This window comes from Bemisia tabaci, chromosome 5 (genome assembly GCF_918797505.1).
Source record: "Bemisia tabaci chromosome 5, PGI_BMITA_v3".
NCBI lineage: Eukaryota > Metazoa > Arthropoda > Insecta > Hemiptera > Aleyrodidae > Bemisia > Bemisia tabaci.
The window spans coordinates 53463848-53527572 of NC_092797.1; the positions used below are offsets into that span (position 1 = coordinate 53463848).

General features: G+C 37.8%; 5 protein-coding genes across 10 annotated transcripts in view; 2 read left to right on the forward strand and 3 right to left on the reverse strand.

Moving 5' to 3' along the window:
• The window catches only part of mtg (mind the gap), an 83820-nt gene extending 76107 nt beyond the window's left edge, over positions 1-7713 (reverse strand). Inside the window, exon 1 of one of the 2 annotated variants that reach the window (XM_019053115.2) lies at positions 7079-7713. In XM_019053115.2, the coding sequence (XP_018908660.2) occupies positions 7079-7112 (34 nt within the window). In that variant the 5' untranslated portion in view covers positions 7113-7713. The remainder of the gene's footprint in view (positions 1-7078) is intronic. The other variant, XM_072300921.1, reaches the window with a different exon arrangement.
• Positions 7714-13219: 5506 nt separating this feature from the next.
• LOC109038147 (uncharacterized) lies at positions 13220-26168 on the reverse strand. Its single transcript, XM_019053111.2, has 9 exons — positions 25797-26168; positions 25062-25214; positions 24371-24517; positions 23237-23431; positions 22143-22271; positions 21446-21604; positions 20898-21120; positions 19363-20063; positions 13220-14763 (listed from the first exon to the last, which is right to left on the reverse strand). Exons 1-9 carry the CDS (start codon positions 26166-26168, stop codon positions 14737-14739), a joined length of 2106 nt encoding a protein of 701 aa, XP_018908656.2. The 3' UTR covers positions 13220-14736.
• On the forward strand, positions 14761-19356 carry LOC109038148 (glutathione hydrolase-like YwrD proenzyme). Its single transcript, XM_019053112.2, has one exon. It carries the CDS (start codon positions 16586-16588, stop codon positions 18401-18403), a length of 1818 nt encoding a protein of 605 aa, XP_018908657.2. The 5' UTR covers positions 14761-16585; the 3' UTR covers positions 18404-19356.
• On the reverse strand, positions 26165-33094 carry LOC140224689 (uncharacterized). 3 transcript variants are annotated; one of them, XM_072300925.1, is made up of 3 exons: positions 32893-33094; positions 27809-27916; positions 26165-26896 (listed from the first exon to the last, which is right to left on the reverse strand). In XM_072300925.1, exons 2-3 carry the CDS (start codon positions 27863-27865, stop codon positions 26165-26167), a joined length of 789 nt encoding a protein of 262 aa, XP_072157026.1. In that variant the 5' UTR covers positions 27866-27916; positions 32893-33094. The 3 variants fall into 3 exon arrangements, with proteins under 3 accessions (XP_072157026.1, XP_072157025.1, XP_072157024.1); XM_072300924.1 differs by lacking the exon at positions 32893-33094 and adding an exon at positions 28366-28571 and having other exon boundaries at positions 27809-27919; XM_072300923.1 differs by lacking the exon at positions 32893-33094 and adding an exon at positions 28364-28570.
• A 4841-nt stretch (positions 33095-37935) lies between these two features.
• On the forward strand, positions 37936-56912 carry ksr (kinase suppressor of ras). Of its 3 annotated transcripts, none has more exons than XM_072300926.1 (17): positions 37936-38262; positions 39719-39856; positions 40929-41076; positions 41638-41943; positions 42831-42993; positions 44087-44211; positions 44661-44807; positions 45708-45827; positions 46534-46646; positions 47819-47998; positions 48308-48430; positions 49106-49279; positions 50826-51011; positions 52488-52621; positions 53975-54112; positions 55816-55945; positions 56725-56912. In XM_072300926.1, exons 1-17 carry the CDS (start codon positions 38023-38025, stop codon positions 56875-56877), a joined length of 2718 nt encoding a protein of 905 aa, XP_072157027.1. In that variant the 5' UTR covers positions 37936-38022; the 3' UTR covers positions 56878-56912. The 3 variants fall into 3 exon arrangements, with proteins under 3 accessions (XP_072157027.1, XP_072157029.1, XP_072157028.1); XM_072300928.1 differs by having other exon boundaries at positions 44661-44801; XM_072300927.1 differs by having other exon boundaries at positions 37937-38262; positions 47819-47992.
• Positions 56913-63725: the final 6813 nt, after the last annotated feature.

The following is a 63725-nucleotide window of genomic DNA, read 5'->3' on the forward strand; positions in this document are numbered from 1 at the left end:
TTCCTCAGCATGGCAGAATGACCCTAAAAAACATGTTTCTAAATGCGTAGCTACCTGTATTTCTTACACCACATTGTTTTTCCGTCGAAGGCGCACGATGTATATCATCAATGATTTTTCGAATTATTATACATCAAGATTCATGTAATAAGCCATTTTAGTGACTCAAAGTGACTTTGTTTCCTCAAAAACTGTTTCATCAGGTTCACGTCATCTCAAAATTGATGGTTATGATAAACCCTGAAGTCTGCAATTTGACACATCAGCAAACATCGAGGAAAATTATTTAATGGAGCTGGCGTGCAGGGAGTTCAAAACGCATTTTTCTGCAATTGAAGCGGGATTGGCAGAAATACATTCATGTTTGCGGGAACTGTTTCGAAAGAGGTAAGCCAATACCAAAACAATTGGTCATCAATTTTTAATTAGCAACAATGGATAATTTTCATTTGAATTAGCTGCTAAAAACGATGACTGTGAGCAAGTGATTACTTTTTGACAAGAATTCATTGAAAATCGCAGAGCACTCGTGAAGTCGCCTTGCTCCGAACCGCGTGCGAACAAAGATAGTTTGATTTTTTAAAATTTGTGAATGTAGTGTTCTTTCCTTAGTATCAGCTTTCAGAAAAGTCCAGGAAAGCCATATTCGGGCGTATGGTGGGCTAGTTATCACCAAAATCCTGCTTCTAATTGAACAGACCTCGTACGTACATTTAAATAGAGGAAAAACAGTGTTGCCAATTTCAAGAATCTCCACTGTCGAGGTGACTTAAACGCAGGGTAAGAAAAGTAAATATTATTATTTGATCCGAAAATTCAGTAAAACCAGTCAAATTCCTAGGGCAAGAAAAGCAACCATTACTATTTGATCCGAAAATTCAGTTAAACCAGTCAAATTCCTAGGGTAAGAAAAGCAACCATTATTATTTGATCCGAAAATTCGGTAAAATCAGTCAAATTACTACTCAAGGAAAATTCGAATTCAGTAAATTGTGCACAACCATACATTCCAGCTTTACGCGTAGACTTAAACGCAAAACAAGAAAAGCAAGCACCATTATTCGCTCAAAAATTTTGGTAAAATCAGTTAGATTTGTACTCAAGCGAAGTTTGAAATTCAGTAAATTACGCACACCCATAAATTCTAACTTCGCTGAGCGCAAACAACCATTATTTGCGCCGAAGAAGGTTACGATTAAGTAATCATCTGACGTTTGGCAGTTATTATCGTGGTCAATTACCATTTTTACCGCATCGACAGTGTGTGCTCAAGTGATTGATTTGCCACAAATCAGGATGAGAGACGATCAGATAATATTTTCTGAAATTTAAACGCCACCTACAGTCGCAATAAAGTTATGGGTTGAAACAATGGCATTGTGAACAGGGCTAATTGCTTAATCGATGTGTATACTTGGGTGTGAGGTGATTAGTGGCTCTACTAGAGGAGTAAGAATTGTCTATTTGCTGATTGGTTAAGTAAGGATTAATGAGGCAAGTCAACTATTAGCCAATTACACTCTGTAACTGATTATCTACAAAGGAAGGAAGAAAGACGAATTACAGAACAGGCTGATTTCCGATGAAATCCAAAATTATCCGATCAACGTTTTACAATTATACTAGACAATTAAATTATGAGCACTGGGAAACTTTTACAAAAAGATTTTGGTTTTTAAAATGTCTAGGAGACCGACCGTGATCTATTTAGACGATAATTATTAATTATAATTATATTGTATTAAGTGAGCTATGAGCAATTTAATATATAAAAATGTATAAAATAAAACAATGGATACCCATCGACGAAGACTGTTTTTAAGGATGTTCTGTTTTAAAGAAGTTCTGAATAAAGGTTAAACTGCGTTTCCAACGCTAGAATCGCTACTGCGAGTAACCATCCCCCGCGAATATTCGAGACTCTCCTTAATTTCATGTAATCCATTCAAACGTATGTAAAACAATCGATATCTATCGACAGCGGCAATCTCATCCAAAATCGATAGTTGCTATGGATTTAAATGGAGGAAAAAAAGTGATCTCCGAGAGCTGCCACCGTGGCACCTGTACTGCCGTGCTAGGTAAAAACGCAAAAGCATTCGAATGTTGCTAAATTTCCTCTTGAAAAATATTTATTTTTTAAGAAAATTATTAATATTTTTCAATTGAAATTTTCACACGATTAGATCGATTAAAATACGAAAAAAATCTTGTGAAAAATCGTGGACAGAAATATTCACAAATTTTCCTGGAAATTCGTGATTTTTCGAAGGAATTATGGCAACACCTGCGGGCCGATTATTAAAATTGATAGACAAAGCTATAGACAAGTAAGACACAAGAATTGTGGATGCATCCTATTGGTGGAAGCAAGTGGTTGCAATGGACAAAGGAGGTAGGTGATTAACTAACTAATGATAACCCACGAGAGACCCGATAGTTAGTTTTACCCGATAGTAATTGTTTTCTCTCTTAGTCGATAGGAACCACCCATTTCAACCAATAGGATAGCTCCATACACCCTATTTCTTCTTTTGTCTATGGCTTTGTCTATCAATTTCAATAATCAGCCCGCTGAAGGCTTATACGGCGTTCTTACTTAGCACGGCCGTGTAGTCCCAACCCCCGCGGATATCCGAGGCTCCACTTACACCAATTACCGCGTAAGCAGGTGTCGGAGGGACCAGGACCAGCGACTCCCAAAACACGAGACTCGACGTTTCAATACGAATCCTGAGAAGTTTCTCCACCGTTGGTTGAAGAGAACTCGGCTCAAGAGACAGATTATACTTTTATAGACTTTCACTTTGTTCGCGGCCGGATCTGCCACCTAATCCGGCCCGGCACCGGTTAAGCTCACCGACCCCCTGCCCCCCCCCCCTCCGGCCTCGTAGACCTTCACTCCTCATCAAATACTTTTGTCCTCTAACCCCTCTCCACCGGCCACTTAACCGATCCGACCCATGCGTAAGGATATTCATTCCGAGTGGAGATTACCGGCTTATTGCAGCAACTGATCTTGAATTACGAATCGACTTGACGAGTATGGTACCCGGGAATTTGACTTTTAGTAATCATGAATGCAGGCTGAATGGTCATTACTTAAGCAGTTCCCTCCCTTAAGGAGGTATATATCATACATATAAATATCGTCCAAGAGAATGCGGTCCTCTCTGCACAGACTCCCATGGGTGGTTTCACGATGACCGGAATAGTTTTGTCGCCGTAACAGACAACATATTTTTCGGTCATATTTTTAGTAGTAATGATAATGACTCAAATTTGTTTGCATTAATCTACACGGGGTTACGTGTTATAACGCTTTTCAAAGATTTATCGCTCTAATTTTCAATTTTAATATATAAATCGCCGAAAATGTGCTGTTTGTTACGGCGACAAAACTAATCCAGTTATCGTGAAACCACCCCTATACTTTCCGGAGGGATGATTTTTTGGGGGAAAAATCGCCTCTCGCCCTCTGGAACCAAAATGGGTCACTTGCGCTGGTCACAGAATCATGTTTTGATGCTTGGTTCTTGTAGATTAGCTAAAAATAAGAAGATCTTTCCAAACAGAGACTTTCTACCGTATGAATATTGAGTATTAACCGAGGTATCGCCCTTTAAAAAGTCGAGTTTTTGACGTCATCCACCGCGGCGGTGACACCCTTGGTTTCTTCCAGCTTTCTTTCATCCACGGTTTACGTTGAGTAATCAGTGCAAATGTGTGTCTCCTGGACTGATGAATGCAAGGTGGAAGAAACCAAGGGTGTCACTACCGTGGTGGATGACGTCAAAAATCCCTCTTTTCAAAGGGCGAAAACTCGGTTAGTATTCAACGTAGAAAGTTTCTGTTTTTGGAATTTAATTTGAAATGACACTTGGAGTCATATTTGGACTACATTTTGCAATTTGGAACTACAACTTTTGGCTCATCCGTAAAAACACTGCAGCGCATTTAGAGACTAGTGGTACATACGCTGTTCCTAAGCTGAGAAAGATATTGTAGTTCCAAATTGCAAAACGCAATGCACTTCAAGATATAAAGCCTGAAAAACAACTTGTGAAAAAAAAAATTGCACCGATTACTCAACCCGTGTTTTGAAAAGAGACCCAGGTATAAAAAACCATGATACGCGTTAACGCATCCACCGTGTTAGAGATAAGACGATCGTAGAGAGACAAATGAAGTTATTACCTGCGATTATACACAAAAAAAAAAAAAACACATCAAATTACGATTTTGTGACGCGATGTTGATCTCGTCACGTTGCTCGGAGGATCCCAAAATCAACGTTGACTCAAGGTTTCTGGATGTCACTTCCCATGCCGATCGATAATGGGGTGAACTGAGCGGTTTTAGAATAAGTTAGACTGTTTCTCGTGTCACCGAATGTCCTCTTATGTTCATTATGTCTAGGCACTTTATTTGAGTTACATCTAGTTTATGGAAAACATTCTCAAAGCGTTTCAGGACCGAATGCTGCTTAGATTTTTATTTGTACCATTTCTATAACACGAGTGGAAATTAGGGAACGTAAGATACAGTAAAACTGTCTCCGGTTAAAAACGTCAGTATATAAGCCAATGGCTGCGAAGTTCACTGCTTCAATGTTCTTGAATCCGTACCGATTATTAAATTTCTTTATTTTTAGAGCAAACAAGTGACGAGTACCTAACTGGTAAAAGTTTTAAGTAAAAGAGAATTCCTCATTGATCGTTCAACTACACTTTGCAATTAGGAACTACAATTTCTAGCCCATACGTAAAAACACTCATGTGCGGAGCAGTGGCGTAACGGGCGCCCCCGCAGACCCTGCTATGCAGGGGGGCCCAAGCACCTAGGGGGCCCTCCGGGCCTTCGGCTGCCGAAATTTTGTTTTTCTCTGTCTCTTTGATGCTTAGCTTTGGTATTCAAACTTTGGGCCTTTACTTACCGAGATGGGGCTTCTTCCGCTGATTTTCATTGTTAGCTCAAGGTTTTTCATACTTCTTTTGGACTGTTCCTAACTTTTTTTTTGCTGAAAGGCCCCTGCCTTCCAATGTCCACTCAGTGATTACTAAAATTTTTCTCTTTTGTGTTACTTTTCGTAGGTATTTCGGGCTTTGTGTGAACCATGAATCTAAAGGGCCCACAAGGCCCTTGGGGGCCCTTCAATTCTTGGGCTTGCATGGGCTCTTTTGTAGATTCTTGGGCCTGGGCTGGGCCCCCGCCACCCTTTAGATCCTTTAGGGGCCCCATTTAATCGGGTACGGGATCCAGAACAGTGAGGGGAGAGGCATTCAAAGTCCAAGTCCGTGATTTGAAATTTCTCGGGCCAAAAAACGGGAAGGGGTGAGGGAAGTAAGAGGGGCGGGAGGGGGATGATTCTGGAATTTTATCGACATGGGGGGGCCCTAGAAAAAATTTTGCAGGGGGGCCCAGTGGAAGTCCGTTACGCCACTGGTGCGGAGGGAAGCTAAATGGTTCATATGTCGTCTCTAAACTGAGCCAGACATTGTCCCAAATCGCAAATTGCAGTCCAATCGACCGATCACAGGCCAAATTAAAATCCGGCTTTATCCAAATTTTCCACATATTCCAAATTTCAACACAATTCTATTTGATATTCCTTGCCGAATCAATGTATTTACGTAATAAATTCACTTGTGTGTGTATGCACGTTATGACACTTTTTAAAACATGAGATTGACAACCTTTTATCCATTGATTTCAGGATCAAATTATGTCACTTATTCTAGAATGCACATTATTCAATTATTCATACAATGCCCAATCAAACCCATAAATTGAGTAAATTTATGGATTTGATAGGTGGAGGCGCAAAATCAAATGATCATAGAATTTGGAAGATATTAATGAGGCAATATTTGGCGAACTGTACACTTGCTGAAGCGTGTTTGATTAGGTGAGAATTAAGATCGCTCTGTGCCTACCCGGATTAATTTTATAGGACAGTAATTAGAAGAGTTGAGGAACTTAAAACCTATAGTTTATAATTTTGGGAGAGCGTTCAGAACCTGCCAAAAATGATTGCAATCACTCAGGGTTAAAACTCGCTTCTACTCAGTCATTGCGATCATCGATCAATATCTGTGAGTACGTTCATCAGACATTCTCCAGTCCCTTTTAAAAAGTAAATATCAAAGAATATTTAACCAACGAACTGTTTAAATTTGGAACTTGCCGATTAAACCTTTCACTCAGCTGGTCTGAACCCTCTCCAAGAATATCCCTGCAAAGCCGGATTCAAGGGTCCTGCCGCCTGTCACATTCCAAAAATGAGGATGAAATTTTTAAGCCTCTCCTCAGACGGTTCTACATTACACGTTTTAAAAAAATTAAGGAGAAATTAGAGAGGGAAAATTGACACGGGCCTACACTGGGAAGAAACCATGGTCAAACTTTCGGCTAAAGCAATGAGCATTTGATCGGGAAAAACATGAAAATCTTAAAATCACGAAAAATTAAAAATGCTGTGAAAAATTGATAGGAATATAGGCACCTATTCTAAACTTGGTGGTATGGAAATTTTATAGTGAGTTGTCAAAAATTAATTCTCCAATTAGACATCGTAAAAAATTCGTATAAAACCAATAATGAAAGGAGGCAAAATGAAACTTCAACTCTAGCTTAGAGTGGTTAATTTTCCATAATAAATACCCACAAATTCCGCACATTTACTCTATGAGGGCATTTCGAAGTTTAAGAACGATAAATTGCAATTTCAAGTGAAATGAAGTCAAAGTTTGCCGGTCTTGTTGTCAGCATTGGAAACCGTTAATTCCAAATGCTCATATTGATCACAGCGCAAATTAGGTATGATTTGATGATCGAGATTAAACTGCAGAAGTGCTGAGAAACATCTTACATGGAAAATCCATATTTTCAACTTAAAACCTGTTTTTTTGGGATAAGTGTCTACCTTGAGACACATTATCCTAGATTTACTAAAATTGTCCAATTCGGAGCTTTTGCTTTAAAAACGGGTGAAAACTTGTGGTGCGATGTCCATGTTACTTTTTTGACTACCCCTGAATCCGACTCTAGCGTGGCGCGTGAAAGGGGTGGAACTCACCGAAAAGCAGGAAAAGCGCCAGGTGCCACCTCATAATTGAAAATCCAAGGGTGGGACACACATGAACAACAACACGCGCGAACTTGGGACGCGAGAAGAAAAACGCACCACTTCAAGAACTGACGCGCTCGGCCACTGGTGATCCACTGAGGAGCAAGTGCAGCCAGCGCTCGCCGCGTCGCGACGCCGACGACGCCGGCCCCTGCCCCAACCAACGTTGCCAAGATGTGCGGGAAAACCTGGATATTTTACTTACATTCCGTTGAATTGGAAAATGCGCTAAATTTTCAGCACAATCTGGCAACAATGGCCCACCGCACCGCGGACCAGGAATCTACCGCGGGGGTTAAAATAGAGTCCGTCATAAAAATGCCCCTTTCTGGGGGAACTCAGGGATTTCGTTCAGATCGGCGTCTCCCGCACAAAAGGACGAGGCTTGATTCCGATATTGCCAAAATCTCTCGCCAATTATATTTTGACCAGGAGAATCTCGGGCTGTTTTGAAATTCTCCTGAATTTTATACCAGTTTCATTGAGAAACCAGAAAAATTTTGGATAAAAATTATACTTGGAACTAGGTAACGTTCTTTCGTCCAGGTAACGACACAATTTGGCCGAATCGATGACTCATGAAGAGACAATTCTCCACTGAAAATTTTAGCACGAATTCAAAGCTCGTTTTTAATACAGCGTTGTAAAATTTACATTTTTTACAATTAATTGATAAATGCTTATATGTAGTTTGAAGTTCCTTGAATGGAAAAACAACTGTAAATGACCCCATCTCATTTTCTGACGCCTTTATAAAGTTGCTGTGCCTCAAAAAATAAAGAAAGGAGCAACAGAAGTTATATTTTCAACCGACAAATTTCAAAATATTTTCGAATTTTACAATGGTAAAAACGGTAAACTTCGAGACGTTCTAATGAGCTTTAAACTCGAGCTAAAACCTTCACCGGTAGATTGTCTGATTATAGAGTATCGTTTACGCTATTTTCGCAAAAAAGCCCTGAGTTTCCCAAGAAGGAGCACAGAAACAGCCTTTTTTCGACAAGCTCTTTTCGAGCGAGCCGTATCCGCCAAGTTAGGTCGAAAAATCGGGTTGTGAGATTTTCAAGGAAAGTTCCCTCGGATGCAGGCCAGTCGCCCCTCCCGCCTCCGACGTGAGGGCCTATTCTTTATTTGCACTTGACCTCCGGATGATGGAAATATCTGAGACAATAGGCTCCACGGAGAAATGCGGATACGCCTTTACGTCACAGAGCGACGATGAGGGCGCGCACGCAGCGGTTAGAGGTAAATCTCAGAAGACATAATTATCGCGACGCGCTGTATGTGTCGTTGCCTGATCGTTGAAATGAAGGCGGATCATGCCTCTTGCCGACAAACGCGACGTTTATAGATATAAATCTTGGCTCGCCTTCATTTAGAACGATTAGGCAACTTTTTCGACACGAAAAATCCATTTTCACCTGATCGTTGAAATGAAGGCAAACCATGCGGCTTGCCAGCAGACATGATGTGAAGTAAGTACCAGATCTCATCTAGCTTTCATTTTGAACGGTCAGGCAACTATTTCAACACGTACCTGAGGTATGTTTCCACCTCATCGTCGACATAATAGCAAACTCCTCTTCTCTTTGTAGCATTAAGGACAGTTACAACTCGGCAAAACAGCTAGGATTTTCTTCATTCAGCACAGATTGGTATTATTTTGACATATTCCTTCCTTTTCAAAATGGTACTTGATTCGGACATACCATAGCATATCTCGGGCAAAATTAACCTTAATTAATCTTGAAATTCAAAAATAAGAGGCATCTAAAGTTAAAGGCGATATAACTATTCGCGCAAGATGGATGTCCACTTTGCATGTGAAAAATGGAAGACGCGATGGCGTGAGTCGTGAACTCGCAATGCTCTGCTCTACACTACTAGTTTGTAGAACCATTACGAATAAGACAAACGGAAACAAACACAATATGGAAATAGAGGGAGGGAAAGGATGCGCGTTTACGACGGCGCAGAGATACAACTATTCGTACTTGATGGACGTCCGTGCTGCATCTGAAAAATTGAAGGCGCGATGACGCGAAGCGTGAAGCTCTCAATGCTCTGATATTACCTGTCAATGAGATGTCGCTCAGATTCGGCAGAAAAGTTAAAAAAGAGGCCCGAACACATCTCTCCCACCTTCGGCTGTGTTACTCACGTAGTGCTTGAAGCACCATTACGAATGAGACAAACGGAAACAAACACAATACGGAAATAGAGGGAGGGAAAGGATGCGCGTTTACGACGGCGCAGAGATACAACTATTCGTACTTGATGGACGTCCGTGCTGCATCTGAAAAATTGAAGGCGCGATGACGCGAAGCGTGAGCTCTCAATGTTCTGCTATATGCTGTCAATGAGATGTCGCTCAAATTCGGGAAAAAAGTTAAAAAGAGGCCCAAATACGTCTTTCCTGTGTTCGGCTGTGCTGATACTCGACCTTTCTTATTTTTTCAGGTTCTTGTCTGATTCTTTTTTAGGATGGATTTGCAGACCTACGTCTTAAGCTCGTGTAAACCGCAGCACTGACTCGGTTCTTTTGGAAATAATGGTGCTTGGATGCGTCTAGTGGCTTTATTTTTTTACGTTTTCTTTCATTTCAGAAGTCTGTTGGTTACTTCGATACGTTCAATTTTGCAATTTTACTTTGTACGATAAAGTAACTTTGAACCTGAAACTTGTGCTGCTCTGCCAAAATTTTCTGAACCCCTCTCCACGTAGGGGATGCCCTGCCAAGAAATATCACATTACACCCCTTTAACCAGCCAAGGATCTACGCCCTCAGATGCAAGCCAGTCGACCCTGGTTACATACTTCCTGTCATACTTCATTTTCTGCATGGAAAACTACTAAACGCCAATTCTTAAAAACTTCGGTGATTTTTCCTACCTGTATGAAGTATATTCTGTGAAAATTTGAAGCTACGATGTTGGCTGGGTGGGTATTCTATGCAAAAAAATTGAATCGGAGATTTTGAAACAACGCAATATGCATTTTTCCAGGTTTTTACCGTCAATACATCGAAAATTGCGCCAAATCTGAGCTGCTGCCTTGCTATGGAAAAACGGCATGTGAAACTCCAGGCGTTGCCAACTTTCCTTTGATAAATCACGAATTTTCGGGGATATTTCTAAACGTTTCTCTTCCGATTTCTCAGAGAATTTCGTTGCAACTTGATGCAAATAGTCTAAAAATTAAAAGGAAAAATATTGATAACTTTTCTCACAAATATGCATTTTATCGGAGGAAATTTGGCAACACTCCAGTGTTCATACGACATTTTCCCTTAGAACGGCAGCAGTGAGGATCTACCTTAACCATGGAATTGTCTTACTGTGCGCTACGCAGCGGCCAAGTTTACGCCAAGCTGGCCTCCTTCGCCTGCTGAGCAGAGGTATCGGTCGGCCTGGCCGTTGACCTACTCTACCCTGCGTGTGGACCCCCCCCCCCCCCCCCCCCCCACGACATCAAGAACCATCTAGATCCGATTTAAATTGGAGCTTCTCGGCCGCGCGCCGGATAAAGCACGGACCTACCTCACGGCACACAGTGGAGCGAGTCAGTCAGAGAGGTCGGACATGAAATGTTTGACCAAAACTGCAAATGTATAGGTTTCCTTCGTCACATTTTTAACTTTAAGGGGTGCTTCTTGAGGAAAATTCCAAGAGGAAACTAAAAGAACCACTTTTAGGATTTCTAAGTTTTGTATAAACGGAGTTATGAGCGTTGAAAGTTTCCAAATTTTGTTCGACTTCTATTGAGTGGATCCATTGTGCGGCAGTGAGGCCATCTCTTTAACCTGGCGGCAACTACTTCTACGGAAGTTGCGGGTTGCAGGTTGCGGCCATGTCAGGCGGAAATTGAGAATCGGGTCCGCAATGTAGACATAAACGCAAAGGTGGCAACTTATGGTGGTTTGGTGGCGCATTACGTATTTATGTACTTATATGACTTCAACTTCCTTAAATCGAGTGATTTCTAGACTTTTTGAATTTACGATCCATACAGTTTTTTTTTTTTTTTTATATACATATATAACTTTTAGGCTTAATTGATTTCCTGTTTATATAATTTTGTTTTTGAGCGTTGCTGAATTTTGTTGTCTAAATTCGTCTACTACTTGTTTAGATATTTATTTATCATCTTTTTTAACTGAAGAGTTCATCAATTTTTATCTTTATAATCTAATAAAGGTTAGTGTAATTTTATTTATCTCTTTATTATTTTTTTTTATTTTATTTATCAATGTTTTGGATCTGATTCCTGTTTTTTTTTGTTCTGCTCATTTTGTATGCATGCATGGCATTGGGAGCTGGAACTGTTCTTCTTTCATAGATTGCCTCCAAAAGTGCCCGACTCGGAAAGTGGAAAAAGAAGCAGTTGGGTACAAAGAATTTCAATGTAGGTAGATCCATAACGATGATAATTTCTGTGAACTGATTTTTTAGTAAAATGTCCAGTAGACTGACACATTTATCAGAAAACGGAAAAAAAAGCAAATCCATTTTCGACGACTCAAAAAGGATGGGCAAAGCGAGTGGTAATGATAATTTCCTTTACAATTGAAGGGCTTGGAGGACAAGGCGCATAAGTGCAGTTTTTGCTATTTCGAGAAACACGTGTTTGAAGTTTCGAAATCACATGGATCCTCATGGAGGAAAGAAAGTTCAAACTTACTTTATGATGCTTAGAAATCGGAATTTGGGAGCGAATTTTTCACAGAATATGCACAAGAATAGTTTTACTTGATATCATTAATAACTCAATTTTTTCAAAAACTGCACTTAGGCGCCTTGTCCTCCAAACCCGTCAGTTTTTCTTATTAGGTTTCCACATCTTACACAAAGAGATTCCAAGATTGTGGGTAAAATAGACCGCTAACCGTGCCGTGCGGTCGAGCCCTATTTACGAGTAGATGTTTGGTTTCGTTAGGCTGCAGCCACCCTTTCGTCAGTTACTTTCGGGGGATGATGGAGAGGGTAGGGAAGTGCTTTTTGTATTTAGGCCCGGTGGATGGCTACTGTCACTTAGAATGTTTTTGGCGCTCATTTTTTTTTTCTTTTAACCAATTTCAAATAGCCTATCGGCTAATCCCATGCTTATTACCCCAGCCCCAGGTGACCATTGCTTGAGACCATCAAACTCAGATCACCTGCTGGCCGGGAATCGAACCCGGGACCTCTTGGTCATAGGGCCAGCACTACAACCACTACACCACAGAAGGCCGACTTTCAATCCCCAAGAAGAGCCCTTTGGCTAAAAAGATGGAAATTTTTGGTCTTTTATTGGTGCGACATGAACGTCTGGCAAGTTGCGTATTTTCCGAAGGAAAACAGCTCGTTTCGAAACAAAAAAGAATTCCTGCCTATCTTTTCAATATGAAGAGAGGGGGGAATTTTAAAGACTAAAAATAAATATACGTTTGCATATTTTGGGATTTCTTTACTCAATGCTTTCAAAATCCCTGTGATGTGACCACTCCTGACAGCATGGATACCTAATGCAGATTTTAGGTTCTATGATCGTAAGTGAAAATTAATAGATACAAATTTTCAGACATCAAAACACTGAAGTACAATTAGAATAGTCTGGAGCCTACCCAAAGAAAAATGGGAGATGAAGGGGGGAGTCATCAAGTAAGTGGTTTGGTCTACTGTTGAGGGGGTTGATTGGTCTTGATGAATCTGGATCCTTTAAAAAAGCTCCTGTTCAACATTGCAAGCCTTGAAGAATAGACCAGAACAGTCACACAACATCTCCTCTCAAGATATTTCCCCTGATCGCCAGTTTCATGGCAAGGACTATAGAGAGGAAGGTATAGTACCAATGGCCAAAGTGTAAAACCACGTATCTCCATTACAGGGTTTCAAAATTTCTGCTCATACTTCATTTTTTTGAAAAAACAAACCAACTTGGGATATTAAAACTTAAACATATTAATGTGTTGGAAACCAAGGAATTACGTTGACAATTCTCGAACCAAAAGCATTAACTATGACAGGAAGTCTGCAACGTCACAAACGGAGATCCGTGGTTTCACCGATTCGTCATCGATATGGAGGTGGAACAGATCAAAATTTCCATGAATAAGCCGAAATTTTTCTTTATTTGTTACAAAAAGTAAAAGAAACAATTCAAGAAACCAGTTCACAATTCTTTTGACAATTAGATGTAGTGAGCAAACCTAACAGAAACGAAAACGAGAAAAATGTAAAAATCAACAATTTTAATACAGTAAAATAAGATACTTTACCAATGCTACGTAGTTGTCTAACGGGGGAACAAAAAAAAAGGAACCAACAATTTTCAGCACGAAAATTGTCGTAAAAAATCAAGCTAAAATGAATCCATCGTATGAAAATAAAGCGATCAGCAAAATCAATAGACAAAGCAGAATCTAGTCATCACTGAATGGAGCTCTTAATGATACTGGAACGAGGAGGCTATTAATTAACAATTCGAATATAAAACATTAAGTTGTGAATAATCTAACTAAAAAGGCAACACGGATCCTTAGACAAATTTAAAAACAGAGGTTGTAAAAAGGCAGTAATCAAAATTTCCAACGAGTCCTACACATTCCTGATCCTTACTCATACGCAGATTTTAAGATAGTTAAAAAGAGGATCATGCATCTTAGACATGCTTTTTGCAGTTTCACTGGTGAAAACTCGAAATTAAAAAACTTAAAAAGTACATAAGAGCTTATTACAACCATTTCCTAGTGAAAATATGATGACATGCATCTAGCTGAGATTGCACCCATTGTACTCTTATTTGCTGTTCTACAGAAAGTTTGTTGGTACGAAACTACAAAATTTTGCATCTATAAGGCTATTGAGCTTAAGCTCAAATTGATTTTACTTAAAAATTTATGCTTGACTTTTTCAACAAAACATCCACATTGGAATTGAAGATGACGACTAAATAAATTAAATAGAGGAAAATTTTCTTTCAGATTTTTTAAAAAAAAAGAGAATTTTTTTTTTCATGCGGTCCACAATTTCTTTCTTTCTTTAAACAGGCTCTAAAAGTTGATTTTTTTTAATATTGGTCGGACTTAAAAGCTGAGGTGCTAAAATTAAAATTCTAAAATGAAATTATGCAAACATAAAACAATGAAAGGTTAAGTCTTGATTGAGTAAAACGATAATTACATAAAAATTAAGAACAGAATACAAAGAGTCTTATAATAAACTGAAAGTACGGGCATTTTGACATAATCAAATTGACTCTTTTTGCAGATAACTAAAGGAAAAGGAATCGATTTGGAAGGAATAACACAGTTTTCGAGTTCTTCAGAGCTGCATTGAAATCCCTGGAAATAATTAAATGTTTAAAAAATCTCCGCTATGCCTGTTTCCATTTTCAAAATGTTTTCAATTGATAGCTTTACATAATTAAAAAGATTTTTGTTTCTTCATTTTTTTCAGACAAAGATAGAAAATAACAAACCGTAAAATTGCTCAAGATATTCTTCTGTTTTATGAGGAAAAGAAGCAAGTAAGTATACACCAGGAGCCAGTGAAGCATACAACTTCCCAAAACGCAGTTGTTGGATTTACTACTAGTAACATATTACCATTACCATCATTTGCAGTCTTCTACTTTTTCCGTTTCTTGGCAGGTTCCTGAAAAAACAAAACACTGGTTAGCTCATATCATAATGATGTCAACTGAACTACTTTTTACATCAGACCTCATAAATGAGCAAGTAATACATATGTGCGGAAACATTTTTTTATTTGTAAACTTATCTTTCAATTCGATGGTAATTTTAAATGTAGGTCATTCGAGCCTAATTATTTTAGCACTTTATTCTCAAGGCATTTTTGCAAAACTTTCCTGCATTATTCTTGTTCATGCTTATCTCTGCTTGCAAAATTGCAGATTTCCTGTCATACTTTATTTTTTCTTCGGAAAACTAGTCAACGTAATCTCATGAAAACTTCCTTGATTTTTCTCCTCTGTTTGCAGAATGTTCTGTATAATTTCAAGTTATTAAGTTGATGTGTTTTCTCTTGGAAAAATAAACTAGAAGCAGACGTTTTGAAAGATCACAATGGAAATACGTGGTTTTGCACTTTGATCATCCACATAATAATAATAATAAATTATTCGTTATAAATGTTCAATCGGGCAAACAAATGCATCAACAATGTGTTTCTTAATCTTAAACAAAGAAACAAATGAGTTCCTTATTACTATATTTTTAAACCAGAACTAATTTTACTAATCTGTGAGTTGATTAATCGAATAAAATGTCTTATCAATTAAATAGTTTATATAATAGTTAGATATGCTATCTTCATTTTGACATGAAATTCAGGAGTAGCCTGTTGTAATATGATTAAAAGCTCAAGCTGAAATGTGGAATGTATTTTCTACCTGTCTACTTAAAGATAATTTTGGCAATGTTGATGAATAAATTTGCATGATAATAAAGAAAAAAAAGTATTAATGACTGAAACAGAGTTCCATTATCTCAGCCAGATAATACACTTCCTTCGTGGCAGTGTGAAATTCACGAAAACAGGGTTCCAGTTTTCTTGCAAGTTTTGGTAAGAAATGAATATCTGTCTAGTCTTACATTCTCTTAACTTTCAAATGCACCCATTCAGACAGGTATTTTTTACTTTTTTTACTTTCCCGTTTATTTACTTACAGTAATTAAAACGTTAATCATTTTTTTTATATACTACTAAAGGGTGTTTACAGGCAAGAAATAAATCTCTGACTTTCCCAGGTTTTCCCGGGCCAAAATAATTTAAATTCTCTGACTGTCTACATAGACCATTTGATTGCTTAGAAATAAAATTTAAACATTTTTTACATCAATTTTACTGCAAATGACGAAGATATGTAAAGTAGTATTGTTCAAGTATCGATAATTCAATTGGTCTGTTTGGAGTGTGACTCAGAGTCGATCTCAAGATTTTTCAAATTTCTAATCTTTTTCATAAAATTCTGTGACTTTTCCCTGATTTTACTGACCCTATGGAAGTCCCTACCAATTCCTGGTTTTCCAGACCTATAGACAACCAACTACTTTCTCCCTCAAAACTAAGACTTATCATTCATATGTTTAATTATTCTTCTCTATTTATTTTTCTCTTTTTGCAGAAAAAAGGATACATGCTTTGATACATGCTCACATAAAAAAACTCGGTTAGAATGCTAAGTGCTGTTGACTGCACTTCAGAGATCAAAACAATACAGAAAGACCAAGGTAACGTAATAACTTTCAAAATAACATTAGTCCTGTTTCAAATCAAATAGAAAAGCAAGAGCATGTAGCACAAGTGAAAATACAAACAATATTATTACTGCATTTTTCACTTGACAAACATCTACCAAAAAACAAATATATGAATGGGATTGGATACTGATGTAGAAGTAGCAAAAAATCACAGCCTCGTTTTTGTCACCTGATATTATTTTAAACCTGGAAGAATGCCTCTTTTAACAACTGCGATAAATCCAGACAAAGTGAATTGCTTTTCCTCGAGACGATCAGTCGTTCATTCTGCGAAGGGAATCATTGCGAGTTCACAACCGCTAGCTACAGCATGTGGATTGGAAATACTCCGTAAAGGCGGCAACTGTGCTGATGCTGCGGTCGCTGTAGCCGCTGGCCTAAGCCTCACTGAGCCTGGAAATACTGGTCTTGGGGGTGACATGTTTTGCCTCTTCTATAATGCCAAAACCAGGAGTGTTCACTCGCTAAATGGTAGTGGCAGAGCAGGGGCGATGAGTACTCTTGAGGCTATCCGGAAGGAACTTGGGTTACTGGATGGTCAGGTTGGAGAGATTCCCCAACGGTCTGTTCATGCTGTAACAGTTCCTGGAACGGCTGCTGGCTGGGTTGATACCGTCAAGAAATTTGGTAGTGGCAAAGTAAGGTTCGAGGAAATCTTAGAGCCAGCCATTAAACTTGGCGAAGAGGGTTTCCCGGTGAGTGAATTTGCAGCAGCCTTATGGAGAAAACATGAAGACTTACTGAAGTGCGCTTCACCCAATGGCTACGAGTTGCTTAAGAAAGATCCCTTGGCAAAAGATGGTTGCCGAGCACCATATGAAGGAGAAATCATGACAAATCCAACTTTGGCAAACACATTCAGACAGCTTGCAAAGCACGGGAAAGCAGGCTTTTATACAGGGCCTGTAGCACAGGAGCTGGTCAAGGTAGTTCGAAATCTCGGCGGTTACCTCACACATGATGATCTCAGGCATCACATGGAAACAGGCACCGAGGAAACAGAACCGATCAAATTCAACTTCAAGGCACCTGATGTTGTTGAAATCCACGGACAGCATATGTCGGACAAATCGAGAGAGGGCGTTGACGTCTGGGTGCATCCACCAAACAGTCAGGGCATCGTTTCTCTGATGGCTCTTGGGATTATTGAAGAACTACAGAGGTCTGGAAGGGTCTCAAACTTCTCCTTGGAAGAACATAATTCTGCTCGGTATCTTCACGTTTTAATCGAAGCACTTCGAATTGCTTTCTGTGACGCAGAATATGTGTCTGATCCAAATTCTTCCAAAATACCTTTCCAAAACTTGCTCAATTCGGAATACCTTGCTCAGCGAGCAAAACTGTTCTCGTCAGAAAAAGCTGCCAACTTATTTCCCCGCGGCATACTAGATCATCACTCCAGTGATACTGTCTATTTCGCTGTCACTGACAGTGATGGCAATGGTATAAGCTTCATAAACAGTAATTGTAACTACTTTGGCACAGGTATTGTCCCAAAAGGGTGCGGATTCTTGTTGCACAATAGAGGAATATCGTTCAAGCTGCAGCCATCAAACCATCCAAACATCTTAGCACCGAGGAAAAGACCATATCACACAAACATTCCAGCTCTTGTGACTAACACAAGCGATCAGAGTTTACATTCTGTTTTTGGAATTATGGGTGGGTTCATGCAGCCACAAGGTCAAGTGCAATTACTCTTGAATCAACTCGTCTTCCAGCTTGATCCGCAGGCTGCACTTGACTCGCCTCGCTTCTGCATCGAATATTGTAAGATGCCCATCAATGGCCGATATTACGACACAGTTTACCTCGAGGATGGATTCACTACAGAGACCGTTGAGGAACTTTCGCAACTAGGTCACAAAGTGGAAGTACTGAAAGGGAAATCAGAAGATTTCTGTGGTATGGGTCAAATTATCCGTTTCCATGTGGACGCAATCAGTGGCAAAACTGTTTGGAGCGCCGGAAGTGACCAGCGAGGGGATGGTGCTGCTGTACCACTTATATAAATTTTGATTGTGGTAAAAAATGAGAAGGGGAAAAATAGATAACAACATTAGTCACTTTACTTTTTCCCCATTTCATGCAATGTTATTTGCTCAAGGAGGAGTCAAGTGATTATTTTCAATTCCTTTCTCCATTTATAGGGATTCATTGGGAATATTCAATTTTGCTGAGAAGTGCAATATAGTTGATAGATCTACGAACACTCTTAAAGAGCAAAGACAAATCAATGCTCAAAGGATACGTGATGATGAACCTTTTGAGTTTACGTAAGGACAAGTGTTAAGAAAGCTTCTGAAAAAGGGGAGTCATGGAGTAAAAAGTCTCAGATATTGCTGTAGAGCAGTGCTTTGCAGCCCAGATATTCAAGTCTAGCAGAATGTCTTAAAATTTGGAATTTTTTTTTTTTTCATATTTTACCCTCAAGCAAAAGAAGTGCTACACATTACTTTCCTGCCTCACCGCATAATGACAGGCATTGCCACGAACTTCGCCCTACTGAAAAAAAATCCAAATTAAACAGCAGAATTTCTGCTCTAAAGTTCCACAGAATTTTCTGTCTATGCTCTTTTCTTTTACTTCTACATGGCAACACTAATGAGCTAGGGAAAAACGTTGTATGAGCCTTCAGAAGTTCAGACATTGCCATATTTCCTTCAATATAACGCATTTAGTGGGAAAATTTTGAATATTTTCCTACAAATTTTTCGGACCGTTTGTTTGAAATATTATCTGAAATATCTGAAAATTTCAAGGAAAAATAAGCAAAACTTTTCTCAAAAATACAATGTTTATCCCAGTAAATTTCGCAAATCTCGAATGTTCATGCATAAATCTTTTTCAGCACAGCAGAACGGAACACAAGCAGAGTGATGTTGCAAACTAAAGGCATGAGATTAATTCTCAAGATTCTTAGAGCTAGAAAAACAAGCCAGAGTTGGAGCAAATATACATTAACACTCACCTTCTTTTTTTGTTCGGGGACTAGTTTTGGATCTTTCTTATCACAAGATTTAACTGAGCAGCATTCCTGCGAAGCAGCTTGTAAAGAATTATTTACAACCTCAGATTTTTTCTCCACTTGTGGATCTGACTTAGCAGGCAATGATGCTTCAACTTTCAGATCTTCGACTGGTTTCCCCTCGTCAACTTTGGCATCAGAAGGTGCTGCAGGTGGAGCGGGTGATTTCTGTTCACTACCAACATCACTTTGTTCAGGAACTGGAGCAGGGGCCTCTTTCTGAATTGAGTCCTTCGACTCGACAGACGCAGCCTCAGTGCTGCTGTCGGTCTTAGTTTGACTGGGAGACTTGTCTGCAGTACCATCGGAAACCAAGGAGCCGACAGATTTGCAACTTTCTTCAATGCTCGCTAGGGAATCAGTGATGCTTGTGGTTTCTGTTTTGACTTCGCTTTGATTTGCGGATTTAGATTTGGCGTTCGCTCGGTTTTTGGAGGCTTTCTGGTCCACTGGAGTAGTTTGCGATAAATCAGCGGTTGGCAGGGAGGGGCTTGAGTTATTGGGTATAGAGTCTTTAACGCTTGGTAGTGCGGCTTCTTGTTTGGCCTCAGAATCACACTCATTTTCAATCTTAGTCATGAGAGATTCGACCGCTTCGGGACCATTTTCTGTGTTGACCAACTTCTCTGCTTCACTTAGTTCACCTAGGAAAATAATTGAAATTCATTGAATAATCTTATAATTAAATTTGATACAATTGAAAATCTTTGTTTAGCTTTCTGATATATTCTTGATGGAAGTTCTATGACATGCGTCTAGATTTCAGTCTTTCAAAATGTCCTCATCTGTTTAATGTTTTTTTTTCTTCTTCATCTTTCTTTCAAATTAAAATAGGATGGGCTTTATGTAAGAATGATTTGAAAAATACTTTTAACAAGACTAAAAAAAATCAGAAAATATGAAAAAAAAAGTTGATTCAAATCCTTTTTTGAATAAAATTACATACGATAAACAGTACGAGATCTAAGATACACATTATAGAACTTTCATTAGCAATATGTGCAAAGACAGGCGTGTAGAATAATGCAAGCCAAAAGTATGAAATTGGTGCACTCTATGGTCACCTTCTAAAACTAGAATTGTAGATTTATCAGTTTACAAGGTAACTTTTCTTTCTTTCTCCTTGTACGTGTGATTTTTGTTTTGTTATACCTTTTACCGGCTCAATTTCATACGATTTTCCAATTAATTATCTGACACTATTGATCGAGCAGGACTGAAAAACAGTTCATTTTCAATCAAACATCTCCTACTCTGCAATGCTTGACTCAAAGGCCTATATGAAATTATCAAAAAATACTACTGAGGTCCAACATCCATTTTGATGACAAAATTCAGCGATTCTTGATTGAAAATTCTTAAGTCACCCGCTCAGTTTTGAAACCACACACAACATATTTCCTTCACAACTGCCGGGAATCACTTTTTATGCTTTACTTTCCATTCAACACTTATTGATACTTTTTAAGGTAACTTACCTCCTCCAGTTAACTTTTTAACAGTCGCTAAGAGTTGTGTCCTCTCTGTCTGTAGAGTACGGCAAAGACTTTGCAAAGCTTGTAATTGTCGACTGGTCTTCTTCAGTTCCTGGTCGGAGACCTGTTTGTCTACAGCCATTTCTAATACAGCTTGATGACTCTGTTCCCAACGCTTTTTCCACGTTGAAGTCTCTTTCTCGAGTTTTGTGATTTTTTTCGACATCTGTTAACATTGCCAACACTCAATTATTAAGGTTAGAAAATGAGGATTTGAAAAATTATACGGATACAATCTGCCAACTTGTGCATATCATCAAAACATATTGCTTGCAATGTCAAGATAAAAACCATGAAGAACAGGCTTACTTTAAAATACCGCAATATAACATTACTTCCCCAAAAATAGAAAAATAAAGTCTGAAGTAGAATTAAAGCCTTCTGAGTTTAAAGGCAGAATTTTCTCGTCTTTTGAATGTACAATTTTCTAACCTTTAAGGAAAAAAAAAGTTGATTCAGTGATTCTGTTTGCTCAAATGAAAAATATTTACCTTTTCCATTTCGACTTTGAATCCAGAGAAAACCTGGCTAGATTTTGAGAGCGCCTGCTGGAATTCATCATACTTGTCATTATAGAGAGCTATTTGACTTCTCAGATCAACTTCAATACCTTGCAGCTCCTGACAACGATTCTGGTAGGTTGTTAGCTCCTGCAAAAAAATAGTGAGATTGAATTTTTAATGACTTCTGGAACGCTAAAGGGAGTCACACAGTGCAACCGGTATTGTAGGACTTTTTCGTTGCAAAAACCATTTCAACAGAAAAATTGAGTTGAAAAGAGTAGACTTCATGATTGTCCAATGACTGCACAACTATTGTAATTACATTATATTCATTCAGGGTGATTGTCTTTTAGGACCTTATCAACACACATGTAACTCCTATTAACTTCTAAATTTTACTTCCTATTCCTTGAATATTTTTTGTGTTATTTTCATTTTTCTAAAAAAATTCTTATTTTTCTTTTGAATTTTTTTTTACCATTTCCCCATTTTGATTCAACCTTTTAGACATGTCATTGGCAGACTTCATGAAATAAAATTCACCGAGTAGTTAAATGAGGATAACAATAAGGTGCAGGATGAAACTTGATGGAGAAATGCAGATTCTAACTTTCAATTATCGAAATTCAAGTTTGAGACTTTCTCCTTTATGCCACCACTAAACAGATATTAATGAAGAACTCACCAGTAAAAGCTGTTGTTTCTCACGCAGGAGGATTTCTTTTTCAGCTGTCATTTCCATTTTTGCCTTGGCCAATTTTGCATCACACAACTGAACCTCCAACTCCATTTGCTTCCCCAGTTTTTCAACTTGCTATGAACAGTATAAATGAAAATACTGAAATTTAGCCGACTTGAAAGGTATCAGTTTGAGATATTTCCTGCCTTTGAAGTAGTTTGAAGAAACTATTTCTACAAAGTAGTTTGAAGAAACTATTTCTGCAACGTAGTTTGAAGAAACTATTTCTATGAAGTAGTTTGAAGAAACTATTTCTGCGACTCACCAATTTAAGTAAAGAAATGGTTACTTTAAAATAATTCAAAATTCAACTAACAACTAAAGTTACATGATAGAATTAAAGTATTTCCTGCCTTTCCTTTGAAATGGAGCAAAAAATGTTCAAGATAAAAAATTCTTGATTAAAATTGGATACCGAGAACTGAAATTAATCTTGGTCATATGAGAAGGAAAAAAGATTATTCTGTTCCTCTTTTCAATTTGTTTTTAAAATGATAAAACTGGTACCAAGGTACCTAACATTTGTCTTGATCAGTAAACACAGGATGAACAGAAGTCAAGATTACTGAAATTATGAACTCTCATCAATAATTTTCAAGCTTTGATTACAAAATTAGGAGAGGAAATGACATCAACACGACCCTTCGTGACAACGGCTTTTGACTATTTTTCTTCTTTTTCCCTAAACATTTTCCAGTTAGACAAGTGCAAAAAACACGGAAAAATTGCGGAAACAGGGCTAAAATTGGACATGGAAATAAATTTTATCAAAAAAAAATATTTTCATGTCTGCTTTTGGCCTTGTTTCCATGGCTTTTTCCTCTTGTTTTGCACTTGTAACATATATTTTGGGCTGCTTCATTGTTTTTAGTTAGCCTCCTAATTAAAACAATTTATTAAAATGAAAACCTGAATGTGCACAAATGGACAACGGATAAAATTTCTTTCAGAGGATCAGATTTTTCAAGGACTTTGCTTGGTCTTTTTGATTTTTTTCATACTATTGCTTCCTTGGAAGAACTACATGAAGAATTCCTCACCTGTTCTCTTAACTGATACTGCTCGCACACAGATTTGAGCCTTGATGTCATATCCACATTGTCATCTCGCAGTTTATTGTTCTTCTCATTGTTCTGCTGCATTAAGGTAGTTATCTCACTCAGCGTGTTTTGGAACTTCTGTGATATTTCAGTCCGTTTCTCTTCCTCTTCACGCATTTTTGCTATGCTCTCCTCCTGAAGAAACAAAAGGCAGATATTCAGGTAAAGTCTTTAATCTACTTCATGCTCCCATCAGACATTTCAAAAAAACAAGTTCAGAATTAAAAGTTAACGGAACTTGCATGGACCCACATAAATCAGCAATGAAGATTCTTGGAGGAAGAATACTCTCAGAAATAGAAAAAAGCTCACTAAATGTTTTGTAACAATATTTTATGATATCTATTTAAGGGAATACACCCAAAAAGACGCACAAATTACAGAATATCGAGTGTCTCATTTGTAAGGTTACAGCTTTGGTTCATTGCACAAAATAAAAGTAAATTCAGTAGAATTTATATGGCTTCTAGAAAAACAGAATTAATCTATTTTTGGGCGTCTTTTAAAAGATTTTCAAGTACTTTTCAAAACATATTCCTAAACAATAGTTCTATTTGCCTGCGATAAATTTTGCAGCGGATTTCCTTTCAATATTTTAACCTTTTTTGTAAGTTTCTCATTAGAAAATTAGGTCTGATCCAACAGTTTATTAAATATCAAAACACTCATAATTCGAAAAAACGATTCGATGCCTCTGATGTATTTTTATAAGTGTAAAATCAAGCAATTTTCGAGAAGCTGTTAGAAATGCAAATCTTTATCAGAATCTTGAGCAAAAAAGTAAGAAAAGAGTAGTTCCCAAAGGCACTTAAACCATGCTTTCATGACGCTATATTGTTCAACCGAAGAGACAAGATATCTTCCTTCGTGCCAAACCTATACAGTCATTAGATTAGCCATTTTCTCTACGTCTAGTACACTGATCACTAATCAATGCTGGCACATTGCACATCAATGCATTTTTCAGTTAAGTTTGAGCATATCTGTAAGGTTGAGGACACTGTTGATGAATAGCCAATAACAATTAGGAGAGGCAAGAGAGTGAACATTGCTACTTGCAAAGCGCAAACTCACCTTAATTGCTTTGTTCTGCTTCTGAAGTTCTCGACATAGGCTCTCCAGACGACTCCGAGTTAAGATTGCTTTACTGTGCTCAGATTGAAGCTGCTCTTTTTCTCGGTGGATGAGTTGAACCTTCTTTTCAGATTGCTTCACCAATAACTGGAAGAAAAGATAGAAAATTAGAATTCTGACAAATATGAAGGGGAAAGAGGAACGTTCATCAAAATATTTTTCAAAAATTTAGATGCAAATTATTGCCTGTTTTCCTTGATCATTCATTGAAAATCTTGCCGTTATTTGGACAGAAAACCGGATTATTTTTTGATAAAAAGGGAAAAAAATTAGGCTTTTTCATTTTTTTTTGTACATTGGAAAATAATCTCCCCTTAATTAATATATGTACAAGTATGGCTAGGATGCCAGAGACAATATTTGTAGGATAAAAAATGTATTTTAACCAGTCAGTATTTTCTTCTGAAAAAGTGTCGGTCAGATCTTAGGAAATTTCAAATACCCACATCACAATCTAAAAGATTTGTTCATGACCTTTCCCAGTTCTTAGGAATGCTTGACATGAAAAATGTCTGAATTAATTTCTTGTAGGTATGTGTCTTGTAAACTGTGTATTTTTTTTTTTTTTAAACTTAGAGACCTTACTTTCAAGATGCCTCCTAAAAAATCTGTGAGAAGGAGAGGTGCTAACCTGGAGCTTACGATTTTCATCGAACATATCTGCATATTTTTTACACAAGGCAGCCAGTTTCTCTTCTGTTGTGTTCAGGCTATTTAAGGCTTTTAACACATGAGTAACACTCTTGTCTTCTTTTTTGTGCTTCTCATCTTTGTGTTTATGTACCTGAGGAAAAAAGATGGGTACCAAATTATAATATAATTTAACTATGCGAAGTATTTCAGGACAGATTTCATAATGTTCATGCGTATCTCTAAACAGCCGAATACCACTACACAGAGGATTTTTTATGCATTCATGTCTTCCTCATTGGTTGGATTTCACTCGAAATTGGTAAATAAAAGATATGTGTGTTTAAGAATTTAGAGTTCTTTCTCTCTCCAAAAGACCCAAATGTATTTGAACCAAATGAGGCACTCCCTCAATTTCAGTGAACTTCCTGATTAAATCATTTTCCCTGGGAGCAGAATTGTTCTTCATAAGTATACAAGGACTACATTATGTCGCTTTTCTGACGTAAGGGCATATCTCGATTTCTAAGTGAGCCCTGTTCTCGGTACAACTCTACTTTCTGGGGCTCATGTGAAAATAGAGATACGCCCTTGCATCAAAGAGACGACGATAAGAGGAGCAGGGCCGGCTCCTTACCCCATTTACGCTGTAGCTCTTGCGTGCGATAATGGTAGTAATTTATTAAGTGTGGTAAAAACTGTCTATAAAGTTAAAAGTTTTGATGATTGTAGTTACCTTTGCTGGGACTGGAATAGGAGCAGGAGGAGCCACTGGAGCTGGCGGGAGAGGCACTGCCTGGACCGGAACATGATTATTCACCAGTGGCACTGTCTGAGGCATCTGAGGACCTGCTGGCAGTCCATTTAGTTGACACTGAGTTTGGTTGGTCACAGCCTGGACATTTGTCAAAGGAGTCTTTGCTTCAGTCTGTTGGGCTACGTTACTAGCCAATCCTTGCTGACTGCAAGGCTCATTATTTGAAATTGACGGGTTATTGACACGAGAGGCATCAGATTTCCCGGGTGCATTATCTACATTTACAGCAACCTGCTGGGGTTGGCTGGGAGGTTGAGTTGTGATGGGTTGAGGGCTAGCTGATGCGTTCATGGAAGGTTGAGAATTAGTGGTGAGTGGGGGGTTTGCCGGGGATGGGATAAATGTGGAGGTTGGGGAAACGGTGGCAGTTGCAGGAACATGGCAGTTGAGGGAACGGTGGGGGTTGGTAGAACAGTGGCTGATGGGGGAGCGGTGACTGATGGAGGAACAGCGGCAGGTGGGGGAATGGTGGCTAATGGGGGAACAGTGGATGATGCAGGAACATTGGAAGAAGGGGGAACAGTGGACGATGCAGGAACATTGGTAGGTGGGGAGACGGTGGATGACGAGGAAGTAGTAGATGAGGGGGGGACAGTGGGCGATGTAGGGATGGAGGATTTACCTGACGGTGGGGGATTGGTGGTAGGTTGAGGAGTGGAGGAAGGTGATGAGTTGGTGAGAGGTTGAGCATTACTTACAGGTGGTGGGATGGTGGGAAGTGGAGGGTTAGGAGAAACTGCTGGGTTGGAAGGGGGTGGAGCTTTGGTGGAGGACTGCTTTTGAGGCTGCTGACAGACGGTGGGAGGTTGTTTAGGTGCCAGCTGGCAGGTGGTTGGTGACTGAGCAGCAATGGGGGAATTCGCTTTGGATAAAGCATTGGCCTCAGCATTCTGTTGTGGGTTAGGAGGGTTTTTCTCTGTAGACTGCTTCAGGACAACATCAACAACTTTTACATTTGCGGGCTTGCAGGCCTTCTCTGCCTTAGCAACTTTTGCAGGTTTTGGGGATGGTGCCTCTTTCTGAAAGAAAAGGAGCAGACAGCCATGATACACTTACAGAATAGGTATAAAAAATCAGAATGAACAATGGCAGTGTATGAAAATAACCTATCTTCCCAACGTAAGGCATACAATAAAAGCTCTTGTCAGACTTCAAAGAATATCAGTGACAGGAACCGATTCCTTGTACTTCACTGATTCCCATTTCTTTAACCTTTAACTGATTCATATTGATTAATAGCTGCAAGAATTTCTTGAGTCCTGATGGATTCATTGGTTCTATTCAGCCGCAAGACAAGACTTTCAACTCGATATCAGTACCCCAGAGTCAAAAGATACCTAACTACATTTAAAACATCCTGAGACCGAGATATCGGGGAAACACCATACATTGGCCCAATTGACTCCAGCGTAAATCGCACTTTTTGAAATTCCGTATCTCTTAACTGACGCAAGAAAGGGTTACTAAATTTTTCTCACACACAATAACCGTTATTGGAGATTACCAAGACAATACTAACTCGATTTTTAAAAAATGTGAGTTAGGTGCCAGTTGGCTCTGAGGTACTGATATGATGTTCTCCTTCGAATCGAAGATGTAAAACAATTCAAACACCTCAGGAAGCTCACCATGAGCTGCACATCTGCTTAGATCCTTATAATGCCCAAACATTCACCATCCAATGCGAAGATAATAGAAAGAATGATATCATGGTCATGCTTACATACAGCTGACTGATCATGCCTAAGAGGCAGTATATTTAAGTGAGATACACCATCAGTCATGGGAGAATGCTAAACGCATTCAAGCCTTCACCAAAGGTTGTACCTGACCATTTTACAACCCTTGGAACCTCAAGGAATCAGTTGGAAACTGACTTGAGCAGACAACAGAGGGAAGCAAATTTGAATCTTGTAAATTAAGATACTTACAGCAGCTACATTATTGATGGCAGGAACCCTATTTTGAGCAGGTTTATTCGTTTTCATTTTCAAGATGAGAGATTACTCTTGAACCAGCAAAATAGACTGCATGAGAAACTGAAACAAAAACACAAGTCATGATTCACTTTAGTCCAAAAATGAATTGTCAACAAAGTTGAAAGGCCATTCAGAATGTTAAGAGGAGATAATCTGGCATTTACAGATCGCATCATTCTTACTTTAAGAGCTGCAAATATAAGTGTACGCAGGATTGATATTTGCATACTACTCGTTAGTAGGAGCAAAAGTGTCAATTAAGAGGAGACACTCGGCAGCAGGATCAAACTTTTGCGACTCTACCATAAGTACCTTGCAGACTGCCAGTTCATGCTGCAATTTCTCTCTGCTGAAAAAAATTGATGTGACAAACTCACATGTGATACAAAGCGAAACTCAAACCTCGATAGTACAATGCACGAGTGCTACAGCATTACAGACAAGATAGCTACTAAGATTGGATTCTTGGAAACATAAAGGGGGGCTTTCAGAGATTTTGCGGCATACCTGGGCCCGTGATGAGACCTCGAAATTCTCTGACAGTTTGTGAATTCACGACGCAGCGTTTGTAAAGCTAATGATACGGAAACTTAAGAAACAGCATGTGATACGTGCGAGGAAAAAAGGTGATAATTGAGAACGAAAAAACACAATTCACTGCGGCGATAAGGATCACTGCCCTTTGGGCGAATTTTACTCGTTGATGTAGTGATGAGTGGTGGGAAAACAAACAGTGCCGAAGGTCACCAAACAGCTGATGCAACTTTCATTTGATTTATGCCCGCTAAATTCAAACGTGCGGGCTTTTTTGATAGTTGCGCAAGTGCATTCTCAGACGCTGAGTACTCATGCAGTGATTTCTGAGTTTCACTAGTAAAATTTTTCGTGAGAAACTTAGTTATTTTCTTAAGAATTATAAAGAAATTGTTCGCATTCAGTATTGAAGATGTTTAGTTTTGCCGAAATAGATGTTTCATATTAACCATTTCTACCTAGTTTAATGATTGTAGGTAGGCACTAAAGGGAAGATTGTGAAATTGCGGACAAATGTTTTCTTATTCAGCCTCATAGTATAAAAATATATATAAATTAATTGTAAAATCATCACATGCAAGGTGGAACCTTAAATGATAACAAAACTAGTTACACCTCTTAAACGGACCAAAATGACAAGAATTAAAAATTCAGGCTTCTGTATAGCACAACCAATCTTCCTCTAAAGGAGGATCAAATGAGGGGCTTGGAGGACAAGGCGTATAAGAGCAGTTTTGGATATTTCGAGAAATACTTGTTTGAAGTTTCCAAATTAAATGGATCCTTATGGCGGAAAGAAAGTTCAAACTGACTTTTCGATGCTTAAAAATTGGAATTTGATAGCGAATTTTTCACAGAATAATCAATATGCATTAAGACATACGTTTTACTTGAAATCATTAAAACCTCAATTTTTCAAAAACTGCACTTATGCGCCTTGACCTCCAAGCCTCTTAAATATCAAAATGCAGGAGATTATTTGGATCGCGTTTAGCAACACCCTGGTAAAAATTGGCAGTAGAATCTGTGTTCCAAAATACCATAGACCTAAAGCCGGCTGTAAGATTTTCAATAGCTTCTATAGCCGGATGCACAATTTCTTATAGCCTTTTATAGCCGATGGCGATTAAGCAACAGCCAGGCGATAAAGTGCATGCTAATTGTTACTAATAACGGATGCTAGGACTTGTTGAGTTTTTGGACTACCGCTCTATTTTTGGGCCGTAGTATCTTGATTTATTTTGCGCGGAAAGCTGCGTACTTTTAAAGGATGCCTGCCATTCCCAATATGTTGGAGCGCCTTCAATTTCGTATGATACTGTGCAACACTTCTGGTGTGAAATAGTTGCTTCAAGCGCCGTGGCACGCTGCGGCGCGGCGCGGCGGACGGGCAGCCAGCGCTGAACGCGAATTTGCGCCTACAAACCTAACTGGGATACTTCACGCATTGCGCAATGCGTGAAGTATTCCTGTTAGGTTTGTAGGCGCCAGTGCGCCGCCGCTCCGCTTTGTGTTAGGCTCTAATATTTAATCTGGCGGAGTCAGCGTTTTTCAACTCATGACTTTGAAATGTTTGCACACTCTGTATGGATTATTCTCATTTTAATTGATGAAAACAAATACGTAGTAAAGGAATATATAATGTGCGTTTTGTAAATATTAAGGTGATTCCGTACTAACTTAAGGATTTACAAAGCACAAGAATTTCTACACAATTTCTTATAGCCTTTTATAGCCGATGGCGATAAATTGTAAAGCACGGCGATAGGAGCTATAGCCCGGCTGTGTACTTTTTTTATCGCTTCGTATAGCCCGGCTTTATGATTTGCTCCGCTTTCTACAGCCAGCTATTTGATTTTCTATTGCCTTCTTTAGCCGGCTATAGGAATTCCTATGGTATTTTGAAACGCAGCTCCTATCGCCAATTTTTACCACGGCAAAGGAATACTAGCGCAATTCCAGTGTTGTAAAAATGTTGCTTCTCCATAATTATCTAAAACATCTCCCAGAATAGCATGTAGATTTTGCTTCCCAACAAAAATTTGTCAATTTTAAAGGAAAATAATTGTGTTCATTTTGTTACTGTGCATATATTTAGTACTTTTAAAGGAAAATATGAAATTACACGATTATTAAAGCACTGGTTCCTTTTTGCTAAATGCGATCCATTTGACCTCTGAATCGCTCTTGCATGAAAAATGTTTCCTGGGGGGGAGGCATCTCCTGAGGCAAAAAATTGCCCTTAATAGGTAAGTTTTCAGATCATGGTGAAGGTGGGATCCGGGCCACGCTCCTAGAACAATGACAAACAGAGGAAGGGTACCGCGTGAAAATCCCGATTTTGAATTGTTCCGAGGTCTGACGGGCACACCTGTCCACGGTGCCAAAGACAACTTAAAAATATCTTGAAAAAGAAATGTCAGCGCGTAGAACAACGCATGCTCCTATTCAAAAATAGTTCACTCACTCTACGGTGATTCAACCCGGCGCACCGCGCCGCCTTCGCCTATCCACGTCCGTCTTATTAGGCCAGCGGCCAGTCGAACCGACAGCATTCGGCCCAGTAGAATTTTTAAAGCCCCCCCCCCCCCCTTCTCAACCCATCCCATGCCATTAATATAATGCACATTCTCTTCAAAATATCGTTCTGTTCGATTAAAGATACATGGATTCATCCGAAATGTTCAGTACTTTGTAGGTACTTTTTGGAAATTGCTTTATACCTCTGAGCCTTATGAAAGAAATCAGACCTCGATTCCGTGTGGAGTAAAGTCTTTAAATAATCAACGAGAGGAGATGAAAAAAGTCGGAAAGGATTATCTTGATTATGGTATTTATAAATTCTGCACTTGATAATTCCATACCTGTCAAAGGAAACTACGCGAAATTCTATTCCAAGAAATGTACTTGTGGAAGAGAATGCCCATGCGTTTTCCGATGAAAATTTTAGAAAACTGATACCTTACAGAAAATTATGGATTTTCATGGCGAATTTCAAAATATTCTGTGATAACAGTCGGAAAAGAACGGGAGGAAATGGGGTTTCGGGAGGGGGCCGGGGCCGCCCCCCCACATATCTACTTGACCCTTTCCAAGGAATGTGAAGGATTTTGTTAAGTAAGTGCTTGATACAGCTTACATCTCGGAAATTGGAATTGGATAAATTTTTCGGTGAAAATAGCACAAAATGCACTCAAGGCGACTCAATTTTTCAACATTTCCTGTGGGAGGCCTCCCGAACTCCCCTAAAAAGTTAGTTGATTCCTCCAAACTCTTTTTCGAAGCTAGGAAAGTCCCGCAGACACTTTTGTGCCCCCCAGGCCCCCCTCGATGAGGTACCCTTCCGCCTCCACCCCCCACGAAAAGTTCCTAGTTCTGACCATGAACATGCCTTGGTTTAAGAATTTTGTAACTTTCCTCTCCTTCAAAATGAATTTAAAAAAAAGAAAAAATGAGACTTGGTTTAAAATGAAAAAAGAGAGTTTTTTTTTTGCTCAGAATTTGCACAAGAAATTTTAAGATAGTAGTCTTCCATTCTCCAAAAATAAAATGAAAAAAATGACAATAATAGTAATTATAAAATAAAGATCGAGTGAGAAAAAAATGCTGCAGGTAAAGCAAGTCTTTACTTTAAGTATTCGACGGGGAAATTTCAAACATTATGCTGCCTTATCTTACTTAACTAGGTGCTTTGGTAAAAGTATTGCTATTATATCGGAATGTAGGGTATGTTGTCTCTTCACTGATTGAAGGGAGTGCTCATATTAAATCATTGCTATAAAATTAAAATAAGTTACATCTTTTTTCTTTTTTTTGCATCGCAAATTGTCTATCAATCTCGCACATGGAACACATTTTATTGCGGTTGTAAAATCGTTATTTATTGACTAAATGATGTAAAATTATTGCGATTCCATGGTAAAAAAAAAAACCAATTTCATCGAATTCAGTTGCAAAAATATGTCATTATTTTCGTTGCACTGTGCTACACTGTTAAGAATGAAAATTAAGCGCCAAATAGCCCGAGTGATATGAATGCGGGGTGGAATCTATTCTCCTTACGGAATGACTTTCACTCCGGCACCGAATTTCACTCCGTGATTTTTAACAGTGCATGTACCTGGATAAGTAATAAACATTTCTAGGGCCTCAATCTTATAATGCCAATAAACTTTAGAAGACTATCCTTCATATTTTGACCGCTATCTCATTGATTGAGAGAGGGAGAGAGAAGAAGGACATAAGAGAGGAAAAGTGAAAATTGGATAAACTGTTTAAAATAACATGTTCCACACAAAGCACCTAGAACTGCGCACTTTAGGCCACTGTTAACCTAATTATTTTTCGGACGGCGAAATTATGTTCGATCCATTCAAAAGTGGGTGAGGTAAAAACCTGAGGGAGCTTTGAAAGTTGGAAACTATAGATCGAGGATTACAGCGGAGGACACGAAAACTCGAATGACCGTACTTTCGCTGCGAATGGAAAAATGGCTTACTCACAGGTCTGTCTAGAGTCGTCGATTTTTCGTCCGAATTCGACGGTGTTTCTGATCTTGAAAATGTTGGTTGTGAAGCAGGATCTTTCGATTAGATTCCTGGGAGGAAATGTACGATCACAGAAGGAAATTACAGCCAGAACGTATCAAAGAAAACTTTCTTGAAAACAGCCGAAAATAAGTGGAAAGTAATCCATTGTCAGGCTTCCTATCATGCGGGACCGTATAGCCCAGCTTAAACTTCATATGTTATTTACGGAAAGGGCTATTCTTAGACGACGCACTCTCAGTTGAAACTCCGCCCTCCCGCTCCAAATCGGCCGTCCACAGCAAAAACACCGTAACTCCACTCAAAAGTTTTATTTTTTTTCCAGCGCGCACTCTTCTATTACAAGAAAATTCAATTGCCATGAGGCTTAATTGGACGTATTTATGCTAAAAGGAGATATGTGCAAGTGGAAAGATGGGGTGTGCTCGTTAGTTGGGTCATTAGAAACAATGTAAAAGTGGATATAGCTCCTTTTGAGAAAATTGAAAAGCGGGATTTGACATTAAATCAAAAGGAGCTAAGCGGCAAAATATGCTAACTCATGAGCCGCGGGCATGGTAAGAGAGCGTTGTGGACAGGGCTCATGAGTTAAAGACGCCGGACGGCGATCCCGATCCCGAAACCGTCACCGGCACTCACCGCTGACGTCACTGGCGCTTTATATTCCCCATTCATTCTTATGGCCCGATCACTAACGAGCACACCCCATCTTTCCACTTCCACATATCTCCTTTTCGCATAAATACGTCCAATTTTTTTCATATTCAGTTCCGAACGGTATGGCGGAGGTGTGTCGAAAAAATGAAGGATGAATATTTGTTAGGTCTTTTGTAAACACGACATTTGTCGGGAAAAAATTGAAAAAGAGTTGAATGGAGGCACGGCATTTTTACTTGGACGGCAGAAATATTCCTCGTGATTTTCGGACGATCATTATAAAAGAAAACTGAGTAAAACATTTTCTTCTTTTTTTGCGGACCGATAGGACTGGAGCGATACCAGGAACCGCCCCTAAAAGTGATTTTTTTTTATTGAAACATTTCCTTTTTTTTTTAGAAATGGTAGAAGTAGAATTAAGTATTTCAAACTTTGTATTTTTGGAGGATTCTATGGATAAATGGACCGCGTTAAGCAGAAAGGAGCCAAGGCACATCAGCTATTGCCAAATGTAATCGGGCACTTTAATGTTTTGCATAAAAACGGATGTGCGAATTTGTGTTCAAATTTCAGGGAATTTTCTGCATAGTACGATGAAAATTCCTTAAAATTTTCAACCGAATCCGAACAAACGTTCTCTTGTAAACAAATTCAATTGCGCAGTTAAATTTGGCAATAGCTGATGTGGCTTGGCTCCTTTCTGCTGAACGCGGTCCAAATCATATAAGTTAAATCAGGCATGATTTTTCCCTTCCATTCTGTACCATACACTAGGACGAGGATCATAATTTTGCAATATGATGGCAATTTTTTTTCCATGAGATACAATATTTTTACAAATAATTTGTCAATAAAGGTCGATCGTAAATGATCATATATAGTTCGGTTCCATATGGATAATAAAATTCGGAGCCGTTTAGTTCACTCTTTTGCCAAAAAAGGCCTTAGAATTGCTTGAGAAACCAGCAATCTTAAGCCCTGGACAAGAATTTTAAAAATATTTGTTCTGTAGAAGCACTGCAGCGGTCTATTGAACTGCGAGCCTCAAGCCACCATTACTTCCATTTGGTTTGACATTTTCAAAAGTTTTTAGTGTCGAAATTTTTACAGTGCACTCCTAGTTTATGCCCCAACATCTGTAGAACTCCATTTTTCTTTTTAAATCCTCAAAAAATCCGCAGGACATTGCTCTCCTCTACACTCAAGTATTGAGAGCTAGATTTTTGAGCTTTTGTTGACAAAGGTCCCTCTTCCCTGCGGGTAGGTACAAAATAATAGATGAGATGTGTGGAGTGTGCACATCTTGCCAATATCAATGTGAAATGAACTCAACGCACGGGAGAACTCAAGCAAAATGCCTTCATTTGAGTCGGGTATGCAATACGCATTCCGGGGCGTTAAAATAGTTGCTTGCTTGCAAGGCTGCACCAGAGCTCTGCACAATGAAAGCAGTTGGCATGGCTTTTCAGTTGGTTTTGCACATGGTTTTTCGGCAATTCATTGAATGTTGACGTTACTATGGAATACATTTTACCGCGTTGCCACATTTTTACCCCGATAACGCATTCCTGCAATGCACGCTTCACTTCCTAAGCCAATGTGACATTTATTGGACTCACTGCGCCTCGAAAAGGCACGTCTTTCGTTCTCGGTGTTCCATCGTCTCGCACATGTATTTTCTTCTTTTTTTTCAATAGCATGGAGAGCAGAATTATAATGAGTCTCCTTCCTCAATTAAAGGCAAGAAAATCATACTGAAGACTAAAGGTTGGGCAAATTTCGCAACGTGTTGATTCGTTTCATTATTTCAATCTCAACATGCTTGTTGGCTTCAACTGGTTTACTTCCCCAAACTATCAAAAAACATTTCCGGACCTAGAGTTTTAGTTAGTTTTACGATATTAAAAACAAATAAATAAAAGAAAGATCCAAAATTGCAAAGTTTTCTTTAACCCGTAGATGCCTAAGCCGGATCAAACTGACCCAAAACTTGACAAAAACACGTGTCCCGCGGATTGTATGGAGCCAGTACGTACAAGCTTTAGATATACTTAGGTCTACAAATATACTTCTTAAAAAAATAATCAGATGTCAAATTGGGAAAAAAAGAAAAAATGTTAAAACAGAAGAAGATAGGACGTATTCGGGCCTCCTTTTTCTCCCGAATATGAGCGGCGACACCTCATTGGCAATGCGCGTTCACGTTTCGCGCCTTCAATTTTGCGGATGCAACACGGACATCCATCAAGCACGAATAGTTGTATCTCTGCGCCTTCATCAATCGTCCTTTCTCTTGCTCTGTTTCCATTTCGCGTTTGTCCTCGTTCGTTTTACTTGCAGTGGTGGTTACGCGCGCATCCGCAGTCGAAGACGAGAGAGATGTAATCGGCCTCGTTTTTTAACTTTTCTCCCAAAGCTAATGCCGCAATCACACGCTGAATTTGGCAGTTGAATGTGGCAGTCAACAGTCAGCGCTCAACAGCTGAAATTTCACCAATTCGAGTTATTTTCATCCAAATGTGTATCAAATCTATTCGAATAGTTCAGACAAATCTGACTTTATCCGATGGTCGCTGAGAATCGTTACTACGCGCAAAATTCAAGCAACGGGCCGATGACTTCCACATTCAAGCCACACTCAGCTCCCACATTCAGCGTGTGATTGCGGCAGGAGCGACACCTCATTGGCAGCATAGAGCGGAGAATTGCGAGTTCACGCCTCGCTATCGCACACTGCGGCATCCTTATGGAGGACGCGGACAAAAATCGTTTGAAGACACTTAAATTAAATAATGAAAGATAGAAGCACCGACATTGGAAAACCTTTGACACCGTCAAAGTAAAACACCCGAGGAATAAGAGTATGTTATATCTTAGGATTCTTTGCGTACTTTTCGAGAAAAGTTCATTTGAGGTTGGCAACCTCGATTCAGCCCTGTATTACATGTAACAATGTAAAAGCAACGTGAAACACCCAACTTCAACTTTGAATATCTCTGATAGTCGCAAAATCTTTTTGGTGGAATTGAAGTTGGATATGCGAGGATTAAAAAAATGTCAACCGCTTAGAACATTTTGCGTTTCAAGCGAGAAATCTCTCTTTCAAGTTGTCGTCTTCCTGTGTTTTTCTAATTGACCGGTGATTCTCGACCCATTTTCCGCTCACTTTCCACCTAAATTTGAACTAATTTCGGGCGAAAAATTTGAAAATGAACCATCATTGTGAGTTAAAAATATCTTTAGATGACAAACTGAAAAAAAAAATTCAGATGTCCTGTTGTGAATTTTTTATTTTTGTCCACAGAGAGCTACACTGTGCGCCGGCTCGAAACGCGCGCTAGCGCCTACAAACCTAAGGGAATACTTCACGCATTGCGCAACGCTTGAAGTATCACCTTAGGTTTGTAGGCGCCAGTTTCACGCTGATGCCGCCCGCCCACGGCGCATCGCGCCCTCAACGGACATTCATCAGCAAGAATAGGTGTGTCTGTGCGCTGTCATCGACGTTCGTTAAGGTGTTTCTTATTCTTGAAATTTGAGAGAAGTTGAGGCTAAAAATGTGCAATGATGTGTCCAAATCAAATGTGCAATAATGTGTCCAAATCAAAAATGATTTTGAAAAAAATCCTCTGAAGCACCCAAAAGGGCTCACGCGCACAGTTAGAATTGGTATTTTGGCGATACTTAGTATGTTGTGCCAGGGATAGGTATTTGTCCTAGGTGTTGTGCTACGCGTATAAAATACGTCTTGGGCATCTAAGGGTTGATTTATGTTTGAAATATCATCAAAAATTTTAGGAATTATGATAGACTTTTTCTCCTCTGCAATGAATACATTACGACGGGCATTTTAATTTGTTGCGACGGCGAATACGCTTTTTTCCCACCCTCTCTGAAAAATGTCGCTCCGCCATCATCAAAAATGTGTTGTAAAATCATGTAAAGATACATAGATCTAAACACCCTTTTTACATCGAGCGAATAAATTTTTTCTTCGCTCTCAACAAATAAGCCCGACTCGGTTTTTTTCAGCTTCGTAAGTTTCAATCCAATTGAGCGTAAACCAAATCATTTAGCAAGTAAGAATGAAAAAAAATTCAAGCTTCCCGCGGTTTTCTTTACTCCATAAGAAAAACTGGAGCACTTGCCTCAAACAGAAGAGCGAAAGTATTCCGATGAAATTGTGATAAATACTAAAAGGATTTTCGGGGTGCGAGAGAGGGGGAGGGGGTTCAAAACATTTCTGCCCTCTGACTTGACCGGCAGTTCAAATCTCCCGCGCTGAAGAATCTTTGGTAACCGACACCGTTCATCGAGCCGGGTTGGCCGGAGATGATCGTTGAGCAGTTGCGAAAATTCGTGTCTGCGGTGGAAAAATCGATGGCTGCTGTGTTTTGTTAAATCTATGTAGTTCAATGCCCAATTTTTATGGAATTTTTCATATTTCCCCTGTGCATGAGTGAGTCTTGGGTAGATAGTCCGAACAAAAGTGATCACAAGTCTTCTCAATTATGTGTTATGGCGGAAGAGGACTCGGACGCAGAAATAAGACGGTCCCTAGATGTTGTTCAGTCCATGATAGATATCTCTGCTGAGAGATTACAAGGCTTGAGAACTCAGTGTGCCACAAGTGTTGAACTGACCAGACAAGAAATCAGGACTCTCGAGGTATCTCTTTATTTTGCTCACATTTCTACACCTTTCTTAGCCGTGTCGAACCCTTATCTAGGTCAATATTTATGTCCCTCTCCGTCCCCGCCTGTAAGTCAATTAGTGTCCTTGTAACCACTCTGCCATATATTTACCTGCAGTCTTTTAAATTAGTCCCTATTTTCTTCAATTCCCTTCTCGTATCATTCAACGTGCATGAAGTAGAAGCACCTTTTGGTCTAATTAATCTGGCATCCATCAATTCAATAACTGTGGAATGTCTAAAGCTGCGACCTCAAAACGGAGTACACCGAGAACTTTTTGCGAGAGATACCTTAATCCAATTTTTTTTTTTCAAATTTCATCGGCACTAAATCTTGCACTATATTAATAGTACTATTTGCGTTACAAGAGTATTGAACAATTAAATATGTGACGTCTGAAAGTGCGATCAACGAACACAGTGTATTACCCAGGATGACAGCCTAAATCAGTGTAAACCAGAAATGAATAGAAGTAAGCTTGTTGTAAGTAAAACTCGCATGCAGTTAGTAGCATCGTATCCCAATTCCCTGTTGCAGACCTGCCTACTGTCATCTTTAAACGGTTCTCCTTAGCTCTATCTTGTTCAAAAATGTCATGCCATCTTGATAAGATAAGAGCCCACAGTTTGGCGTGATATATTTTTTACTTTTGATTGACTATAAGGTCTTATTTGCCTCTCATTCAGGGTGGATTTTGTGCTGCAGGAACTAATTGCAAATTAAATGAAGCATTCTGTTTAGTTTACCCTCGCCATACCTTAAATGGATGACACAATTTAGAAAACCACCTGTGGCATAGACTAGCTATATGACTGTTATACTTGTACAATAGAAAAGCATCATTACTCTTTTAAATGAAGAGTATATTTAACTCTGTCGAATCATTTATGGAAGCTGTCGAAAATTAAGTAACCTAATATCCAAAGCTGGTACCTATTTAAAGCCCACGCCTAGTAAGTTAACGCACCTCTTAGATATAGAGAGAAAAAGCAGGTGGTCGTATCTTGAGGATTGTTTACCTCAGGATGCAGGTCTGTACAATATGGCATCGACTTACCAGCAAAATTCGAAGTATGAACTACGGACTGTAATGTCGGTTTCTTTTGCTTAGATCAATCAAAGTAAATTTTCAAACACTTTATGTAGAATGACTATAAATGACATCATTTCCAAGAAAATCGATTTTAAAAACTGTCCTTACTTTATCTGAAAGCTGCAGTAAGGAATATTTCAGTGAGAAAGTCATTTGAATATTTTCCTTTGTAAATTTTTCACTATTATGCTACTTTATCGTGCTGAAATTTTTTCAAATTCAAATTTAGAGTACTGCTTGTTATCAAAACATAAAAAAATTAAGAGATCAACCAAAATTTCAGGGAAAAAACTGAAACATTCAATCACAAGATATCTTTGCCTTCTCTATGTTTTAGGGTAAACTCATTAAATTATTCTCGCGTCAACTGGTGACGAAAACTAAACTGAAGTCAAGTAATCATGCAGACTTGCAGAACATACCCTCACTCAAACAGTGGCTCCTTGTCGTTGGACTTGGACCGGAGTCAATTCAGGTATGTTTTGTCCTATTTATGTTCAGCCCTCCTTAATTGTATTACCTAGGTCAGTTTCACAGATTTTTCTGATTATTGAATCTTTAAGTTTAGCAACAAACAGTTAAATTTTTCCAAACTTGGAGTTTTATGTTCAACATTTGAGGAAATAGCATCTGAATTGTTCTCATTTTAAAATCAACATTTATTTATGGTTGTCCATAAAGCACAGTAAACCTTTTGGAATTTGTTTATCAAAAAGAGAGGAAAAGACAGGATACGCATTAGGTATTAAGAGATTTAGCACCAGCTAATTTTTTTTATACCTACAATTTTTTTTGAACCTTCTAAGCCTGATGAGCTTTAAAATCAGAACTTCTTACATGCCAATTTCGAGAATGTCCAGATCGGAAAGTGAATCGTTCTGCCTTTGTTCATGGATTCTCTGAGAGAAATTATACAACACTGGATCTGCGATGGAAGAAAGTTTTCCTTTTTTTTCCTGCCAGGTGATAAAAAAGAAAAAAGGGGAGGAATATTACCGAGTAATTTGCCCTATTTTTAAGCGTATCATACTCACAAGGCTGTCAAGAAAATCATACGGAAACGCTTGAAAGACCAAGGCCAGAACTTTTTGAATTCTGTGCCGCGTCTTTTATTGTATCAATTCAGGGATATTTCGTGTGATTTAACTTTTCAGTTTCTGTTTAATGGAACCTTCTAAACTTTACTCAAACAAAAGTTGGAATTATTGCTTAACTGAGGATTCTTTGATGGGTCAGTTGTTGTATCATTATAAAATGACCTTGATCAATTAAGAGCATTGCTAAGATAGTAATTTATCAATCCAAGTCATTCAATAATGGTTCAACACCTGCAGATTTAAGATCAATCTACACAGGTCAGTCATTCTTGAAGACACGTTCTTTCTCATAGTTGTAGCCTATGTGATGTCACACTGGCTGTAACTGAGTGAAGGCTGGGTGGGGGAGTGGATATCAAAAAGATGCGTAATGACTGACTCATGTGGATTTATCGTGCACAGACTTCTTGGCTCTTGAGAAATTTATTTGTTATTTTCATTATTTTTCAGCTTATCTGCCAAAGGGTCAAGACGATTGAAGCTCTACAAGAGCGATCGGAACATGATATTAAAACATTACTCGCGTCTCGATCCACTGTCAATCAAGAAGAGCTCAGGCGGCTCATGAGGGCAATGCATAATCTCAAAAAATACACTGGTAAGTTGTTCTTGATCAAAACAGTAGATCCTAGAAGAATTTATTCAGACACCGATGACTTGTGACATTCCATTTTTTCCGGCGAGGCTTATAGTAAACTTTTTAAGATACATGTAAAGGGGCCAAGGTATACATATAAAGAGGCTCATTAGCTGTAGATTAAATGTACTAAATTTGATATAAGTATGTACCTGTTGTGTGAAGATTACATAGTGAGGGGCCAAACACCATCCGAGAATGAATGATTAAATTGTCTTTGGTAAAAGATTGCTTACAATAAGCTTTCAGCAACTCACTCGGATGCAAAGCACCTTCAAAGTTCATCCAGCACGTGTTTGTGCTCCTGTGATAATGTAATTTTAAAGTTCCAAATCAATCAACATGAATTCATACTATTTTACTCATAAATACTTCATATTTAAAAATAAAAAATTAGAACATCTATTTTCTTTGTTCGATTGTTTAAGCAGTAATAAATTCTACTCACCATTATATTTTGAAAACATATTCTTCTTGATTTTTAAACATACCTCTTCATAACTATATTTTCTCTCTTTGTAGATTTATTCTTGCGAGGAGACTCCAAAGAAATCGGTGAAGTCGCTCTGTATTGGGACTCATGGGATCATCAGACTGTTTTCCGAGGGAGCTCTCCTCTGCGCACGAGGAGTGGACGGTGCTCTGTCCCTTCAGAAGATGCTCTGTTACCCTCAACTCAACAACTAGCTGCGCTAAATCATCATTCCAATTCCGTTTCGTCCCTTCCGCAGTCAACGCCTACTCACACTGTCAGCAGCACTCCACTGTCGCCCCTTCTGTATCATCCACCCTCTACGCCGCCTTTGACACCGTCGTCCAAAGGGAAAGGTATAAATCTATTTTATTTTATATTTTAGATCAGTATTTCGTGTGGATTTACTGTGATTATCCTTTTGGGGGAGCTAACATAATACTGTCTCTCCATGAAGACACCCATTATAAAAAAATTTCTCTATTCTTACTGAAAAAATTGTTTGGTCTCAGGAATTTATTATGCTCATTGAGGGCTGCCTATACTAACAAAAATGTCTCTCTAACGAAAAATTGTTCGGTCCTTTGCAAATTTGTTACAGAGAGAACTGTACCAGTGTACCTGAATAGGAATGTCTTGCTGAAAAATTGAAGGCTCAAAATTTGAATTTCTTTCAGGTTATTTCTCTCTTCATCTTCGTTTTCTCATTCTTTGTCTTCTGTAATTAAAACAGTTTAATGAAACTGCTTACTCTCGTAAACTGTCAAGCTGTCAAGAAAAGTGCAAAATTTAAAATGAGAAATTCAGTATTTTTGTGACCAGAAAGTTTTTTGACATAGTCTGCTAGCTGAGAAATAAGTTAAGAAATGCGCAAGACTCCTAGAGACCTCCAAAATTTCCTTTGCTAACTTCGTGTACCTAGGAAAATGGTCCATCAATAAAGAGAGCAAAGTTTTTAAAGTCCTCTGATTAATTTTGTCTAATCAAACTCTCAGAAAGTCATACATTTGTTGCAGTCTCAGGTGTGAACTGTCTGGAAATAGTATATGGTCAAAGTTCACTGTTTGATGAAACTTTTACAACTTTGTTTGCTGTTTTTATCTGTCTCGTCCCTCATCATAATAAAACTTTAATCTCTTTGCTGCACCAGTATTTCATCCGAGTTGAGGCTAGCCTGGCACGGATTTATCAGACCAAATTTTATCTCATTACATTCCTGTAATGTCATCATTTTAATTTTTAGGTGATAAGGTGAAATTTCCCACCACGCCCCCACCTAGGAAGAAACATCAGACTGGACTACATTCTGCTGTCCTCCTTCCGGAGAATCACTCCTTAATTAAATCCAAGTCTCATGAGTCTCAGTTGGGTAATAAGATTGAGAATGAGTTGAATAACATCGCTGGGTAAGTCATACTATCTTGTCACTAAATACCTGTCGCAGCTCAAACAAAACCGTTGAATGTCATGTTAGTTAAACCATGTAAAAGTCAATCAAATTTTACATCTCAATTCAAACGCAGCCACTTCAGCAAATAAAACCAACGTTTTACTACTTATTTTAGAAACTTCTTTTCTGCTATTGGTTTCCCTTTTTATTAGATAGCCATTCTCACAAAAGCATTCATTTGTTTGATTCTTTCCTATTAGACTCAGTCCAAATCATCTAATATCAAGTTTGAAGTAAATGTTGCGGTTTTTAAGCGATTCAATGCGTAAGCATGATCGCTTCTTCCGATCCATTCACTACTCTAAAGATCTAGGGTTCATCCCTTTGATCAAGGCAAAAATATCGCGATCTATATAGCATACTTCAAATAGTCCGTTTCTCTTGAAATACTTCTGGACGGAAGAACAGTTCAAATGAGCAATTTTCCAAAATCCGGGCTCATATCAAGCTTATCTCATTTAACTTTTAGGTAATTGTTAATGAAGAAACATTTTTTAGACGCATTCAAAGTTTTATGCATCGATTAATCGATTACTGGATTGTGAGGTTATGGTTTATGTTGTTTGTCTTGGGTCCTTCCAAGACATTGGCCTAATTCCTCTTTGGGACAGACAGCCCTTTTCAAAAAGTTGGGATCTCAATACTGATGAAAAATCGAAAAAGAATTCGGCTGATTTAAGACATATTAATTTTTGCTCTCATGGCATTGCCATATTTCAACTCGCCTCCAGCCGATTAAATTTAATAGAAAAACCTTGCGAGGGAACATTGAATCGCTTCCTTATCCGGCACCCGTGGGCCGGAGATGTCAGCTTGTTTACAGTTGATAGACACCATTAGCATCACATCACAGGAATGTGATATATCTTGACTTATTTTCATTTGTAGCATTGAAACAGGTTATGTGATTGTTATTGTTCGGATCAAATTCGATAGAATCCCTGTGTCGACATCAACACTAATAGTATCTATAGATGATTGCCCAGTCTCTTCTCTTTTCTCTTGTCCTCAAATGGTAAGATTTAAACTAGCGCAATTGTATGTTGCAGGCCTGAAAATGAGAAAGGGCGCAGAGGAAGACTTCCAACTGAACCTGGGTTAGGACAGACTTCACCTCTTTTAGCAAGTCCAATTAGATCTCCTCCACCTGTTGATGATGATGTCTCTCAGAGATGTATGTATTTGATCATTCTATCATAGAGAATCATTTTTTCTCAGTGCTCAATGAAGCCCTGCTGAAGGTCAGTAGTCAAAGCAGGGAAGTAGTGAGGAACTCTTCACCAGAAGAACTAGTAAAAACTAAAACTAGAAAACTAGTGAAACATAACGCCATTTAGTGCATTCTTAAGTAAATTGCGAAGTCAAAATGCTTTGAAATGGAATTTTGTCTATCAGACTAAAAACAGAAAGTTAGAAAAATTGGGTATTTTATATGAGAAGATAAGTTATCATTTTGAACTTTTAACTTGTCAATGTGAATTATTTCTATACTAATGTTTTTAAATGTTACTCAAATTGAGATGTATGATAAACTTATATTCATTATGCTAATAGTATTAATCAAATTAATATTTAAAAATTAAAATCAGAACATCATAATATCCTAACTTTTTTTATTTACAGCCTCCGTCAGTTTACAAGTACCCAAGTCTCCTCGCACTCCAAATGTCTCGCGGGGAATGGGTCATGTCATCGCTCATCGGTTCACCAAAACTTTTAAAATGATGACCACTTGTGATTACTGCGATAAACAAATGTTCATAGGTACAGGTCCGTCCTTTAAAACGTCTTCCTGTCTTTTATGTTCTTTGTGTGCTTTCACCCCGTTTTTGTTATTCTTGTTTTCTACTCATAGCATTTCCAGCTTTAAAATTTTGTTCTCTTGAGATGAAATATTAGAAATAAAATTTATCCATTGTAAGACGTTTCTGTAACCTTAGGATTTGTAGGAAGCATAGTGAGCAGTTTCCTTGTAGGATTCTTTTAGAATAATTTTTGCTTTTATCTAATACGCAAAATATTTCCTTGAAAAGTTTAACAAACCAGATCAATTGAGACCAAACCTAGAAGCAGAATAGATGTATGAAAGATGTACTGTAGGAAGGCAAAAATCCTGAGAGATACCATCTTTGCCTATTCTAGAGTGTTTACAGCTTCAAACTAGCGGTGAAAATCACTCGTTTCACTTACTTGAATTTTGTCATTATTTTATTTCGGATTGCTGGATTTTTCATTTTGCTTTCATATCAGAAACGCGGCTTTCTGAATTTTCTGGATGCATTAGAGTAAAAGTTTCATTAGTAGGCTCCATATTTAGAAAGGAAGTAAAAAAAGAGCCCCATCACATTCCAGTTTCTTTAGATTTAAAAAATGTACCCAATCAATAACCATAAAAATGTCTCTGAACATGAGATATTTGTATTTAAAAAAATTTATTTGAGAGGTCCAAAACATTTCAAAATCCCATAAGTTTCTTGTGATCCAGCGCCTTTGACTCATGGCTAGTTTTCTGTTTTTCCTCGGTGAAAATCACCTATTTTCAAGACGGAATACCCGATTTTGTGGTGAAATGTGTATTTTGCCTTGGGACAATAAGTTTATAATAATTTTTTTTTTCTTTTTTTTTTTTAATGCTTCAATCATTATAGCCTCTGCACTTCTTGATTTCAGGGTTAAAGTGCAAAGAATGCAAATACAAATGCCACAGAGACTGCGAATCCAAAGTGCCGCCTTCATGTGGACTACCTAGAGAATTCGTTGATGCTTTCCGTAGGAAATTACAATCTGATGGTTAGTATTCTAGTTTTGCACATTTTGCATTTTTGCTTTTTCAATTTATCAAACCCCTGTGAAAGTTTTGGAAAAAATGTAAATAAGCTGCAACTCTACTCACAGCAAGATAGATGTAACTTCATCCTAGATTTTTTTTAGTTTCTCTTTGACAAAATGGTTTTTTTTTTTTTTTTTTTTACCACGAAACCAACAAGCACTCATTATTTTTTTTTTAAAACTGTTGTGGCGCACCATTGAAAATTCAAACTTACAAAATGAATTATCATGGTGATCAGGTTTTATCTTAATAGAATAGAATGTGTGAGAAAAAAAATGCACATGTAATGTTGTACAATTAAAAAGATTTCTGACCAGAACCTTTGAGTCTAAGAGCTTTTTTTCTTGCATTCCTGAAAGAAAAACTTCAAATCGGTGTCAGTACAATAAAATTATCTATGAGAAGAACATGTAAATAATAATCCATCGTTCCATGCAAATATTCAACCTTACTTTAGTTGGAAAAATGTTGGTTGTAGTAAATTATGAGATATCACTCAGGTATTGTTTGTTTTGAAAGAGAAATTTTTGTCTTTTTTGAAAAATAAAAATCCTGAGATTTAATAAAAATGTCTGCTCAGTATAATTATTTTATGCACACGATTTCAGTTATCTATGTATTTTTGAAAATTTGTATGTCAATTATCATTGATTGTTTCTTTCGTAGCATTTGTTCCAAGTCCATCGCCTAACATGAACCGGCCCTCACCGAGTCATCACTCATCTAATCGGCTCATGAAAGGGGGCCGAAGATCACTCGTCAATGTTCCTTTAAGCTCAGTGAGTGAAACAGCATTTTTCTTTTTTTCAACAATCCGCATTTTCAGGGTTGTGCGAATAGTGAATTTTGCAAACGGAATAAATAGCGAATAATTTTGCCAATTATTCACAAACATGAAGCGAATAGCAAATAATTTACATAACTTCTTCCTAACTAAGAATAGTGATACAAATAATTTACAAGGACTTTTTTAGTTCAAAAATTTGCAAATATTACAAAAGTTAACAAATAAATGTGATTAATTTTTAAAAAAATTTCCATTTGCTGACGCCCTCTTTCCGTCCTGGTTATTGAACTTTCAATTTGTAGTACTCTTGGAGCAACCAATGTATGCGGGCCAATCGAGTTTGCAAACTCAGTAAAGATCAAGGGAAGTTTGAAGTTTGCGATCTCTCGGATGGAAGCCTTGCGCAGGTGCTAGAAACGTTTTACTATCCACTCGGAAATTCGTTATTCTGGACGGCGCAAATAATCCTGATTGTCGGTTGGAGAATTTGTTATTAATGACAGCGAGAATATTCGAAAAAAGTCAGTGCGCGAGTCAGTCGAAGCGAATATTCGCCCCGAAAGTCGAAGCAAATATTCGCACAGCCCTACCCATTTTGGAGCCCATAGATTTTGTTTTTGGGTACATTTTACTACATTTAATATTTTGACAATCTGCTTGTACAATTTAATCACTGAATGGCTAATATTCGGCAGAAAAAAATGCAGGTCCATTACAGTCTTTTCAACAATGTGCAACTTTTCCTCTTCCTGGAAATTGCCTTAAAGTTTGAGCAGCTTTTATTTTTCCACCCAAAAAATTACTAGTTTCATTTGAAACGATTCCTTTAAATCTCATTATGGTGATTGCTTTCAATTTTCCATGTGGTAAAGAAGAAGTTGCAAGACTTTGAAAACACTGTAATTGACTCGGTCCTTCTTTGACGAATACTGTCTAAATCACAAATCTGTATCACTCCCATCAATAATTGCCAGTCATGATCTAATAATAATCAAAATGTTACCATTATTTTGAGAAGTGTATATTAACCTGTTACCATCACGCATTTCATTTTGGACTAATGCTACAGATAGCCTTCCACTAAGTGCTCTTCACCCTTTAAAATAAGTCAGACAAAATTATTTTAGTTAAAACTCCTCTATTCAAGATATAATATTTTTTCAGACAAACGCAGACTCTAGTTCAAACACTTCCAGTTGTAACAGTTCAACTCCATCAAGTCCTGCTCTTGTCATTCCATCGCAGACCTCCACCATGAGCTCCATCTCGAAACAGCAGTTCCGCTTTCCAGAAGTCAATAGCTACGACTCGCAGTCATTAGATCTCAAAGGATCTTTGGTAAGTGTGCGTATTCCTTGTGGCAAGAGGTCATTTCATTTCCCCTCCTGTGTGTGTCATTAAAAGCTGATACACTAAAATAGATGCATCATGCATTTCAAGCAGTCCTAAATATTAACATTTTTTATCGAGAGATGCAATAGTTTGTTTTCTTTTAAATCTGGAGGATCCATAACATCCCTTAAAGGTGCACCACATCAAATGAACGCTTTGTTTCGAGAAGTCACTCTATACCAAGCTCGCAGCACAGATGAGCTAAACTACGTATGAAGTCCACTTTTATTTTTCTAATGAGTAGGCATTATTTGTTTTTAGGATTCGGACTTAACCATATCAATGAGTACTGACTCGGATCGCACGCCTGTTCGGGTGGATTCTCTGGATAGTCAAGTTTCAGACGGTGATGCTTCGGACAAAGCTTGGCCGCGACAAAACAGCGTAAGTTATCCGCAGCACTTTTTAAGCCTCTCAGATGCTCCACAATACTTTTCCTAGGAGGGAAAGAAGTTCTAACTTTTTCAAGTAATTTTGGGGAACGTGTCTTAAGACTGTAATCCCAGTGAACCGCTGAAAAATTTGACTTAGGTTGATTTTGAATTTTTGGTGGGAGAAAATTTACAACATGTTAATTCTAAACCACTTGCAACTTGGTGCCTTACTGTGAGACTCAGTTCATATGATTGGACATCATTGTTTCTATTCAATAGGGTGATATGAAAGTCCTGAATCTACCGTAAGGTTCTTGCCCTTTTTCAGAGTGGTTTTCGTAAAATTTTGGGGGTTCTTAAAATTTGCTTCTTTTAACTTCAGAGTACTTGCAAAATTTCAAGTCTCCATCTCAATATTTTCTAAAGTTATGGGAGAAACGCTTGGTGCTGGTGGTGTGAGACTTTTGGATCACTGATCACGTTTTACATGTTTCCATAATATCTAGTACGTTTGAATTTAATGATTTACAAAAATTGAGAAATCTCCTTTTATAAATTAAAAAACAGTAATTAAATTAAGTTAAATTTAACTTTTATTAAGTGATCCCTCCCGAAAACGGTTTTATTGTAGGTTATGTGTTTTCTATTCTCTTATTGGAATTTGTTATATTTTTATATCTTCTAGCTATCTATGCGTGAATGGGACATTCCATGGGACGAATTAAAAATGGGGGAGCCTATTGGAACGGGTCATTTTGGTACCGTTTACCGGGGTAACTGGCATGGCGATGTTGCAATCAAAGTTCTAAAAATGGACTGCTTAGATGATGAAAAGACTTTAGAAGCTTTTAAATTAGAGGTAAGCCTTATATGGTTCATTCTTGCTTCTCAGAGTGCCCTATAAACAGCATGACTGATAACTGATCGTCAGTAACAAAGTAATCATAATTTCTCAAAATTATAGCAACTAAGAGTGTATTAAAAGTGATCGCATAAGATAGGGTCTTACAGAAACAGTAATACGTGAAGGCTGTACTTGTACAGGCAGAGCTGAATCATCTGCGTACGGTCTAAATGTTTTCAATCAATTTCAAGTTTTAAAATTTGATGTTTCCAAAGATTTTATCAGCCTCTGAAACGATTTTTATTTTGAAAGAGTCAGTAATATTGTGCAACGGAAAGAAATACAGGTTGCTGTTGATTTTAGTTGAAAGGGAGCCCAAAAAATCTGTTTCTGAGATGACCCTCTCTCCATCAATTTTGCAATGGACCACTAGACAAGGTATGAATTTAAACAATCTGATACATGTTTCTTAACAAGAATTTCACGTAGACAATGATTCGTGCAACGAAAATTACTGAAACCAACTCCTAAAGAAGATATTAACGTTTTTATTTCACATTGGTTACGAGAAATTTGAACTGCCCGCTCACAAGAAACTCAAAGCTCTACGTGAGTCAAATCGAGCACTACAACGGTTTCAGCAAGCCTCTCAGTCAAGCAATATACATTTCCCACCACGTGTTGTTTAAATTACAAGCAATTTGCTATAGCGAGCCAGAGTGTCAAGATTGAGGTTGCCAGATTTTTATATAGCAGAGACTGCCATGAAAACGTTTAGCGCTCGATGTGAATCACGTAGAGCATTGAGTTTTCATGAGCGGGTGGTTTGAATTCACGCATCAAGAATCACTAAATAGCTTCGTAAGGAGTTAATTTTTGTAATTTTCGTTGTGCGCATCGTGTTTTACGAGAAATTTTGGTTGATTGACATGTATCAGAATGCTGAAATTCGTACCTTGTCTAGTGGTCCATTATTCAGAAAGAAGTCTTAATTTTTACTTGTCCTTCTTGATTTTTTCTTTTATGAGTTTCTCTTGTGTTTTAATCATTTCGACCAAACTATGGCTATCACTTGGCAACTAAAATATGACCTGTAAGATACACAAACAGGGCCACTTTTTGAAAAGAAATCCATAAGGAACTTGAAAAAATTGTGTAAAACACTCAGAAACACTATTTACCCCTGAAATTTAGTAATTTGGTACTTAAATATATAAAATAAGGGAGATATTGAACCATTTTCGGTACTTTTGGCACAAGATCCTATCATCACCTTTCAATTTAAACCAAATTAGCACATCTCATCAAAGATTTACTAAGTCTCCGCAATTTATTCAGAAATTTTATCATAAGTTCTACCAAGAATTCTACTCTTAGAGTCTGAACTAATTTTGTATGTTTAGGAAGTTTCTTAAATTAAATCTAAAGAATAGAACAGAAGTATAGACTCAAATGTAGTGAATCTCAGAAAGTGCTTGTCCTCACTTCAACAGTACATGTTTTTACTTCAGCTCACCGCCTCCAGCTACTGATGACTGTCATTTTATCTTATTTTTTTTAGGTTGCCATGTTTCGAAAAACACGGCATGAAAATTTGGTCCTATTCATGGGAGCATGCATGAAGCCACCACGATTAGCGATTGTAACTAGCATGTGCAAAGGAATGACATTGTACACCCATATACACTTGTACAAAGACAAATTCAATGTTAATAATACTACAATTGTTGCTCAACAAATATCACAGGTATCTTTTGTTTCAATGAAACATTTTGTTTTCAAATGAATTAAACAATTCTTTTTTTTCTTCTTTTTTCCTCTTTTTAATTTGTTTGTTAGGCAGCTAGTGTCATGGGTTAAAATTAAATTGTTAACTCGCATTAATATAAAATTGAAGTATTTATTTGTTGAAACTTGTCGGCCTTGGCCATCGCCAGGACTTAGGAAAAAAACACAGTTTGAGACAATACATGATAAATTTTGATTAATATTTTCAATTCTCATTTTTTTTATATTAGTATAATCATATATTGCTCAAACTGTGTTTTTTTGCTAAGTCTTGACGATGACCAAGGCCAAAAAGCTTCGACAAGTAAATACTTCAATTTTATGTGAACGTAAGTTAATAATTTCATTTTAACCCATAGCTTTAGCAACCCAACAAACAAACAAACAAACAAACAAACAAACAAACAAAGTATACAAAGTGCTACTATCATAATGTTGTACATCAACACTTTCAATAAACAATGGGCCTGTTGCAAACTTTTGCCAGAGCGAAAGTAAGAGTTGTCTCTTATAGAAAATGTCTCAAAAATCACGATGAGCGCATTGGCAAATTCTTAAATGCACTTCTAACTGAACAATCTGCGTAAGAAATTTACGGTTTTTTTTTAGTTTCCTGCTTCAAAAACGATACTATGACACAGGTGAACATTTCGTTAGAGGAGTCGTTCCATTTAACCCTTTCTCAATAGCAACACCCACTAACTTAACTTTAACACTTAACTTAGCCGACACTTCCACACGCAAATTGCAATCAGGAGCACAAGGTCAACCAAAGCGGATCTTTATCAACGAGAAGCAATCGTGAATGTAAACATGCCGACTGTTATCAGACGGTTAGAATCTCGTCCAGGCACATGCGTTTTGGCGGATTGGCGTCAGCCATGTTGAATATTGAGAAGCATCCTATTGAGCAGGGGTCGGATGAAATGACTCCCCTAACGAAATGATCACCTGTGCTGTAGTATCGTCAAAAAACGTCAATTGCTTACGCAGGTTGTGAAGTTAGGAGTGCATTTCAGAGTTTGCCGATGCGCTCATCGTTATTTTTGAAATATTTTCTCTAAGAAACAACTCTTATTTTTGCTCTGGCAAAAGTTTGCAACAGGTCTATTCTTTTTATAGGAGCCCATATTAAAAAAATTCATTTTAATAATCGCAAACATTATTTATTGTTTTTCTTTTATGCAAGAATCACTAAAAAACCTGGTTAAAAATACAGTTTGAACGAGGACACAAGTTTGCTTTATACAAGCAGTTTAGGCACATCTTATGGTGCCTTTTATGATTGATCTGTGATTGACCTTGGAAAAAGTAACTATAAGTCTCAGTTATACAAATTTTAGGAGTGTAATTTTTATTATAGTAAGGCCTTGTATAAAGTAACCCAAAATCTATGTGCTTTTTATCTAATATGTTACAACTATATTATTTACAGGGGATGGGGTATCTACATGCACGTGGCATCATTCACAAAGATCTGAAAAGCAAGAATATATTTTTAGAAAATGGAAAAGTAGTCATCACAGATTTTGGTTTGTTCAGTGTCACGAAGTTGTGTATAAAACACAGGTGAGGCAAATTGAACACTTACATCTAATTTTAATGCACAGTATTTATTTTTATCATTTGAAGAGAAGAAATGTAAGTACTTGGAAGCATGCAGTGCACTCAGATATCTTAATCCTTCAAGTCTGAAATCTTTTTTGTCGAAATGACTGACGAACTGCTTAAACAAATCCTCAAAATCAGCTGATTCCCAAGCGACTGATTTAAGGTTGTCAGTGTCTGACTGCACTAAAGCTCTGAGGGGTCTGAAAACGCTGGAATTGTCAGTCAAAGAAAAGTGACCGGAAAACCTTTAAAAGTTCGAGAATTTCCTCTAAATATGTGTAAAGTCAACTAATCTTTTTACAAACTTAGAATTGAGGGTGAAAAGACGGCCACAACCCAATGAATAAATAAATAAAAAAAAAAAAAAAACAGGCAAGAAGGTTTATTCATATTCATCTTTATTATCTGTCGCATCCGTGCAACGCTCTAAGTTTTTCATCCATCCTTTTCTTACCCATTTCTTTCATCTCTCTCTTCAATTCTCAGTTTTCAACTTTTCAGGCCTTAAGCCACTTTTTACAACTTATCAGAACAACCATCTAATTAATCTACAGTGTAACGACAAGCTGATGCAATGCGAACCGTTTCTTGCTCATGCTCATCCACGCCTCGTAAGGGCTGGAGAGATTAATGTTCACTTACTTCGATTCCTACCACCTCAGCGAAAGCTGCGGCTACATACTCTGCGCTCAATCAAAGTCTCACAAAGTCAAATTATCTTGTTAGTAGTTTCAGAATAAAGCGTCCAGTTTTTCGACAAGTTCGATTCATCTATTCATCTTTACCTAAATTCTGCTCTCCGACAGTTTCCAATATTTTTTGTGCGCGTGAGAAGGGCTCTTAGACGTTTTCAGTCCGTCTAACACTCAGTCCCAACTTCGTACGCGACATTATCAAAAATTCATGGTTGAATTGTGCTTCACGTGCCACAGTCTGTAATTTTTTTGACCGTCTAATTTTTCTGACGTTTACTTTTATGAATCATGTTTTTACCTTCCAAAGACCCGGACAAATGAAAATGAAATACTAAGTATGATTTCCTTGTGAAGCAATCATGCCTCATCAGCATTAGATTTTATTTGAAACTCATAGTGTGTATCCTGGCAAAAAGACTTGTGAACATCAGAAAATTTCATGATCGAAATATTTTCTTTACTTTTTGATGAGAATCTACACTCCCCATTAACATTAAATCTGATTGAAACAATTATTATTAATAATATGAATCAATTTTCGTATGATTAGAATTAAGATTGTATTTTAAGTACCTCCTGAAGTAATAATACTAAAACTTTTTCTTTTTGATTTCAGGAAAGAGGGTAATATTAGTATACCGCCAGGCTGGCTCTGCTACTTGGCGCCTGAAGTCATTCGTAGCCTAAACGCGCATCACAAACCTGAAGATGAAGATTTACCTTTCACACAAGCCTCAGATGTTTATGCCTTTGGGTATGTGTTTTTAACAATACCTCTAATGCGCAGCCCTATATTTCTAGCCAGACTTCTGTAAAAAATGCTGCGAAGAAAACCAAGCCTTCTTATAAACCTCTTAATTTGTTTTGAAACAAAGTTCCCGGCCCACCTTCTTTTTGTGAGTTTAGGAATCAAAATATAATAAAAACTAGTTCATGTCAGAGCACATTCAGTTCACCTGATTTTTTCAGCCAGTGCCAAACCACGTATCCCTGTTTGTGAAGTTGCTGACGTCTAGTCATACTTTTTTTATTCTTTGGGATACTAGTCAACATAATTCTATTAAAACTTTCCTGATTTAACTTCTCCGACAGTAGAATATTTGTATGTATTTCTAGCTGTGAAGTTGACTCGTTTCTTGCAGAAAAAATAAGATAGGAGCGGAAATTCGAAAATATTGCAACCTAGGTACATGGTTTTGCATTTTGACCATCTAAATATTCGCCATGGTATAAGATGAAGGTGGTAGAAAAGCACGGAATCCACTAATTCAGTTGATGATGTCATCCATCACGTTTTTCACAATGCACTATGTTCATGATCAAGTATCAGGCGTCAACGCTTGGCAATAGAAAGTTTCTCATTACTTTTTGTCAATGTCTAAATATTGATCATCAAAAGCATAATTGGACTTCATTCTGCAATTAGAGACCACAATTTCTGGCCCATCCATCAAAACACTTACGTACACAGGGAATCTAATAGTACATATCGACGGTGTAAGTCGGCAATCACATAACTCGATTTGCGACGTCACAGACTTCCTATCACACTTTATTTTTTAAACGGAAAACTACTCAACGGCTATACTTTAAAACTCCAGTGATTTTTCTTCTTTATGCAAAGAAAATTTTGCAAAAACTTCAAGGAATCATGTCAAGTTGTTCTCCTCTAAAAAAATAACATAGAGGCGGAGATTTTCAGACACCGCAAACGAGTTACGTGATTGCCGACTTACACCGTCGATATGTTGTTTCTAAACTGAGGCAGAAATTTTAGTTAGTGTTATAAACGAAAGTCTTAATAAAAAAGGGTTTTGCACGATGTTATAGCGAGATTGATTTGAAAGAAATGTTTTTGGCACCAGTTGCTCTTTGATATTGTAGGAACAACAAACTACAGAGAGACGTGGATCAAATAAAGGACACTGGATCTTCTTGAGATGAATTCGATTGTATTGTCGGAAAATCAGAGCACAAAAATCACATAACAGTTCAAAAAATAAGAAAATAATCACTTAAAAGAAATGTGTGATGTCCCGAGAGAGGGCACAAAATTGTTGAAGGGCGAGAGAGAGTGTACATTCCACGGGTCTAGATGTTAATAAAAATTCACATGAGTTCAGAGAGATGGAATAAAGTGACAGACCTAGATTTTAGGGCAGCCCATGCTTATAAAGACTTGTTGACGTCGCGTCGCGGGTGGTGAGACAACAAGTCTACTCGTGATTGGCCGGCTATAATCTATGTAGCTATCAGCTGCAAGTTCAGTAATTAAAATTAATGTTGATATACCAGAAGATAGAGGGAAAAAGGGTTTAAAAATTGAAAAATGGACTTTTTGAGAGCTGGGAATAAGTGAACTAAAAATGTTTTGGAATATGTTGACAGTTAGGAATTACAAAATGTAGTCCAATTCAATTCAGAGCAAATCTGACCTTGTGAATCTTTTTCTTACAGAACTGTATGGTATGAGCTGCTGTGTGGGGAGTGGCCGTTCAACACTTTAACCTCAGAAAGCATCATCTGGCAGGTTGGAAGAGGAATGAAACAACCCTTAGCAAATCTTCAGGCCTCGCAGGATGTAAAAGTACGAATGTCCTCAGCTTGCTCCATACTTTCAACTCTTTTTTTTTCCTTTTTGCTTTTTAGTAGCTCTGACTTTAGAGGACTTTGTATGCTTTTAGATAAAGTGAGAGTCAATAGATACTCCAAATTATAGATAATTCATCCGAACTTTCTAATTATCATTGTGTTTGTCTAACCTAGGTGCATTATCTTGTTCTTGCACCGTTTTGGCTTGAATATAGGAGTTTTGAAAGACATTTTTTGGAAATAGACAGTTGCATGGACCCATTCTTTGCTAATTCACAATGTCCAGCGCCTGAACAACTGGTATAGCAAGCATTATTAGAGAATGGAGAATTGGCAGGAAAATCCGGGTGCTCATCAAATAATTGGTGTTTAAAATAAATCAGGAATTGCTTCCCATTCTGCTCATAGCTCATTTTGTTCTTCAGTAATTCATATTAAATCGGCTCTGCAGAATTATCTAGAAGACAAAAAAAAATTAATTAATTTGTTTGGATCGTAGGCAAAAAATCTAGTTTTCCCATAGAATCTGTGAAAAAAAAGAAGAGAGGTCCAAGAATTTCACGAGGGAGCCTCATATTTTGTGGAGGATCAAAAGATTTGAATATATTTTCAGGAAATCTAGACTTCATGTGCTAAACATCAGGAAAGAACCGAACATTTTTTTTTCAATTCTGGTCAGGAATTTCCTGAGTAAGTATATCAATTATTCAAGACGTGTTATCTGCATATTGTTTTTCTTCTCTACATTTAGTCACTTTCTCAATTATTTTTCAGGACATTTTAATGCTTTGTTGGTCGTTCAATGCGGCTGATCGACCAGATTTTGCCTGGCTCTTGAAAACGTTAGAAAAAATTCCAAGGAAACGACTGGCTCGAAGTCCATCGCATCCTATCCATTTATCAAGATCAGCAGAATCGGTTTTCTGAGATAAGCAGAAACTAGAATTGCCTTCATCTAGTCAGTAAGTGAAAATAGCTCATTATTTTAAGTATCAAGATCAGTTAATTAATTCTTCTGTTTCTGGAAAGGGCCAGTAGAAAATGATGAAAACATGTGCTCTTTGGTTTTTTTCTTTTGTGGTAGAGATTGTTGAAGTAATGGATAGCATCATCCTCATTCATATAAATTAGCAGCTCTATGCTTAAATAATCATATTAGAAGAGAGAAGTTAGATTTATAAGATATTCTTTGAGGATCTCATATTTTTTCAGTGCTTTGAAAATTTTGGAGAATGTTTGGAAAGTGCCTAAAAATCTTCACTCTCAATAATTAGAACCTAAGAAAAAGGTTCTGAAAATCTTTTGCTTTGGTTGTGAAAAAGGACCATTAGCCATGTCCTGTGTGTCCATTGCACAGAAATCAACTTCAGGAGTGTGCGAAACCTACATTTGTATCTTTAACATTACTTATTGATGGCTAAACTCGGAAATCTTGAATTGTGGTTTGCGAAACCAGAAACCTCTTGTCATACTTATTTATTAATCGAAAATCTAATCAATATAATTCTCTGAAATCTCCAGTGATCCTTCTTTTCTAATCAAGGAAATTAAGTGAAAATTTAAAGCTGTAATGGCAGCACATTCCCTGTCGGATAACTAAATGAGAACGGAAGTACAAACTTTAAATTAGCAAGATACAATGTTTTTAAGTTTAGTCATACATATTTTGCAACGTTGTTTTTGCCACACTCAAAGCCAAGATTCGAATGATAACTTACTCTGTGTCTCATTAATGCCTGTTGCAGACAAAATCAATGAAGCCCGACTTTTCGGCCAAACTCATTGCTTCTTCATGTCGCCTTGTTTGTATTTCGAGCTGGCTCCTTTGTAAACTGTGTAAAAAAGTTTTCTACTCAACGCCTATCTTGAGGGTTTGTAAGTACTGTGTCTCAACTTTTCTCCTTCGCGATATTCAAACCAAATATTTTCTCTGGAATCAAGAGTGTGTTCATTACAATGTATTCCTTACTCGGCAGTCCTTCTGCGCAAAGTGGAAGAGATAAAGAGTCCCACAGGTTCTCTCTACTAATGTGCAAGAGAATGTTTGATTGTAATTTGTATTTATTCCCTCCGTGGAACATTCATCTGCTTTAGTGTACGTCAGTCATGTAGAGCTTCTTGCCAAATTTTGGCTCTCTATTTCTGAACCTTACCTGTAAGTTTTCGAATACCCGTTTTCAAACCAAGGGTAGAGGAGAAATGTTTTGCGGCAGATCCTTCCCATACCATAAAAACTAGTCAAAAAAATTCAAATCTAACTGCAAGTTCAGAAGTTTTATTTCGCTGCCAAAGCAATCGATTGCTGCTTAAATTTCTTTCCACCTTTAAATATTCCCTTAACTTGAAAACAGGCTTTACTTAGAATATCTCATGTTGAAGTGAGAATATGTAACAGTAACTTCTTACTTACTGTAATCTCAGTTTCAGCATATTTTAAGCATCCTTATCAGAGGATGAGTTTAATTGCACATTGGCCACCATATGGATATGAGCCTGGCACCAAAGTGTTCCCACAGTATTGCCATCATTATTTTAATCCTCAAAATTTGTGGTAAAAAAAAGACTGGGAGGAAATTCTGGAAAACTGGGAAGCTAATTTGGCCAGGAACATGAGGTAGTCAAGCTGTTTAGCTAAAGAAATGTTTATAAAGGCTGGTTTCTCTCTTATGAAATAGAATTCTTGTTGTCAAATAGTCGGTCAGCTTGATTCATGAGAGAAATGTGACCAAAAGGCCTCAACAGGAATATCGCAAATTCTGATCTGTGCTTGACCGAGTGTGGGGAAAGATTCATTTGGCTGAAAACTAAGAATCAGGTTATCGGTATTATTGCTTAAGAAGTAGCTCACAAAGAATCAAACCATACCGTAGTCCTAATGTTTTGAAGGTTGCAATTTTAGAAGCTTAGTTTCAAGAAAAACCTGTTTAAAGCTTTTATATCCTGTATTCGGTGTTCAAAATTGCTAGAATGAATCGCAATTTCTTGCCCCCCGTTGGCAAGAAAGTGAAATAAACTGTTGCCAACTTCAACTTATTTGTTAGGATGTTGAAGAGTGTCGGAAAAATCTTAAGATTTTTCCCCTCAGAAATTTGTAGATGTCTCCATAGAGCTCTCCAAAAATGATTCGAAAATCATCTAAATTTTGGATCGTAAGGTTTTCAGTGAATGATACGTAGCCAATCGGCTATTCTTGTCTAATTTTTCATCAATTTTCTGTGATACTGTAGGACTTAACTTGAGTCCCACCAGCGAGCTTGCTTTAAACCTTTTTAAATTAATTAGCCAGTCTGAAAGTTTGTAATATGCTTGCAGAATGGATTTTTTTTCTTTCTATTGAATCAAATTCATAGCCGCAAATATGTCCATTCAAGAGACTTTTATTAGAATCAAGGAAAAGAGATTTCCTTAAATTAGGCTTTGAAAAGTTCTCAACTCAAGTTTTCTTGTCCATCAAAAATAATTGTATGTTTGTCAATTTCTATCACATGTTTCGGTCAAGGCTTTCAGTTAGCTTTTTGTACGTAAGTTTTAGGTGAAAATTTCTTCATTTATTATTAAATTTGTGTTTCCAGGGTGTCTACAAGTCTGGAATTGCCGAAAATAGTACTGATTTTTTAAAGGCAGACTGGAATGTTGTAATAGTGAAATATAGTATTAGTGCAGTCAGGTTTGCAATCACCGTAATGCCACATCTGAGAGGATAGTGCGCATGCGCAAGGTGAAGGTTATCCAATGTTGTAAATACAGTTGAATTTTTTAATTTTGCTTTAACATCATCTAATGTTGGAATATAATGTTTTGGCATTATAATTTCTTTATTTAAGGCATGAGGATCTAAGCAGATTCTTACTTCTCCATTCACTTTTGACACCGTTACAATTGGATTTACCCACTCAGTAGGTTCCGTTACTCTTTCAATTGCTCCTAATTGCATCATCCTTTGCAGTTCTCTCCAAACTCTCCTACGCAATTTATAAGGAATTTTCTCGGCGGCTCAGCTGTTGGTTTCGCACTATCATTTATTTTTATTTTACACTTATGCGACCTATTCCTTTAAACACTTCAAATTGATGAACTATTGATTTATATTCATCCGCAATTACATTAACTTGTTGCAGTACACCTGAATAAAACTCAGTGTTTTTGAATAGCTCGAGGGACCTTGTAAATCAGAGAGAGTCAAAGCTTTCAGCATGAAATAAAGAGTGGTAGTTTTCTCAGAAAGTTGGAATTATGACTTGGCACAAAAGTTGGCTCAATAAGTCCTATCATCATAGAAAACAACTCTTTTACTGAAAACTAGCATGACTAACTGATACCACGTTGGATGAGAACAAGAGAAAAGCAGCTTTACTCAAGCATGCTATCCAGGAGGTAAAAGATGGAATTATTAGAAAGGTCGACTAGTGCTTCTTTACTCAAGAGAGCAGTCACAGAAAAGTTAGAGAGAGGAATGTAGCTTTACTCAAGCATACATTTGAAGTGAAATGGTTTGCATCTTTACTCAAGAGTGCAGTTACAAGAAAGTTAGAGAGCGGAATGTAGCTTTACTCAAGCATACATTTGAGGTGAAATAGTTTGCATCTTTACTCAAGAGTGCAGCATAAAGAGAAATAGAGACTAGTGCAGCTTTTACTCAAGCATGCAGTCAAAAGGAAGCAGCCTTACTCAGGCAAGCCTAGGAGAGGAGTAGTTGAGCTCTTGGAGATGAAAAAGAGACTGTTTTTGCAGTGGCCGCTGCCGCTGTATTTATAAGAGTGATTACATAACCGATGGTGGCGTGATGTCGTTGCGTAACTCCCCTAGCTTGTTATGTAATTGCGGTTACATAAGTTCTCAACTACACGGCTGGTTGCCTGATTGGGCAGGTGCAAAATACAATGCAAAATAAAAATGTAAAATAACTGAAGTAGTCTTCTTCAACACCTAATTGCTTACAAGTTTTATAACCTAATATTGGGGATGTATTAATTTCTGCCACAATAAATTTAATTACATGGGCTTTGCCCGCTTGCTCATTAACACATTTGAGATTGCACTCACCAACGACTTGCATTTTTTCTCCAGTAACTGAAGTTAATTTGACATTAGTTTTAAGAATGGGTCTTTTGCCTATTATTCTTTTACTTAAATTAGCAGGGATTACATTCGCTTGGGCACCTGTATCAACTAAAAAATTTGTATAGTAGTCATTGACATTCAGAGTTACATACCTCTGATCGTTCTCCTGCTTGGATTCGATCGCACCAATGAATAGCTCAGGACCATCATCTTCCGAATAGTAATCGTCGCTATCAGTCGACTCCTCATCCACCAGTCCCACTTTTCGCTCAGCATCCTTGCAAACTCTTGAGAAGTGATTTGACCCATTGCAATTGTCACATTTTCTCCCAATGGCAGGGCACCTTCCAGAAAAATGTTTGGTATTTCCACAGTTTTTGCACCTACTGTAGTTTCCTGTCCTTCTCGAGTCATCGGCTTGCACCTTAGAAGAACCGTACCGCCAATTTGATTGTCCCTTGTGCTTCGGACCACTTGCATACTGCTTTGCACTGTTGGTAGTTCTTCGATGACTGCGCTGCTCTGCATTATGCTTGCCTTGCATTAGCTTGATAACGTCTGTTGATCTTTCCAACTACAGGTTCATTGGCATCCATTTCTTGCACCTGACGTCTTGACGCATCAAACGTTTTGATGGTTTTGATGGCATTCTCCAACATCTCATCCTGCTTCATCAATACTTGGATTCTCACCTCTTCAAACTTCGGAAGCAAATTTGCAATCATAATCGCTTTGACAATTTTATCCCTTTGATTTTCTAGGTTACAGGCCAGGCTTAAATTCTTCAAATTAGTGACAAACTCGTCCAATGTCTCATCTTCTTTTTGTTTTCTGGTTATTAATTTGTATAAAGCCATTTCCACATTCTTTTCTGGCTTGAATGTGCATCAAACAGTTCTATGAGTTGCCTATGTGTGAGTTCGTCGTACTTCTTATTGAACGATGCATGTATGCTGTATGCGTCATCCCCAAGAAATTGTAATAGCCAACAATTTCTTCTTGTGTCTGACTCTCCGTCACACGTTGTTGCACACATGAAGATTTCAAATTTTGCCTTCCAAACCTCCTAGCGTTCAGCCATGTTCGCTCCAGCCACAATCTCCTGCGGCTTTATCTTGGCAGATATTGCTTTGGTTGATCCATGGGATGCTACTTCCACCGGTCACACCATTTGCTCTTGTATTTGGCATTGCTCTTGCTTGGTGTTGGCACACGATTCTTGAAACTTTGCAGGATTTGATTGATGGCACAATCTTAGGCTTCGATGGTCGTCACTGGCACATGGCAGTTGCACTCGCGACTTGCGATTTTTCCGTAACCGTACTTACTTTAGCGATTGCGGAAAACTCCCGGGTTTAGGCACCATGTTATGTTCGATCAGATGAAAATGAATCAACGCACTTTACGGAATTATAGATTTATTCATCGTCACTCACGAACAAGCCATTCCGGCTGCAGCTGATGGTTGATAACAGATAACATACATTGGATAACCTTCACCTTGCGCATGCGCACTATCCTCTCAGGTGTGGCATTACAGTGATTGCCAACCTGACTGCACTAATACTATATTTCACCATTACAACATGGAAGCACTAAAGAAAGGCGGAATTCCTGCAAGAGGGTCTGGAATTTTTTTCATTTTTGTTGCAATTTGAGTGAGGAATTCAAAATTTTAAAATTTTTCGAATTTCGTCTAATGGAGGCCCTGAAAAAGTACTAAATTTTTCTGTTGAGAAGGTACTGAATTTCTTGGGAATGTACCGAAAAAGTACTGTAAAAGTACTGATTTTTGGCCAGCCTGTTCTAGTAGACACCCTGGTTTCAAATAGGAAAATACTTTTCATACTGCATGAAAAAGTTAAGATCGGGCTGTTTTAGACTTTTAACAGAGTTTATTTATTATTAATTTCTCATTCAAAGAACTGCGTTCCTTCATGAATACCATTTTGAAATCACCCTTAATTATCAAACGGGAGTGACTTATTCATCATTAATTGCATACCTTCTGTGGTGCACATTAGGCACTTGCAGATGGCTTTTATAAATTTTCTGATTCCACTTGTCTAAAAATCACTGTGCAGGTATCAGTTAGAATTTTGTAATGATTTATATCTGTGATTTTCCGTACAGCAGATAAAAATCAGGTCTCGAGTTATTTTTAGGCGTCGAATATACCATGCATGTTGTGAGACAAATGAATGAATTTTAGATTTTACGCATGTGTTCGTCATAATTTTTGAGTGGTTTTATGTAAGAGTAATTTTAGTTTCTCTCAAGTGGATGGAAAAGTTTGGAACAGCCCAATCGATATTACCTGTAGGTGTTCATTTCTTCATAGCACTCTAAGTTGGTGTGTGGTTAACAAAATAGTCAATTGTACAGTGTTTGGTCGGGAGATCTTCCCATTTGTTACAGCTCATTCTGCGTATTCAGAGACACTTTGCAAGTGATATCTAAAGTTATTCCTGAAACTTAGTCTGTAAAACCACTTGAGTAAGAAGTCACATTATTTGTAAAGGAAATGCATGAATTTTAATACTTTCCTTGGTGGTTTTAATACAGAAAACAGATGAATGAAGGATTATATTATAGGGCCGTTCAAGTATTACATAATGCACTTAGGAGGGGGGGGTTGGAGCCAGCGTTATGGTACGTTACAAGGGGGACAGGAGTCAATCCCAGCGTTATGTAACAAATTGGAGCCGGGGGGG

Coding starts and splice junctions, on each gene's coding strand:
- LOC140224689 (XM_072300925.1), bottom strand. CDS start 27,865: ATGAAAACGAATAAACCTGCTCAAAATAGGGTTCCTGCCATCAATAAT. Junction 26,897..27,808: donor CCATCAATAATGTAGCTGCT/GTAAGTATCTTA, acceptor CTTTTCTTTCAG/AAAGAGGCACCATCCCCAAA.
- LOC109038147 (XM_019053111.2), bottom strand. CDS start 26,168: ATGAACGCATCAGCTAGCCCTCAACCCATCACAACTCAACCTCCCAGC. Junction 21,605..22,142: donor AGAAACAACAGCTTTTACTG/GTGAGTTCTTCA, acceptor ATTTTTTTGCAG/GAGCTAACAACCTACCAGAA. Junction 21,121..21,445: donor TCAAAGTCGAAATGGAAAAG/GTAAATATTTTT, acceptor CAATGTTAACAG/ATGTCGAAAAAAATCACAAA.
- LOC109038148 (XM_019053112.2), top strand. CDS start 16,586: ATGCCTCTTTTAACAACTGCGATAAATCCAGACAAAGTGAATTGCTTT.
- ksr (XM_072300926.1), top strand. CDS start 38,023: ATGGAATTTTTCATATTTCCCCTGTGCATGAGTGAGTCTTGGGTAGAT. Junction 49,280..50,825: donor TAGAAGCTTTTAAATTAGAG/GTAAGCCTTATA, acceptor TATTTTTTTTAG/GTTGCCATGTTTCGAAAAAC. Junction 52,622..53,974: donor AAGTTGTGTATAAAACACAG/GTGAGGCAAATT, acceptor TTTTGATTTCAG/GAAAGAGGGTAATATTAGTA.